At 30.4% G+C, this 69,739-nt stretch overlaps 9 protein-coding genes and 1 non-coding gene across 14 annotated transcripts in view; 5 read left to right on the top strand and 5 right to left on the bottom strand.

Moving 5' to 3' along the window:
• LOC137830470 (ABC transporter G family member 28-like) overlaps positions 1–9,576 on the top strand; it is an 11,979-nt gene extending 2,403 nt beyond the window's left edge. Inside the window, exons 4-14 of one of the 2 annotated variants that reach the window (XM_068637831.1) lie at positions 250–313; positions 417–563; positions 788–822; positions 946–1,019; positions 1,828–2,762; positions 3,768–4,064; positions 4,926–5,417; positions 5,883–6,031; positions 7,805–8,094; positions 8,189–8,322; positions 9,216–9,576. In XM_068637831.1, coding sequence (XP_068493932.1) covers positions 250–313; positions 417–563; positions 788–822; positions 946–1,019; positions 1,828–2,762; positions 3,768–4,064; positions 4,926–5,417; positions 5,883–6,031; positions 7,805–8,094; positions 8,189–8,322; positions 9,216–9,372 — 2,774 coding nt within the window. In that variant the 3' untranslated portion in view covers positions 9,373–9,576. The remainder of the gene's footprint in view (positions 1–249; positions 314–416; positions 564–787; positions 823–945; positions 1,020–1,827; positions 2,763–3,767; positions 4,065–4,925; positions 5,418–5,882; positions 6,032–7,804; positions 8,095–8,188; positions 8,323–9,215) is intronic. The other variant, XM_068637832.1, reaches the window with a different exon arrangement.
• A 3,360-nt stretch (positions 9,577–12,936) lies between these two features.
• LOC137830469 (CDPK-related kinase 7-like) lies at positions 12,937–20,802 on the bottom strand. Its single transcript, XM_068637830.1, has 11 exons — positions 19,292–20,802; positions 17,164–17,294; positions 16,965–17,006; positions 16,719–16,827; positions 15,882–15,960; positions 15,496–15,792; positions 15,280–15,395; positions 14,233–14,340; positions 14,094–14,156; positions 13,838–14,005; positions 12,937–13,573 (listed from the first exon to the last, which is right to left on the bottom strand). Exons 1-11 carry the CDS (start codon positions 19,772–19,774, stop codon positions 13,436–13,438), a joined length of 1,734 nt encoding a protein of 577 aa, XP_068493931.1. The 5' UTR covers positions 19,775–20,802; the 3' UTR covers positions 12,937–13,435.
• Positions 20,803–27,493: 6,691 nt separating this feature from the next.
• LOC137830467 (transcription factor bHLH106-like) lies at positions 27,494–29,154 on the bottom strand. Its single transcript, XM_068637828.1, has 2 exons — positions 28,840–29,154; positions 27,494–28,169 (listed from the first exon to the last, which is right to left on the bottom strand). Exons 1-2 carry the CDS (start codon positions 29,095–29,097, stop codon positions 27,747–27,749), a joined length of 681 nt encoding a protein of 226 aa, XP_068493929.1. The 5' UTR covers positions 29,098–29,154; the 3' UTR covers positions 27,494–27,746.
• Positions 29,155–36,123: 6,969 nt separating this feature from the next.
• On the top strand, positions 36,124–38,647 carry LOC137830468 (uncharacterized). The gene is made up of 3 exons (XM_068637829.1): positions 36,124–36,703; positions 37,607–37,836; positions 38,325–38,647. The coding sequence occupies exons 1-3, from the start codon at positions 36,352–36,354 to the stop codon at positions 38,601–38,603; spliced, it is 861 nt and encodes a 286-aa protein (XP_068493930.1). The 5' UTR covers positions 36,124–36,351; the 3' UTR covers positions 38,604–38,647.
• Positions 38,648–40,360: 1,713 nt separating this feature from the next.
• LOC137830466 (uncharacterized) lies at positions 40,361–43,278 on the top strand. The gene is made up of 3 exons (XM_068637826.1): positions 40,361–40,796; positions 41,312–41,541; positions 42,853–43,278. The coding sequence occupies exons 1-3, from the start codon at positions 40,457–40,459 to the stop codon at positions 43,129–43,131; spliced, it is 849 nt and encodes a 282-aa protein (XP_068493927.1). The 5' UTR covers positions 40,361–40,456; the 3' UTR covers positions 43,132–43,278.
• Positions 43,279–45,543: 2,265 nt separating this feature from the next.
• LOC137830812 (small nucleolar RNA U3) lies at positions 45,544–45,765 on the top strand. Its single transcript, XR_011084284.1, has one exon. It is a non-coding gene; the product is annotated as a small nucleolar RNA U3 (small nucleolar RNA).
• A 909-nt stretch (positions 45,766–46,674) lies between these two features.
• On the bottom strand, positions 46,675–51,238 carry LOC137830465 (ubiquitin). The gene is made up of 6 exons (XM_068637825.1): positions 51,104–51,238; positions 50,947–51,007; positions 49,470–49,655; positions 49,220–49,259; positions 47,004–47,110; positions 46,675–46,905 (listed from the first exon to the last, which is right to left on the bottom strand). Exons 2-5 carry the CDS (start codon positions 50,947–50,949, stop codon positions 47,028–47,030), a joined length of 312 nt encoding a protein of 103 aa, XP_068493926.1. The 5' UTR covers positions 50,950–51,007; positions 51,104–51,238; the 3' UTR covers positions 46,675–46,905; positions 47,004–47,027.
• Positions 51,239–53,881: 2,643 nt separating this feature from the next.
• On the bottom strand, positions 53,882–57,246 carry LOC137830462 (protein trichome birefringence-like 36). The gene is made up of 5 exons (XM_068637818.1): positions 56,633–57,246; positions 55,625–55,796; positions 55,371–55,552; positions 54,945–55,103; positions 53,882–54,311 (listed from the first exon to the last, which is right to left on the bottom strand). The coding sequence occupies exons 1-5, from the start codon at positions 56,959–56,961 to the stop codon at positions 54,011–54,013; spliced, it is 1,143 nt and encodes a 380-aa protein (XP_068493919.1). The 5' UTR covers positions 56,962–57,246; the 3' UTR covers positions 53,882–54,010.
• Positions 57,247–58,688: 1,442 nt separating this feature from the next.
• LOC137830463 (urease accessory protein D) lies at positions 58,689–65,184 on the top strand. 2 transcript variants are annotated; one of them, XM_068637820.1, is made up of 9 exons: positions 58,689–58,785; positions 58,946–59,109; positions 59,769–59,834; positions 59,935–60,009; positions 60,497–60,541; positions 60,827–61,060; positions 62,791–62,873; positions 62,957–63,128; positions 64,928–65,184. In XM_068637820.1, exons 1-9 carry the CDS (start codon positions 58,692–58,694, stop codon positions 65,051–65,053), a joined length of 1,059 nt encoding a protein of 352 aa, XP_068493921.1. In that variant the 5' UTR covers positions 58,689–58,691; the 3' UTR covers positions 65,054–65,184. The 2 variants fall into 2 exon arrangements, with proteins under 2 accessions (XP_068493921.1, XP_068493922.1); XM_068637821.1 differs by having other exon boundaries at positions 58,705–58,846.
• On the bottom strand, positions 63,948–69,393 carry LOC137830464 (phosphopantetheinyl transferase-like). Of its 3 annotated transcripts, none has more exons than XM_068637823.1 (6): positions 69,223–69,393; positions 68,767–68,817; positions 67,839–68,077; positions 66,413–66,584; positions 65,731–65,906; positions 63,948–65,316 (listed from the first exon to the last, which is right to left on the bottom strand). In XM_068637823.1, the coding sequence occupies exons 1-5, from the start codon at positions 69,316–69,318 to the stop codon at positions 65,733–65,735; spliced, it is 732 nt and encodes a 243-aa protein (XP_068493924.1). In that variant the 5' UTR covers positions 69,319–69,393; the 3' UTR covers positions 63,948–65,316; positions 65,731–65,732. The 3 variants fall into 3 exon arrangements, with proteins under 3 accessions (XP_068493924.1, XP_068493923.1, XP_068493925.1); XM_068637822.1 differs by having other exon boundaries at positions 68,685–68,817; positions 69,223–69,392; XM_068637824.1 differs by lacking the exon at positions 68,767–68,817.
• Positions 69,394–69,739: the final 346 nt, after the last annotated feature.

Below are 69,739 nucleotides of genomic sequence, written 5' to 3'. Positions count from 1 at the left end.
GAAGGAATAGAAATACACAACCAGAAAAAAATTGACATTATTCAGTGAGAATGGACAAAGATTCAAGGGTGGTTGTTAAGACAAAGTGTGGGAACCACTTATCTATCCAAATGTCTACAACAATGCCAATTCATTCTGGAAAAACATTCTGACATTATCTGAAATAACTATTCTTATTATCAGTATCTAAGGAAATGATGTCACTAATGCTTTCATCTTCTTGTGGTATTTGAAATATTTTTCTTGAAGCTTGCCCTCTAGGTTCTTATTGCCCTAGTGCTACACTCAATAACCAAACTGGTTTTTGTGAACCGTGAGTTCTAATTCTTGCTCTATGATCTGTTACTCTGTTTATGTTACAGTTATTACTTGCGTGCTTTGTGTAGGATATTAATTGATTTGATATATTCTTGCAGATATCTTTATCACCTGCCTCCAATGCAGCCAAATCATACCTGTGGAGGAGCAAATATGTGGGCTGATATTAGTAGCAGTACTGAGATATTTTGTCCGGCAGGAACATATTGCTCCACAATTACCAAAAAAATTCCTTGTAGTAGAGGGTATTGTTTTATTCCAACCTGTGGTTACTCGTTAATAAACTTCACAAAAGTTTGATCCTTGATGAAGTAATCCAAAGTATTGAAGATATTTAGATGACATGACACAACATACTCTAAACTAGTCAGCAAAAAATGATCACTTTAGTTTACTTACTGCCTATACTATTATGTTACCTTTTTGTTCATTATCCTGATTCCTTGAAACTTCTCTCTTGTAATTCCAGGCATTACTGCAGGATGGGTTCTACATCTGAGCAAAGTAAGATGTCATGGATTTTGAATTATGGCAATAACGCATCTGTGTTTCAGCCTTAGATTCTCTCGTGAGATTCTGACCAAATGTTTTTAGAGTATATATGACCATTTCCTGATTGTCTTGTAGGGTGCTTCAAGTTGAGTTCATGTGATTCAAACTCCGAGACCCAAAATATGCAGGCGTATGGAATCATGCTCATTGTAAGTTGTTGCCTCTTAATTTGATGGATTATGAAATAGGTATATATGTGCATTTATTTAGATCCTAGATTTCTATTGTTGTTTGTGTGTTTTTTTAGAGACGTACGCTAGGAAATTAAGAATGAAAATTTTCCTGCACTTCTATCTGCTTCTCCATCTGTAACTACTATCATGTTTCATATTTCTCTCCCTTTAACTCTCCCATTTAGATTCTAATTTCCATATTTTTGTCCCTGATAGAAACAGGAGTAGAAATGGTCAAACTAAAGGAATATGGGATACTGAATAAGAACAATCTCAAAAGTATAAACCTCTGTTACAAGATCAATAGTAGAAAAGAAGCCAATAACACAAATTTCTCGGGACTTATCTAGGCCCCCACCTTCCCTCTATATACATTGTTTTCATCTCTCACCACTCATCGCTTGCCACCTCTCCCCATCCCTCTAATTTCATTCTACCCTTACCACTTTTCTTCTTTATTGTTACCTCCTAACTGGGTGACCTATCAGTTCCACACCCATTGGATCATTTAGACCTTTGCCTGAATTTTCCATTGGTTATGGAGGAATCAATACCACTTACTAATAAATTTTAACTAAATTGGTCATATGGATACTTGTCCAGAAATTTTTTTGATATTTTATGCTTCCTGCTTTCTTTTCCTTTTCCATCATGAGCACAAATGATCTTGGAATTGTGGCTAATGCTTAATTCCTTGTCATATACAGAGATGTAAAACATCCAAGCCCACACATACGCACTGTGTTGATAAAAAGCTGACAACAGTCTTTAACTGCTTATGCAGGCTGCTTTGAGTACTTTGTTACTCATTATCTACAGCTGTTCTGACCAAGTTCTGACTACTAGGGAAAGGAGAATGGCAAAGTCCAGAGAAGCAGCATCCAGAAGTGTGAGAAAGACTGCAAATGCTCGCCAAAGATGGAAAGATGCAAAAAATGCTGCTAAGAAGGGTGCAAAGGGACTACAAACTCAACTATCACAAACATTTACTCGGAAAAAAAACTTTGTAGATCCGGAAGAAATTAGTATTTTGAATCAAGCAACTACTGAAACAAAGATTGAGTTGTTTTCACATTCACATCCTATTACCTCACCTATGACTGGTAGCTCCTCTGCTGGGCCAAAGAGAAAGGGAAAGGAACCCAGTGATTTGCTGCAGACAATGAATCAAATGGAAAATGATGCAAATATTAGAAACAACGTTCTAGTAGAAACAGAAAATCGAGAAAAAAATGTTACAGCAAGAGTGCCTAAGGAAAAACAACTGAATACACATAGCCAAATTTTTGAGTATGCATATGCTCAACTTGAGAAAGAAAAGGCTGAGCAAGAAGAAAACAAAAATCTTACCTTCTCAGGAGTAATTAGCATGGCTACCAAAAGTGAACAAAGGAAAAGGCCTTTGATTGAAATATCTTTCAAAGATCTATCTCTCTCATTGAAAGCACACAATAAACTTATATTGAGATGTGTTACGGGGAAAATTAAACCTGGACGCATCACTGCTGTCATGGGTCCATCAGGTGCTGGCAAAACAACTCTTCTTTCAGCAATAGCTGGGAAGGCATTTGGATGCAAGGTGACTGGTTCCATTTTTGTAAATGAAAAGAATGAATCAATCCACTCCTATAAGAAAATTATTGGCTTTGTGCCACAAGATGATATAGTTCATGGAAACCTGACTGTGGAAGAAAACTTCCGGTTCAGTGCACTGTGCAGGTAAATCACATGATTGGAAATTCCAGCTATGATATAGTTCATTCCTTTTATTCATGTTATGTGCTTAAACTTGGTGTCTTAGTTTTATATTTAATCAACTCTCCTTCTTTCCTATATCGAATTTTAGTTCCATTGATACTCTTTCACAGTCTTTCTTTCTCACCACTTGATTTTAAAGAGGAGTTCCCAGTTTAGACGCAAGAGACTGAGATAATTTATATGCAACTTTATTATAATTCTATCTTAAATTCTTGATAATTCATTGCATTAGGTGGGAAAATGAAGAAATTGAAGCCTTTATTATCTTTGAATAGAGAAAAAACACGGGGTTTCTTGGTCACTATTTGCCGCATGCTTTAAGCATTGGTGGCACAATGATTATAATATAATTTGAGCCTATATTGCATAAAGGGAATACTTAAGTTCTGTCCTTAGATAGTGTTTTCTGTTTTTACTTTTTAATTACAAAACTGCTGCCTTGTTTACGATTAGTTTTTTCCCCCTAAGATGTATAAGAAACATTGAAAACAAAGGTGTTTTCAATGTTTCTTGTACAAATATTTGAAAACAGGAAACAGACTGAAAAAAAAAAGTCTCAGCTCTGTATGAAAAACGGAAAACAGAAAATAAAAGATCTAGTAAATGCCCCCCATAAGTTTTCTTTTCTATTTTTAGATAGTGCACAAAGAAGCTGCATTTTTAAACTTATGACTTATTGCCACTTCTTAGGTGCTTACCTACTATATCAGTTTTCTTTTGTCTAGCTGCAATATCTACCAATCTAAGTATCATAGTAGTTCTCATGTGCTTTGTTAAAGCATGGAATCGTGGGTTCAAACCATACCTTAAACACTCTTCCCTCGATAGCCAATGTAAAACTCTCCGAAAAACCGAGCTTTAATTTCATGCCCTTTTCTTCTAATACTTGTGCACATATTATTGTTTGCTGTAGCTTTTGTAAGTTTGAATATTTGGTAACGAAATGAAATTTTCTTACTTTAAAAGGCTACCTGCTGACTTGCCAAAAGCAGACAAAGTTCTGATTGTTGAAAGAGTTATTGAATTCTTGGGGCTTCAATCTGTTCGGAATTCTTTGGTTGGAACTGTAGAAAAGCGAGGGATCTCTGGAGGCCAAAGGAAACGTGTAAATGTTGGATTGGAAATGGTCATCGAACCTTCACTCATGATATTGGATGAACCTACTTCTGGGTTGGACAGTGCATCATCTCAACTCCTTCTTAGAGCACTAAAACGGGAAGCTCTTGAAGGAGTAAACATTTGCATGGTGGTTCACCAACCCAGGTGATTTTTAATTCCATGTCTTCTGAATCATGGGGATTTATCTTTCAGTTGATTTTATATTTTTCTAATGTAAAATTAGGGAATATTTGCTCAGCAAATAGTAGCTTCCAACATTTAGGATGCTAACTTTTTTGTTACTGACACATTTCTGGAGTAAAGAAATTTCATTCAACTAATATAATCTTGCTGGTTCAGAAAGTTTAGAGCCAGGGTCATCCAGAAATCTAGTTAAGGGGGTAAAATATGCCAGTAAATAAAGTGGGGGAATTCAGGACCTGTTACCTGAATATTTGGATTAGTGTGGTCTGAAAGCAATAGGATGATGGTCGAAGAACAACACGCTGCTTATTATGTGGGCTTATGCTAGGTATGAACAATGTTTATCAAGGTTTTCTGGGAAAGAAAATTAGGAAAACTGGGTAGAAAAGTGTAGAGAAGGAATTGTTCGGATTTATAGAGAATATACATGGAATAAGGAGGGAGAGGGAGAGGATTCTTCTAAGAAACACTATGGGAATTGATGGGGGAGAACCTTGAATCCTTGGTTTGTCTGTGTTTTCCTTTTTGCTTTCCAAGTTTTCTATACCTGCATACACTTGCTAGACCCTAGTGATCTGAAATCATCTTGATATTGGAACAAAAGCAAAAAAACATTTGGTGAATAGAAGAGGAGATACGTACCTCTGTTTCTGTGCTTTTTGTGTGATTCTGATCCAGTTCCACTGCATACCTCTGTTTCCCTTCATGGACATTATGAATAAAGAAGATTGATCTCATGTTTCCTTGCTTTAATTTGTACTTGTGAACAATGTAATTTCTTTCCCTTTGATTAATTAATGATTTAACCTTTTTTTTCTGTAGCTACGCTTTGTTTAATATGTTCGATGACTTGATACTCCTCGCAAAAGGTGGTCTTACTGTATATCATGGATCAGTCAAGAAAGTTGAAGAATACTTTGCAGACCTTGGGATAAATATACCAAAGCGCATTAATCCTCCTGATTACTTCATTGACATTTTGGAGGGCATAGCAGTACCTAGTGGAAGTTCAGAAGTCAGTTATAAAGAGCTTCCAGTTAGATGGATGCTTCATAAAGGATACCCAGTACCTCTTGATATGCAGCAGAATGCAGCACAATTTGGTATGTTTGAAACCTCAAACCCAGCTAGAGAAAAAGACCCTGATGGCTCTAGCCATGAAGAAAGAAGCTTTGTTGGAGAATTATGCCATGATGTGAGACATGTTATGGAACTAAAGAGGGAGAAAATAAGACTCAATTTTTTTAAATCGAAGGATTTATCTGAACGTAGAACTCCTGGTATATTCAAGCAATACAAGTACTTCCTTATACGGTAAACCATCCAATGACTTCATTTATTTGTTAACTTGAACATTTAACTTTTCTTGTTGCTCATTAAGATCTTCCATAGTTTGGGTTATTTTTTTCCCTGGGGCATTACAATTTTCTTTCTCCAAATAGTTTCTTTTAAAAGAATGTAGCATGGAAAGTGTCGGCAGAATTTTTTAATGCAGCAGATTGAACAATTGTATTTGAATTTTCGTGGTCTAAATTTCTGTGTGGTTTAAGGGAGACCTGAAGAAGTATGAGTGTCATTGCCTTGCTCCACTACTGTCTTAGTGGTTTGGGAAGCAAAATGAAATTAAAGGCCACCAAGTACCATTTTCTATTGATTAGAGAGAGAGAGAGAGAGAGAGTAGTAAATAACCTTTTAATGATGAACATGTCTGCTCATTCTGGTGTCTGAATTTTCTTTTGTTAATTGGCTTTACCCTACTTCGTGTCAATGCTGTTTCAGGGTTGGTAAACAGAGATTACGAGAATCTAAGATCCAAGCTATAGATTATTTAATATTATTACTTGCTGGAGCCTGCTTAGGATCACTTACTAAAGCAAGGGATCGGAGCTTTGGTGCAGATGGATACACCTATACAGTGATTGCTGTCTGTAAGTTGATTGATTCTAATACATAGTCTTGAAGCATTATATCATTTTTCCAACATAACTGAATTCTAAATCAAGCTACGCTCTTCATGTTATATAATTTTTCTTTGCTATTGTACGTAATTTATGTTGGAAATACAGTTTGTGATGATGCAAATATTTGTTTTCCTTTTCTATAATAATATGACAATAAGTTTGCGGGCTAGTCTTGCATGACAGTAAAAGTTTTACCTTGTGACCTAAGGTTGTTTTAAGTGGCATTAAAGCTGAGTAGTACATCTGTCCTTCTCAGACCCTCATGCTATTATTCACTGTGCTGCCTGCCCTGTATCTGAATTAGTTAAAAAGAAATATATAATGACAACATTTTGACTGCAGACTAAGATTATTCCTGTCTATAGAATTTTATTATGTTAGTTTATATGTACATGCTTGATCCAGAAGTAAAATAAAAAATTCTACTACTTAATACCTCTATTAAAACATCATGGTGTCACTGAAAAATTGTTTTTGAAAATCAGAGTACCAAACAATTTTAGAAAACGACTAATAAAATCTGAACATGCAAATAGTTGACTGACCATTCTGTCTCCTATCACCACTCCCCTACTGGTTGCATCTACATGGTGAAACAACATCTCTTCAAGCATTTTCAAATAAAAGATCTTGTAAACTAAAATATTTCTTAGGGATAACATGGCACAATCCAAAAATGGGATCAACATATCACAAAAGATGTGATGGATATTAAGTTGAACTACCTTATTGTCTCTCCCAGTAGTCAGTCAGTTACTCAACTCTTCGCATTGTTTGACACATTAAAGAAACATTAGGAAAGGGTATCTTGTATGAAGATAAAGGACACACTCAAGTTATGGCATATTCTAATGCAGATTGGGTATGCTTCCCCCTTGATAGAAGGTCCACTTCTAGGTTCTGTATATATGTTGGAATGATAAGAAGCAAAATGTTGTAGTTAGGTCTAATGTGGAGGCGGAGTATCAAACTATGGCTATAAATAGTCAGAAGCTTATATGACTCTAACAGTTGCTTCAAGAACTAAAATTTGGGGAGATTACACAATTGTCAGTTACATATGATAAACAGACCACCTTGCATGTTGCCCCAAATCTAGTATTCCACCAAAGGACAAAGCATCTTGAAGTTGGCAGTCCCTTTGTCAAATATTTATTAGTTTTGTCAAGTCCCATGATTAACTAGCAGATATCTAATCAGCTTGGTGCATATCGCTTATATGCTCTAACTTGAGGTCAAGAGTTAGAATCCTGTAAATAAAGTAATGGTGGATGTTACGATTAATCAAATCGATTCTATATTTATGTTATTGCCTGAAATAGGGTAACTGAATATTCTTTAATTATGTCCTTAATATGCTCTCTTGTTTCTCTCTCAAAAAATAAGAATATAAAGACTTAAAGATTAGCATTACTTCGTTCTTTTAATAATACTTTAACTATCATAATTCCCAATGACATAATAGTTAATGTAACTATTTCCACCACAAATAATTAATAAAATTTATCATAAACTACAAGGATTTTAAACTGCTCATTGTAGCTCAATTTATTTTTCCATTTGTTCCAACAGAACATATAAGTTGTAACATTTTTTTGTTTGAACCTGGGGTAAGTAATGGAAGATTTTCAATAGGAATTTCGTTTTGGAGTTAAAATAAATTTAATGCTATTGCAAATAGACTTTCAGAATTCATGTGTATGGTGCTTTATTCTAATTTATTATTATTGTTAATTTCAGGTCTTTTATGCAAAATATCTGCCCTGAGATCCTTTTCTCTAGACAAATTACACTACTGGAGGGAGAGTGATTCTGGCATGAGCAGCTTAGCGTATTTCCTCTCTAAAGACACAATCGATCTTTTCAATACAGTGATCAAACCTGTGGTTTACCTGTCAATGTTCTACTTCTTTACCTATCCAAGATCAAGTTTTGCAGATAATTACATTGTGCTGCTTTGTCTTGTATATTGTGTGACTGGCATAGCATATGTATTGGCCATACTCTTTCAACCCGGTGCAGCACAGCTGGTGAGTATTGGAAGCAAATAATAAAACTTTTACCAACTCCCAATTCAAATTTTACTCTATATTGTCATCTCTGACTTGTTACTGTTTCTTGCAGTGGTCAGTACTTATTCCAGTTGTTTTTACACTCATTGCTACACAACCAAAAGATAATAAATTTTTGAAGGTTATATCTAACTTAAGCTACTCTGAGTGGGCTTTAGAAGCGTTCATAATTGCAAATGCTGAAAGGTAATTTACTGTTAGTTATAATTGGTATTGAATTCCACTAGTGTTTTATTTTTGTTCCCTTAAAGCGATTTGCTAAATGCCTGCATTATAGAGAAGGAGTTAATAATCTGTTGCATTTAGAAATGGAACTTGGAAGCATGAAACATTGTTTGACTGCATCAACAAAAAAATTGATTATTTGCTCGAAAGAATGACGGATACCAAAGAATGGTGAAATGATTGTAAGGTGATGCCTTAGGAGAGTTTAATTAACAACGTAGTATAATGATGGTTAAGAAGCTAAGTGGTGGAATTTGGATAGTGTCAAGGACCATGTCAAGCAATCATTAACCCAAAAGCTTTAGTTTTTAAGAGAAGACTCATTACTGGTTTTTATATGAAAACTAGATGACCTATTTCAAGGGAGAGATTGTAGAAAAAAATGAATGGGGGATAGGAGGGTACGTTTTTAGGAATCCTCAATAGAACATAACCATGGATATCAGAGTTAATGTCACAAGTTCGATTCCTAGTAGAACAATTATTAAGGAAAAGTTTATTGCACGTGATATCAATTGTTCCTCGACACACTGATCACACTTGGATTGCTACGTTCTTAGATAAAAAGAGTTGTGTTATTCCTATCATCACTCTTGTATAAAAAGAGTTGTGGTATGAGTATCATCTATAATATTTGGTCTAATAATAAATATTGGATCCAACATTGGTAACATATCTATGAAGGCGTTTGGGGAATATAAGGGTTATCAAACTCTTATATATAAAGAAACATTGGTGGATAATATGTATAGATATTTTTACGAGTTTCTGGTGCCAAGATACCTTAAATATATTAAGGATAAATTTTCTTATAGTCTTTAAGTCTATTTGTGCTAATCAGTTGTATACTGTAGGTATGATGGGGTGTGGCTCTTAACTCGTTGTGCTTTACTAAAGAACAGAGGGTATAGTCTTCAAGATTGGGGTTTGTGCATATCTATCCTCATTCTCATGGGTGTAATTGCTCGGATAGTAACATTTTTCTGTATTGTCATCTTTCTCAAGAAATAAGCCCAATCTGGGACCTTTAGAACTTGGAAGGAATGCATGTATTTCTGGATCGATTGCATTAGGATTTCATATTTCAAGAATCTATGATTAATGAGTTAGGGCTGATGATGTTGGTTATTGTAGATAACGTTCAAGTTTATCATCATCTAATCTTTAAACTTCAAACTTTTATATATTTCATTATGACAACACAATTACTACTCCTCTTCATGTATTATGTATTCAATATTCAGTTTTTATGTATCTTACATTTCACTACTAGAAAATTATTAAATAAAAACTAAATTTAGATACTACAAATAATTACTTACTATATTAACTAAATTAGATATTATTTTAAAACTAATTTTTTATTCTAAATTAGTTTATATTATTGATAAATACTTTCTAAATTGATATCTAATTAGCTATCAAGATTTTAACTATCAATTATTTAGATTTTAAATTTGGTAGAAAAAAACTTGATAGCTAACTAGATACCAATTTAAAAATTATTTATCAATAATAAAAACTAATTTAAAAATTATCACTAAAATAACATATAATTTAATCAATATAATAACTAATTATTATTTTTGTCCTTCAATTTATTTATATTTAATATTTTTTTTAGTGTGCAGTTTCATCGTATAAATGGTTGTAAATCCTATACACACTTTTCTACCCTTTTGTTATTATGAAATGGAGTAAAAACCAATATTTATAGATTTTAATTCTTGAATACCAAGTACATTGTTAATCAATAACAATAAATTTATACTCAAACATAATCCACCAAAGTAACAACTTTAAGATACACAAACACATTAAACAGAACAAGGAAACATTTTACCTTTTGAATTTCGTGTTTCTTAAGCAACTACCAAACGATTTAAACATAGCAACAAAAATTAGACTTAGATCTAGGTGATTTTATTATATTAAATTATCATTTTGATGGGTTACAATGTTTTTCCTTAATTTTCCAACAAATCTATGAGCATTTTAAGAGATTAAAACATAACTAAAAATTATAAAGGGTTCCAGAACACTCTCAAAGCTTTCCAACTTAGAAAATGACCAATTAAAGGTAAAATAAAAGATTAAAACCACAAATTATAATTCAAACCCAATATCAACATAGCATATTTTGGTTGGTAACATCAAATAGTGAAACTAATAAAAAAAAATCTTTAAATTTCAAACTTTTATATCAACACAATTCTATTGTGAACCTAAAGGAGACTGTATTGGTATAAAAGAATACCAAAAAAAAATAGCAAGTGAGGAACAAGAAGAAAGTTCTTGTAACTAAAAAAAAAACATTATATTATATTTAACAGTGTGATGAATGACAACAAATTATAATATTATGAGGTGTCAATTGAATATGTTGTAATGGATAATTTTTCTCGCTCTACAACATGAAAATGAACAAATCAATTTTCAAAAGATTATTAGAATAAAGAGAAGCTACAAATTCAACAAACAATTGCAAGAAAGTGAAGAAAAAGATGTCAAAAAAATGTACAAACATTTTCATTAATCATCATACCATTTATATATAAATATTATAAAGATATTTACAACTCTCATGCAACAATAATAACACAACTATTTTAATTCCTATAATTAGGTAATCTAAATGAATACACATATTTCTAATTTAAAATAGAAATATGATAATCAACATTTAATAGAAAACATTAACCATAAGATCTTGATTGACAATAGAGGAGAAATCATAAATCTAAGTATAATTAAACTCAACCCACAACATGCACATCAAGTTAACTTTATTGTAGACACTTCTTGTTTATAGCTACTAAAGCATGCAGTTTAAGTTCACAAGGATGCATACTGTATTCATATTGGCTGCACAAATCACATGGCAAGAACTCAAGCAAAGTCAAGCTTAGAAATGGAGAAATGATAGAGTAAAGGAAGAGGTACAATTTTTGTTCATTGTAACAATCAAAATTTGCATAATGTTCTTAATCTAATTAGTAAAAAGTGGACTTTAAATCTGATTCAACCTTATAAAATTGACTTATAAGATAAGATTTGCATTTACTTATATCTTAGTGAAAATTTGTTAGACTTATCAAGTTATCTACTATCAGGCTGTTATTGTATCATCCAAATATATAGTCTCACGCACGAGTTTGCAGGTCTCGATGTGAGGAGATGTGTTGGAGATCTCATATCGATTAGAAATAAGGACATAAGTGAATACGAATTTCATCTTATAAGTTGATTTGATAAGATTAAGCTAGACGAGTAAAGATTTTTTCTTAATATTAATTAACAAAGATACTTAGCTTCTTTTAGAAGATTTTTTCTTAATATTAATTAACAAAGATAGCTTCTTTTAGAAGTAATGTCTGACACTTTAGTTTTTGATTATTATAAAGTTATTAAGGTTAAAATATGTGATAATATAATAACTTATTAATTAGTTTTAAAACATGAATTAATTTACACTTATTTCCAAACATGATGGTTTTGCATTACACACAAAAAATATATAGTGGATGAATTAAAATGGAGAAATTGTTCCGAAAATGGAAAATATATAATTTATGTTACTAGTAATCATCTTAAATTTATTCGTTATGTTTTATTAATTTCGTACTTAAATCAAAATTTACTCAATGTTGTTCAAAGTAGACTATACTAACTCATCTTTTTGAAAAAAATAAGATCAAATTGAAAATTTTTAAAAGAGTAACCAATTCAAAACTAATATTTCGAAATATATGTTAAAAAATGTTGATTAAAGATAAAAAAAAATTATTATATATAAATTATCTAGACTTCATATTATGAATAATTTTATAAAATTAAGTTAAGATTGAGATACATTTCTTAATAATATATTTTACAATATTTCATAAAATTTATTCTCTAATCCAAAACTTTATTATACTTATCAATGTATACATTCTAAATGTCATCTATAATCATTGTTCAGAATTTTTTAAAACGCCTAGTTTAATTTATTATTTTCATGTGATCTGAAAAACATTATTCTAAGAGTTTTAAATGTCATTTCATGGTTACATTGTGACAGAAATATGGGATTCAACACAGAGTAAAAAAATAACCCTTAGTCTCTGTTGGATGAAATTGTGGATATTGAATTTGTGCATTGTAGTGGGAAGGGTAAGTAAGTCCTTCAGGAGCTAGTCAAAGGACAGACCCTCTGGTTTGTGGCTCTTCTGATAGTGTCTAAAATCAAGAAAGGTTTTAATCAAATTCTAATACCATGCAGGAAAAAAATTGAATTCTACTATGAATTATGAAGGATTACATGGAAAATATCTACTCTGGCATTTTAAAACAATGAAAACAATGTTCTCCTAACTATACCAGTTAGAGTTTTAATGCTAGAAAACTGAAATTAATATCCTAAAATGAAGACTCAATGACCAACATGTTGAAAATTGAAATCCAGAAGCTTTTGAGTGACTGCAAAACTTTACACTGATATCATTAGAAGCTTGGAACCATCTAAAGATATTGTGCAAAACTGATTAACCAAAAGCCACCCATAAGTTTTGTGTGTGCATAGTTTGGAACAAGTTATAGATTCAAAACTCCATAAAGCTATTGTATATGAAAAGTACCATCCCTTGTTGCCTTGAATAATAACATATAAATACAACAACAAAAAAGCTAAAAATCTGTCAACTATCAAGGAGTTCACAAGGTTTATTGATAGGTGCCATGGGTAACACGGGATAAAAACCTCCAAGAGAATCATCATTTTTCAGAGGTTGTGATGGTTCTAGGTACAATTTGTGGTCTAGTTTTCATCTGTACAAGCCTCTAACTTCAGAACCACCAACCTAAAGTGAGTGAGAACAAGGTGGGGGAGAAGGGTGTGTTTGTAAATTTTGGAAAAGTGGGATTGATACATGAAGATGTTGCATACAACTTCATCAGCAACAAATTCCTATCAGCCACTGCCTTCAACTTGCAGAAGCCATCATTGAGGAATGCTGATGGAGGGTAGCTCAAGCATTATCCTATCAAAATATTTAATGGTAACAGGCAAGAAAAAATTATAGCAACTATTCATTCAGGCCTTCTGAAATGCACGGGAAGAAACCCCATGCAGAAGCCTGACAAACCCCAAGAAACTAAGCTTCCCATCTGAGTGCCTTATCCAATCTTGAAGTACTACATGAACAGGTACTGATGGACTAAGCCCAAGTTCCTGAAACATGTCAAACATGAAGAGCTTAGTACCATTATACATGTCATGAAGATTACATTAAATGCAACTGATCAAGAATCTTGTTTGATGTATCTATCTGTCATTTTGATGAATGAAGAGGAGAATTAAACACATGCAGATAATAAGTTAATCAGTGTTCCAAATTGAAAGAACGAAAGAAAAAAACTAGCATCTTTGGCATTGCACCACATTAAATCATTTGACAAACATATTGGTGTTAGACACAATGGGATGAGAAATTACCGAGGCAAGTTCCTCAATCATAATTGGTCTATTTCCTTCCTTTTCAAAAAGTTCATAGGCTCGCCTTGCATGCTGCTCCCAGCTCTCCATTCCCTCTAGTTGGTGCATACTTATAGCAGCAGCACAAAATTCCTCAAAATCTAGTTTCCTATATTGGATAGAACTAACCTGCAACAAGGATAACAAATTAACTTTTCAGTGAAGCTGATTTGTTAAAACAGTGAACAAGGAGTGACTGACAATCCCTCAAACTAACCATATTCACATAATCTAAGACCCGTGAATCCTTTGAAGCATCTGTGGAGCTCCTCAAAACAGCCTGCCAAAATAACCGTTAATGCCTTAAAAAAATTTGGAAAAGGAACAACAACTTCAAACTTCAGATATGTGCTGACCGTCTTAAAGTTCTGCATAGAGATTAATCCACTCTTGTTTGGCCCTAACAGAGTAAATTGATCTCTGAGATAAGCTAGCTGAGCTACTGTTAATGTCTTTGCAAGAGCCTGACAAATTGACAATTTTAATCAATTAATATCCACGTTTCTAAGATAAATTGCTAATGGTTACTTCAAGAAACATGAAATAATTTATTACACATGCAAATGATGGAGCTGCCAAGGGCTCTAGGGTACTGCTGCCTGTGGAGGTATATTCAGGGACCAAAAAGCATCAATTATGAGCTATTTTTCACAATTCCTTGGGATGCAAGTTGCCTTATATGCAGAAATTATGGGTACTATTTTGGTAATCGAGATTGCTTTCACTAAATGATGGTTTAGGCTTTGGTTGGAAGTGATTTTCAATTAGTTGGCCGAGCTTTTAAAAATTCAACTATTGTTCCTTAGAGATTGCATAATATGTGGCTTAATTGCATGAAGAAGACAAAACACATGAGAATTCATGTGCAGATAGAGTTAGGCAATTTTGGTATTGGTTCACAATGCTACATGGTGGGATAACCTTCTTTTGTTAATTTTGATATTTTTCAGAGATAGATTTCAATTTTCTTGTTATAGATTTTCTTAGTGGATTTTGGTCTAGTCCTCCCACTTTTTTTTTCTCTCCTTTATTTTATAGATTCGGGTGCTACAGATGATTGTTGCTAATATAGTGTCAATATAATTGGGATGGCAATTAACATTGTGATGCTTCAGCACTACTATTTTATTGGAAAAAAAATCAACTTGTTTAGATAGCTTTAGTGAATGTTCCTAGAGCAATAAGAGACATTAAGTCTCAATATTGATAAATGACAAGGGAAAACATAGTAGTTTCCAGTGACAGTAACATCAAATCAATTTGTTGAAACACGATTATGAAGGTTGACTTTTCAAGTAGTTGCCATAAACTAAAACCTGATAATGCATGATTATATAGTATCATAAAAAACTTGCACAACTAAAAAAATCCAAAACCATAGCCAAATAATACTAATACCATACCCGTAAAGCAGATTTACGTAAAGAAGATGAGCAAATGTAAGCTTTAACAAGCTTGTGGATTATCATATCCAAAGGTATCCTCATATCATCATGGTGATTCACCAGCCATGGATGACCTGTGCATAAAACCAGGCTATAAGCAAGAGAACTAATGAGATAAAAAAGTAAGAATACTAATACCATATATGCACCACCATGGGAAATAGAAAGACATACTTAGTGCCTGAGCTGCTGTCAATCTTTTACGATAATCCTTATTCAACAACCTCTTTACAAAATCTTTTGCATCAGCAGACAAAGAAGGCCAAGGAGCCTCATCAAAACTTGGATCTGCCTTAAGTACAGCCCGAAATATACCAGATTCAGTCCGAGCCCAAAAGGGACGGCTCCCACATAAAAGAATATAAGCAATTACACCAATGCTCCACATATCTGCTTCTGTCCCATAAGATCTATGCAAAACTTCTGGAGCTACATAATAAGCACTTCCAACAATATCATTCAACCTCTCATCTGAAAAAAACTTCGAATTGTTACCCTTAGATGTTATATTCTCTATCAACAAAACAAGAGAAATATAGAAAGCAGAGAATATGCCCCACCTGGCTTCACATAGTCAGACAATCCAAAATCAATGGCCTTCAACGTGGAATTTTCATCCTTAGAAGTGAAAAGAAAATTCTGAAGCATAAAACCAATATTCACGATTAGAAAAACAGCAGAACAATCTAAATTGAAGGAATGTGCATTTGTTATTTGTTTCACAATTAACATTAATACAAACAGTTGTCATTCAGAATTATTATTACCTATAAAGAATGAAGATGAAATAACTCCAGTAAATGTCATTCATTCATACTCACTCCATAACTATTATTTCCAGAACTGGAAGTGGCAGAAAAGGACTTACTTCTTCTAAAGTGGAAAGTTAGGTTTGAAAACATGAGACATATGCTAAAAGGATACCCAAACTGAGACGAAACTCACATTCGGTGCATCACTAAAAGGGTAACAACCAGGTTCCAAATGAGTTAAGAGCCCAATCTAACAATAAATTTGTTAGGTTTAGGTCGCACTAAATGTGAAGTTTTAACCAAAATTATTGAACATTCTGAAAAGATAACTTACTGGGATAAGGCTTTTGTTGTTGTTGACAGTTATTGAAAATTCTAAATGAGGCTAGCAAAAACATTCTTAATTTAGTTGCAAGAAACATATTAGGATATAAATGCTACAGAGTAACCTATAAGAAAATGTATTGAATAATTATAGAAACTTGCAGGAGAATTGTGTTGATTTCTGTCAAGTTTTTAAGTACAGCAATCTTTTTTCCAGGATGTAGACAAAAATATGAATCTATAATGTAATTAATCCCAAAAAACAAGAACACCTAGATGTCAAAGTTTCTCTAAAGTTAATAAACTCTATAACTTGCTCACCTCTGGCTTGAGATCACGGTGAACAACACCCTGAAGATGACAAAAAGCTACCACACTTAATATTTGGATCATAACTACTCTGGCATCATTTTCTGGGTACTTTCCACCCCTACACAAGACAATTGAACTTGTAAATGGTTAATACATGCTATGCAAGGGAAAAATAACTAAATCAGCATGTCTCTTTCTAATTTTTTTTTCCCACTTTTGTGGCACAGAAAAAGGCAAATTGACAAACATCGTTACCTGGAAAGAATCCTATCTAGCAATTCCCCTCCTTTGCATAACCTGAGTAGCATAAGACACATGAGAATGTAAGCTCTTAATGTGTTAACCCAAATTAACAACTTCAAGTTTCCTGCTAATAAATTCAATATTTAAAAGAAAGAAAAAACAGATTCAAGTTTGTAAAGGGGATTCACAACATAGTATAGTATCAACTTACTCCATAACTATATAAACGTTTTCATCATCTTCATAGGCTTCATAGAACTGCACCAGATTCTTGTGTCCTGTTAGAGCCCGCAATATCTTCACTTCTCTCCTTACATCCTCTATAGCAATTGCTGTGGTCATCTGCCAATCACACCCAGATGCATAATAAACAAAAGAACACAATGATGCATTAAACTAACACAACCAAGCACACTCATGAACAAGGTAGCAGTTTCCTCACAATCTTTAACATTTACAAACAAGGGTATTTAGGTTTGGACAAGTTTCTCTATACTAAACAGATCCTTAACAGATACATTAGAAGTCACAAAAACTCAAATAGTGTTTGGATGGAGAATTTTAGAGGATAATTCCTTTTTTTATTGATAAATGATAATTATTTCACGTTATAATGAAGAATGTGTAGCATAGACACTGACACGACACGGATACGGAGATACCTAAAATCTCTAAAATGTAGGACACGAGAACACATATCTATATATTATATAACTATGAATTATATAAATTGACAACAAAAATTTATGTGCACAAGTATGTTCTAGATTATTTTTTGGAGCAAAAGGATGTTTTTCATGACTGGTTCACGAGGATTTGTTTCTTATTTTTATAATCATAATAACAATCTATACAATAAAGTTTGAATTTTTAGAAAATTAATGTATTTTTTCTTTTTAAAATTGTGTTAGAACCGTACTAGAATTGTAAAAAATCTAACAAATACTTTTTGAATTGGACACTTCACGGATCCTACAGGTGTCATACAAGTGTCGGTATCGGTATCGGACACTGACACGTCATTTAAGAGGAGTGTCCGAGTTTCATAAATAAACTTTTACACAAATATTACTTGAAATTAATTTATATTAAATTGTGTTAATCAACTAGTTTTATCAACAACTTTCAGTATAACTTTTGAACTTTCCACTAGTTTTTCATCATTCAATTTTTCTACTTAACTTTAAGCTAATATTACCAATTACAGCCAAAATTTTCTCTATTGATGCTATAAGCTGGTGTTTAGGAAAAATATTAAATACATAACACAATAGAAACTAGGAATAAATTTATTATAAACTAAATTAACCAATTTCTATGACATATCAAAATTAAATAATTAACATAAATGAAACGAGGGAATAATGTATGCTTTACTCCTAAGTTTGAACAATTGTTTTTAATCATGCCAAAAAGACTAAACATAACTGTTTCTATTAAATCGCATAAATTATACGAAAAATGTTTTGTCTGCAAATACTAATAATATGTAGATTTTTTTCCTAAAAAAAAACCATTTAAAAAAAATCACAAATGAACAAAAGGTTATTTGCGGAATTTTCTTTTTGAAATTTATTTTGAAAAAAGAATGCAATATATGTGATTCTTTTAACAAAGAGATGCAATTCCACTTATTATTTAAAAAATAGGTAAAATTTTTGAATTTCGTTAATTTTTAAAATTTTAACCATTTGGATAATTAAGTATGAAATTGCACTAGAACTTTAAAAATCCGAATATATGTGTCTAAGTGATGTACATGTATAGGTATATATATGTACATCCACACTGACACGATTATTATACAAACGAACCCAAAGATATTTATAATCTTTAAATTTTTATAATTATAATAAAAAAATTATATAATAAATTTAAGTTTTTAAAAAATTAATATATTTATTTTTTTTAGAATTGTTATAAAATCGTACTAGAATTCTTAAAAATTTAAGAAATATTTTTTAAATTAAACACTTCACCTGTATTACAAATCCTAGAAATGTCATTCAGTTATCCACTTCGAATACTTCTGAATCTGATATATGTGTACGACTATCAGTTTCCGATATGCTTCTGAATCTGATATATGTGTACGACTATCAGTTTCCGATATGTGTATTCAACACGAATACATGTGTGTACGAATATCAGTTTTCGATATGTGTTTAACACGGATACACCATACACCATTTAAGAGTGTGTGTTCAACCCGGATACATGTGTGTAGGAATATTAGTTTCTGATATGTGTCTTCAACACGGATACACCGCGTGTGTAAAGTGTTAAGTATAATATATAGGTATATAAAAAAAAGTGATAATAATAGTATGAGATGAGACCTTGGATTTTGGAATGACTTTGACGGCAACTTCGATGGCTTTGGAGGGCCCCTTCTTGGGCTTGGCAGAGCAGGTGTACCCGAAATGCCCACGGCCCACTTCTTCGCTGATCTCGTAATGGGCCGAGAAGTTTTTGGCGAAGCCGAACCTCTTATCCAACCCAATCTCACACTCGCTGCCTTCAGGTATGGAGGCTTCGTTCGGCTTCACCGACCCCTGCCGCCGAGCCAGAAGCGCGCGAATGTGCTTCGCCGGCGACGGAGGAGGGAAGGGCCGCTTGAAGATCCTTAACGGTGTCGAACTCACGCTGCTAGGGTTTGAGTTCGCCGGCGACTTTTTGAACCACCCGGGCAAAGGGCTCGGGCTGTAGAATGGGAATTTCGAGGGTTTGGTGTTCGTTGATGATGGAACATCGTTCGGGAATTCTGGGTTTTCTCTCTCACTTTGTTGGGTCTCGATGGGTTTTCCATGGCAGATTCCCATCAAATCACTTCAAGAAACAGTGATAACAAGGAGGAGAAGAAAACACTTCACCAAAAGAGCAATTTGAGATCAGGGAAGTGCCCAATTACCCAATTCAGAGCATTTTGAAGCTCAACTATTGAATAACAAAAGGAGAGAAGAAGAAAAAAGTGAGTTATGTACTGCAAAAGAGAGAGAAGGGGCTGTTTAGAGAGTTTGAAGCAGAGATTTTAGCAAAGTTCAAAACTTGAGATCAGGGAAGTGTCAAATTCAGAGGCTTTTGAAGCTCAAATATAGATAATTGAGAAAATCAAAAGTATAAAAGAAAGTGAGTTATGTACTAGAGAGAGAGGGAGAGAGAAAAAAATGATTTTCTTTGTGGGGTTGATCAATGAACCCAGAAAATATGAGGGAGGGAAATTTCTGGAATGAAAAGAAGGTGAAAGATTGAGAAAGCAGATGGGGGTTTTGAGGGATGAGAAGTGGAAATCTGAGAGAAATCCTACAGAGGAGAAGAAGCTTATGAGGGTGCAAGAATGAAGAGAATTTAAGAAAAGCAAGGAAAGGAAGAAGAGCAGAGAGAAAAAGTGAGGGAAAGGAAGATGCTTGCTTAGCAGAAGGCTGAAGGAAAAGAGAAGCAAGGGTCCTTTTTCTGCTTTTTGTAAGGCTTTTTTTGAGGTTATTTTATTTGTGTATATGTTAGTGGTTCCTTGGCAAACAGTGGTGTGTAGAAATACACTTTATCAGAGAGGCTGTATTGTTTCTTGTCTCACAATAATGGTGAGTGGGGTTGGGTTTGGATCCTTCCAGCCTGTCCTTATTCATCCCACAAAAACCTTACATCCATTTCTATGCATTTCATATGGGAACTGCTTAACAGCAACAACAACAGCTCAAGAAACTCAAACTTTCAACAAAATTGTTCTCTGTTATAACATAATCAAGTGTTTCTTTGGAGCAAAATCCTAATGAAGTTACTGCATTAGTGTGAATATGATAATGATAAGGAAAATGGGAAAGAGGAGATTGAAGGTTTCACTGTGTTGCATAGATAAACTTTGAAGTTTGACCTTGTTTTATAATTGGCTTTGAAAGGCTGTCTTTGTCTGCTTTATCTATTGTTTTAATTTGTGCATGGTGGGTCTGTGTTGTTTTGACAAATAAGTGGCTAGAGATGAGGAAAATAAACATTTCAATTCTGAGGGAAAACTGAAGCTGAAAGCACTTTTATTTGGTCTTTTCACTCTCCTTGCAATTCTTTTTCCTTGTTATCCAAAGTCTTCTAATTTCTTATGCAAATTGTTCAGTGAATTGTGTGTGTTTTTTTATTGATGATCGAATCTACAATTTATTACTTTTATTCGTGATCGTCTACTGGTTCAATGTTTATTAAGTATGTGAATTTGATTGAAAAACAAATTATTATGTAACATACGTAATGAGGGATCTCAATCAAGATCATTGACCAGATACTCTTTGATTGATTGGTGTATGATACAACAAAAAAAATTTTAACACAAAATTATTAACATAATTAGTTTATGGAATTTTCCATAAAATTTTAAAGTTAATCCAATAATTGTTTTAATATCAATAATTTTAAAGACTTCTTACAACCTTATAAATAGGTATATCTGAGTTTTAATTTAGACATCAAAATATCTTTTACATAAATATCACTTGAAAATTAAGATCAATAACTTAGTGAATTCAAAAAAAACTGAAATGTTTCTAATTTTTTAAATTAATATTATTAACATCTTGATTACATGTAAAAATTAATATGTTAACATTATAAATTTATAAATAATAATTTTTCAGCTATCTATCATACCATGGTAGTAATAATTTTCACTTTTTTTTATCTCTTTTTCCAACCTTTTTCTTGGTCTTGGTATGATATTTTTATTATATATAAGAGTTTTCTCCCTTAATATATATACCCATTACATACATTCTAATATACTCAAACATGATTAATATGTGTTAGTCCCTAAACCCTAACACACATTATTGTATTATTTTATGGATTTGAGCAACTTATTCACCAAAACATCACAAATTTTATAATAACTAAATGCATGCTTACACCAACTTTCATGGACTCTAAGCAACCACTCATACACAGAGTTGTTTGATTCTTTGATGATTTGATAATAAGCATGGGAAGACAATAAGCCACAACTATTCCTATTTAACATTCTTATAACAATAATAAATAATAATAATATATGAAATTAAGTTATTTAACTAAAATATAAATAAAATTATTCAATATAAAAATAATAAAATAGTTGTGGGAGGAAATTTGTTAGAGTGTCAAAAGATCATATCCATTGAAAAAATAGATGAATGAGGAGCTAGCCTATGAGAGATGGGAAATTTATTAATAATGCATCATGACATCATATATTGGCATTTTTAAAAAAATATAATTATTAAGCTAATTAAGGAAGTTACAAAAGTTTTTTTTTTTAATCTCATTGGTCAACGCATAATTGCAAAGTTGGAAAAGTCTTATGAGTGGGTAGGAGTGGCAAATAGTAGTGTAGGGTGTCAACTCATCACGTGTATTTCTAAAAATACTTTTACATTTTTTGTAGTTCTACATCATACAATCAAGTAATAATGAAAAAGACATACCATTCAAATTCATTTCATTGTAATGTAACTCTTAAACCAAGTTGGATGTAACTTACACTTAAAAAAATTATTAAATAACAATTAATTTTACAGATAAGAATTAATCCATTATTATATTAATTAAGTCAAATGTTATTTTAAAAATTAAAAAATTATTAATATATAAAATAATTTTTAAATTGATATTTGATATTAGTTATTAAAATTTTAATTACTAATTATTTTATATTTTAAAATTTATAATAGTGACTAGTTAAAATCTTATAGTTAATGTTACATACTAATTTATAAAATTAATTTACAAGTTTTTATTAATAATAAAAACAACTTTAAATATTAACTTTTAATGAATATAATAATTAATTACTATTTTTTGAAAAATTAATTACTATTTAATAAACAAAAAATAGTTTATGAAAAGGATGATTGTTGTTGTATTATATGTGAGAATTATGTTGATGTGATGTTAATTGGATAAATGTATTATTAGGAGTCACATGTAAAGTGTGTTTGTAAATTAATGTGATAACTTAAGAGTATAGGAGAAATTATATCTAAAATAATATGAAACCTAGTAAGATAAACTATAGATAACTTTATTTATATGGTGAAAAGATATGATAGCATTAAGTGTAATATAAAAGTCAATATTGGAAATATGTTAAGAGTAAAGTCAATACTTTATTTTTTAGGCAATTCTACGTTTTTAAAAGTGAGAAATTTTGTAGTTTTTATTATTAAAATGAGATTTATTTTAAAGTTGTGAAAGTAACAAAATTCTGTTATTACTGTCAGGACTTCTCCAACTTTAAAAAACGATTTTATTTTATTAAAAAATAACTTTAACGGTTATAAAAATAAATTTAAATAAAAATCAAATATTTATTGTTAAAATTTAAGTAATATTATTGAATTTAAATTTGGTATATAAATAACTATAAATAATAATATACTTATATATATTAAAAAATAATGTTACTTTAATTTCTTTAAATATAATTATTATTTTATAAAGTGGTTCACAAGTATCCTCTGGAATATTATTATACAACTCAGCTAATAAAAAATATTTAGAAAAAAATTATTTTGATATGCTAAAATAACTGAACTTTTGAAAATATATATAATTTAAATGTTGATTCATAATATTTAAATAAATTTATTATATATATATATATTATTTTAATTCCTCGTTACGTTAGTATCATTAAAACAATTAATTTTATCTTAAAAAGTATAAATTAACTTATATATTCATATATTTTTTTAATATTTTTTAAAAGTCAATCTTATATATTTTAATAACTGTTGAATTATTTTGTAGGAACTTCAAATATTTAAAAATATAAATAATTAAATTTCTTAACAGTTTTTTCAACCGAGTCTTTAAAAAATTATTTATTTTTATTGAATATTTCCATTTAACTGTCATTAGGGAAAATTAACCACAAACATCTAACCATATATAATTAAATAAATATAAATTCAGGAATTCAATGAAAAAAACCTTATTAAATAATTCAGATATTTAAAAAATTGATTTGACCTCTGAGAAAATCAAAGTGGTGACTTATTAAATTAACATATTTCCAAAATTAAGAAATTCCTATTTATATATTAATTTGAATTTGAATATTCATAATATTGCAACTATATATTAAACTATATTTTATTTACTCCCAGAGTGTAGCGTTTGGTTGCACAGAGAATACGTTGGCACGTGGTAGGGCCCACATGAAAAGGATAACACACTTCTATAAGATTTAGCAAACAACCACATACATCACATAATCCTAAAAAAAAAAATTAATTTCTCATAACAAATTTTATTTTCTAACTATTTCTAAAAAACAAAACAAAATCTAATATTATTAAATACCGATTTATAAAGTCTTTAACAATAATAGAAACTAATTTAAAAATCAAAAAATAATCTCTAATTTATTTACTATAATAATTATTTTTTTTTCTAAAATTGATTTTTATTTCATGATTTTTTTATAGTGTATTATTTAAAGTAGTTTTTATTATTAATAAAAAATTATGAACTAATAACTATCAAAATTTCAGTTAAAGTTGGTAGCTAATTAAATATTAATTTAAAAAATATTTTATAATTTTTTATTGATAATAAAAACTATTTTATATATTAATAATTTTTTAATTTATAAAATAATATATAGTTTAGTTAACTATTTTTTATTTTTATAATTATTTTTTATTTACTATTTTCCTAGTAATGAAGAAATGAGTAAAAAAAAATATGATAATTTATAATAATTAAAAATTTAACTTTTTTTTCTTGTAGGAAAATTCGCCCTGGATCATATAAATTTTAACATAGTTATTTGAAATGACTGAAAATAATCTTAAATAAAAATTAAATAAGAAGTGAGTGTGAATAAAAATTACTTATAGAACTATTTTTTCAGAATATTTTGGATTTAAATTTCTAGAACACATTTTTAAATTTCAAATTTTTTTATTAGAATGCATTTTTAATTTTGTATTCCGGAATGTTTTATCCAAAAATTTTTTTTTTAGTTTTGAATTATCTTTATTATTTAAGATTTTTAAATTTGGAATAAGAGTAATTTTGAAATTTTTAAAAAATAATAGAATGCAGGTTAAAAGTGATATGGGACAGGAAGAAATTGCCCATAGTTTATTGGGCAAACCCATGCGTGCATACAAGGTTCTTTGTTGGGGTAGTATTTGACAATTTTTGCTTCCTGCACCCCTTAATTGCTACATGTACCTTGTAACTTTTAAAATAACCACTCTACCTAGTATAGTACTATCCAAAGCATGTTATTCTTGATCTAATATAAGCAATTTCCACCCATGATTCTTATTAAACTAAGCATAAGAAAGATTAAAGATTTTAAATTTTCAGAACGCAAAGAATCATAATAGTTCACACATAAATTCTCTTATTGTTTTTGAAGTGAGAAGATCTCGTTTACATTTTAAGAAAATTATTAAAGAAAAATTATTTTAAAAAATAAAGAATAATTAGTTAGACTAAATTAAATATTATTTAAAAAAACTAATAAAATTTTGATATATAGTTTTTAATTTAAACTGGTAGTTGTAGCTTTTAATGTTACAACCTAAGTAGTACAGACAATGACACGGACACTCATACGACATAGACACGGACACAAATATATGTTTAATTTCTAAAGTGTAGGACACTGGGACACAAATCTATATTCTATATATTATATTATTATATAATTATGAATTATATAAATTAACAATAAATATTTATGTGCACAAGTATGTTTCAGATTCTTTTTGAAGTTTAAAAATGTTTTTCATGGCTGATTCAAAAGGATTTGTTCTTTATTCTTATAATCATAATAAAAATTTATACAATAAGTTTGAGTTTCTAGAAAATTAATATATTTTTCCTTTTTAAAATTGTGTTAGAACAATGTTACAATTGTCATAAATTCAACAAATATTTTTGAATTTGACATTTCACCGATACACGATACATATCCTACGAGGATCGATGTTCGATACGTATATTCAACATACACACGCTATTTAAGATAAGTATTTGAGTCTCAAAAGTTACAACATATTTATTAGAACATCGATAATTTGACAACCCTTGTTCTAAATTATACTTCTTCAAGTGATAAAAAATACTCTTTTACATTTCATAACCTCTATCATGTTATCATGTGAAAGTTGTAATTTGGAACGACGAAAAAAATGGTTGTAAAATAATATTTTCCTATTTATTAACAAATATTAGTCTTGAACTTCTCTCTCCCATTACTCTGACAACAAAATCTTAAAGTAAAAAAAAGCATGGTGTCTGGTACTATGATGTCTGCTATTACTGAGTTGTTATTGGTAATTTAGACAAGGTAAGAGAAATGGAGTGATGGGCAAGAGGTGGTTCCTTTTTTGTTTTGTTGTGATGAGCATATAATAATGTGCAGAAAGATTGTTTGATTCATTCAGAAGTTTTGAACTTTGCAGAGAAGCCTTATTGGTCTCTCACACCTTTTACCCCTTTTCCTTCTGTTAGGAACACATTCTTCTGCTTCTGAGGGCACAAACCCTTTCTTATTTCACTGTCACACATGCCACCACAAACCCCCACTTCCCAACATTTATCTTCATCATCGTTGAAAGAGAAACGAATATGCCATTTTCAATAGCTTGGAAACTCACAGAAGCTTCACTTTACAGAAATTCACAGACTCCAATTCCTTCACTGTCCAAACCTCACAACTTCCACATCACCTAAGTACACTGCACATCTTTCTTAATTACCCTTCTCTTCTCTTCATTTCTCTTCTCTACTCACATGCAATACACTACTTTCACATGCAAAAGATTCTCAAACACCACATTCATCAAACCCTAGCTAACATTTTCACCAACACCCTTTTACAATTATCAACCTAATATTTTCCTCATGGGTAGAGAGATCCATGCTAGAAATCAAAATTAAATTAGATACTACAAAAACCTAAAAATTTACAAATATTACTATAATATTATTTATAATTTTTCATTTTATCATGTTTGAGATCTCACAAAATTAATCGATTTATAATATATAAGAGGTGAGAATCTCTTATAAATATCTAATTTGATGCACAAAACATTCATTACTCTATGTAAGAGATGGGTGTTTATACATGGTAATTGAATTTCTTTTACTATTAACTTAGAATTAAAAAAAATTATGTTCACCATTATAAAATTTTAAAATAGTTAAAACTTCATTTCAAAATTATATTTTTTTATCAGCAAATAAATAAATAAAATAAAATGAAAATATAAAAAAAAATCCACCTCTGAAAATATTTTGATATCAATAAAAAAAAACTTCTTAATAACTCAATATATCAATATTTTCATCAAATTTCTTTTATTTTAAACTTAAAGTATCAATATATATTATTATATTATTAAAATGGATTGTTACATATTATCAATACATATTAATTTTTGAACATCCAACACACTATATTTAGGTTTTGGAGAAAACATAGATATAGCCATGAAAGTTCTACAAATAAAAGACTATAGCTTACGAAGGTAAGAATTCTAAAATAAGATTTACACTGAAAACACTCAAATACTTGTATACTTACATGTTTCAACCAACTTCTTCACAAATAATATAGTTCTTTTTTCATAAACTAAAATCAACTTATCTAAATAATAATTCAAATAAACACTTTAAAAACTATCTCGTTCATAAATACATTGTAACTGAAGGAGTTCATTTGTTTTTATTTCATTACCTTAAAAGGTGTTTATAGAGCAATGAAAGAAACCCTAATTCTGGTCACAACTGCAAAACAGTTTGAGGCAGTTAAACGATGAAGTTTGGTCCTACGACACGGCGTCGTTTGGATGCGCCGTTGTGTTGTAGCAGAGTGTGCAACGAGTTTTGCAGGAAGTGGATTGATTCAACGCTGCGATCTTTGTCGGTGGCCACCACCAGAACGTTGCGGGTTCTTCCTCCGAGCGTTGCGATTTCGGCTCTGAGCGTTGTGAGGTGAAGAGACTTGAGAATTCCGACGAGGTCAGGGATGAGGTCGGAGCGGTCCTCACAGCACAACGAGGCCTTGAATATGAGTCGTCCGTCACCGCCACTCCCGTCACCGCCGGTGGACAGAACGGAGATCTCGTCGTTCTCCGAAGGAAACGTTTCGGATTGGGTTATTTCAGACATCTGCTGCTTCAACTCCTTCAACCTTTCCACCACCTTAGCCAAGAGCGAAGCCTTGTCGGTCTGAACAAAGTCATTCAAAAGCTATTTAACTTTCTTCATGGTTCTCAACATATCAGTACTTGATAAAAAAAAACATCATGAAAGAATTCTGGGGTGAAAGAAAAACAAGAAAAAGATACACAACTATAGTGTGTTTAAGGTATAAAATTGTGAGAGAATTGAATTAGAAGAAATTAGAAGAAAAAGATTCAACATCAAGCTGGTTTTTTTTTTCATTTTACTTTTTAAAATACTTATTTTGTGAAGAAAAAATTTAAACTTGAGTGATAAAATTGTATATAATCATGTGGGGTTATGTTAGAAACATCTTTGCAATGGAAAACAAAAGAATATTCAAAAGGGTCTTATATATGATTAAGTTTGTATGAGCTTTTGTTATGTAATTTCCTAGAAATATCTATTTATTTTGTTTTTTCTGATTAAGCTGGAACTAACATATGAAATGGGTTAACTACTATAGTATAGTCAAAAGATGCAGTTAGTCAAAAAGGTATGCAACCTTTCTGAAAAAAGAAGAAGAAAAGCCAAACATTTTACAGTACCCTTTCACACTCTTTGTTGTCATTGCAGTTGTTTTGTGAATTCCCTCAAAAACTAACAATGATGAAGCAAAAATCAGCATGAATGAAGATTGGATTGAACTGTGACATGAAAAGTTGAATAGTTATACCTTGGAGTTACAAGGAAGAAGAGTGCGAAGCTTGTTGAGGTGGGCATTGATTCTTTCCCTTCTTCTCTTCTCAGCCTCTTTGTGGTTCCTCAGAGCAGCAAGGGCTTTATCTTGATGGGGTGGTGCATTAAATGGTTGAAGAGGGTAATAAGAAAAGGAAGAAGAGAAGCTTTGTTGCATGATTGATGATGCAGGTTCAGGAAAGAAAGAATCATTGGTGTTTGAGAGGAAGTGAAAGAGGTCATCAGAGTTCTCCATCTCTCTATCTGGGGTCAGTTTCTGAGAGAAGGAAACAAGAAAGTGTAGTGTGTAAATATTCTAGTTTCAGTTTTGTGATTTCATACTTATGGTTCTGCTTTTTGACTTAAGCCAAAGGGTTCCCAAGTGTGGAATGATAAAGACTTAAATTCTTAAGAAAATAATTAAATACAAATAAATTTTAGAAATAAAAATAATTATTAGTTATTATATTTACTAAATTAAATATTAATAAATTATTTGTATCTAAATTAATTTTTAATATTAACAAATAGTATCTAATTACTTTTCAAATTTTTAGTTACAAGTTAGAACTTAATAGTTTTTCTTTATTTGGACTGATACCTAAATAACAAAAATCATATACCTAAATAATAAAAATCATTTGTCACCATAAAAAAAATATTATTAAAATATATATATATATATATATATATAAAAGAATTAAATCAAAATCTATATATAAAAAAAACTATACCTAGATAATTTATATTTATTAATAAATAACTTTAAAAAAAAAATGGAAAATCTATTATATTAATAAAAATACTAATAAAGTCAAGTTAACAAGTTTATGAACAGATAATTTTTTTTAATATTAGCAACTAATATTTCTTTTAATTTTTAAAATATATTTAATTTAATTGATATAGTAATTAATTATTTTTTTATTTTTAAAAATTAATTTTTATTTAATAATTTTTTAATAGTATTAAATAATAAATACTTAACCGGTATGTTTTTTGTTTTTAAAATAAACTTATTTTGAAAACAATTTACTAAAAAAACTCATTTCCATTTACTGAAAGGAATTTCAGTTTTTGGAAAGTATTTGATAATATCTAGCTAACCTTACACAACATACTTTTCACATATATGGAAATTGAAAATGTTATAATCTTTAGTTAGAAAATATTGAATGGGTGATGTTTTTCTTAATATCAATTTTTTTTTATACTTTCTCATTTGTTTCAATAAAAAGAAAAAGTTAATAATGTGAATTAATAAGTCGATGTAAATTTTAATATTGGGTCGGAAATAAATTGTTATTGAAGACAAGTTTAAATGTAAAGAGAATATAGTGTTAAATTGTTAGGAGTAAAAACATATATAACACGTGAAATTGAATTTACGTGACACTAATTTTCTACGTTAACGTTTCTCCGGCCATGTTAGTCATAGAAAACGGCACCACTGTAGAATCACGTTTGGAAAAGGTCCTTTTGAAAACAACAATGTCCACACCAGTTGCAAAAGTTCAAAGACATTTGCAAAATTATTTTTGTTTTTTTTTAGAGATTCATGAGAAATTAAGGCTACACAGTACACAGAGAAGAGGATCTGAATTAGAAATTGAGGAGGAATGAAAGGTTCAAAATACGTGTTATATTTTTTATATAAGAATTAATTCAAAAACATATTAAAGTGTGTGACTTTATTTTATTTATTATTTACTGATAAAAAAATTATAACTGATTATTTAATAAATACATATTTTTTCTATTGAATGTAATGAATTATATGTTCTATATATATATATATATATATATATATTATACAAATCTTGATAAATGAAAATATAACCAACAAAAGAGAAAATATATGAAGTTGGAAGGTTGAACTATATGTTATTTATCATTAAAAAGAAAGAAATTATTGGTCAAATTGATTATGATCAAATCAATCTACTTGAAGAGTTTCATTTGAAGATGTGTTTGTTGGTGACAAAACTAATTTGTATTGCATGTTTTAATTTTTTTACATGAAATTGTTAATCATACATGTTCTTACTTCTTTTCTTCTCGAGCTGTCAAAGAAATCTTGGACTTTCGATTACTGGATCTATTGAATTGGGCTCAAATATGTGGGCTTTAAATTGGCTCGTGATTGCTGGATGTGGTCTGTCTATCTGTTACTTGATCATGTTCAACTATCGGCTTCTAGTTTCGAGTTTTCTCTCAGGTGGGTGTGTACCTGCAAGGTGTTCCGATGATAAAGTCAGAATTAGTTTGTTCAATTTATCAGATAAAATCACTCTACTAACCTCTTAAGCAGATCACCTATCTATAGTGTTCACTTCTTGGACTTTGACTTAATTCAGCTTTTACTCTTCACACCTTACAATTATTAAATATAGGTTTCTTCTTCCTGCACCCCCACGTTTTTCTTCTTGCACCCCACAATTTTGAATATCTCAAAATTGACCTTGACCTATTATTTGAGAAGGGGCACCGTGCTGGACTTTCCTTGCCACTGTGCTGGACTTATCGGAAGCATAAATTCGGGATTTTACCGTATTATGTGATCTGAAATTCTACCGGATTCTATAATCTAGAATTTGAAAAAGCATTTACGAAAAACTAATAAAGATGATTTAGTCTTTGCATAAGAGTGTCGGAGTGCAAAAAAAAACATGAGAGTGCAGGAAGAAACTGCCTTAAATATACTCTAAATGTTTTTAACCTATTTATTGAACTTTGATACAATGTCTTATTATTCTATTATTTATTTATTTTACTTTAGTTTTCAACATCCTAACGTCCTCTCGACCTTTAAGTCTCTCGATTTAGTTATTAAGGAAAAAATTTCATCTAGAGTAACATGAGTCATAACAACCTTAACAAAATCTTTGAAGTATTATTTGAGAATGTTTTTGAAAGGTTCTATGAACATTTTAATTAATTATTATAAATTGAATAATTCATATCCTTAATAATAATTGATTATGGTTTCATTAGCATAGAAAGTTTCGAACCTTGCTTTCTTTGATAATCGATTGTGTTGACATTTACAAATATTTTAAAAACTTTGCTTTTGTTGTTAATCGATTAATTTATACAATAGTCTGTTATTTATGCAAATAATCAATTAAATAGAAGTATAAATGATTATATTGTTTTATTTGTGTTTCATGAAACACCTTAAAATAAATAATCAATTATACTTAACGTATCATGAGTATGATTACATGTTAAACATCTGCTTTGTGGTTTAATATGAATATTTTAAGATAGTGTAAATAATTACTCTAAAATTAAATTAGTTGATACTAAATGTAAAATTGGTGTAGTTGAATCAATCTAAAATATCTTAGTGCAATCTTTCTCTTATCCTTGAATTCTCAATCATTCTATCAAAAATTACATTATAAATCTAAGTTTAAGTTAAGAACTCAAGAAAATGAAAACTTGTAAGAGAAAACCAAGATTTCTTTTACAAACTAAACGACACCAAAATCAAACAGATTAAACTAAATAGAATAAGAATATGAATTTAATAGAATAAAAATAGATGATACATTACAAGAAAATCATTAAATATATATAAACTAATTTTAGAGATTAAATAATTAGTCAATATATTGATTAAATTAGAGAGCATTTCATAAACTAAAAAAATATTGATATGTAAAATAGTTTTTATTATTAATAAAAAAATTATAAAATAGTTTTTAAATTAGTATCTAACTATTAACAATCAAGATTTTAGCTCGTTCTAAACTAGTTTCTATTAGTCTTTTAGACACTAATGTAGAATATCAAATATTAATAGCTAAAACTTCGATAGCTACTTAAATACCAATTTAAAAACCATTTTATAATATTTTATTAATAATAGAAATTATTTTACATATCAATAATTTGTTTGTCTCTAAATTAGTATCTAATTTAGTTAATATAGTAACTAATTGTTTTTTGTCTTCAAATTTAGTTATTATTTAATTATTTTCTTATAATACATTATTAATAAAAAAATATCAAATATTTTAAATTAAAAAAATAATAGAGACTAATTTAAAATATAGAATAGTAAGTAGCTAAAATATTGTGAAACAATTTAAAAATTATATAAATTTTTATTAATAATAAAAACAACTTTAAATATTAATATTTTTTTAATTTATAAATAAGTTTTAATTTAGTCAAATAATAATTAATATTTTTGGTGTCTAAAACTTAATTTCCATTTAATAATTTTTTTATTGATATTTCAATATAATTAAGAAAATAGATTCATTAAATTTATATCTAACTTTAGAGTACAACAACTATTCAGGTGGCTGTCACGGGTGAATTAAATTTTTTTATAAGTTTGCAGTGTTTGAATAAAAGTTTCACCTACTTTAGAAACTATAAATGGAATCATTGAATTCAATTTTCATGGCTAACCAAATAAATTAACTTATTTACTTTATTAATTGAAATTGCCAATTAATGATTGCAATTTCTTGCCACAAGAAATGCTGGTTCAATAATGCTTCCCAATTTTTCAATTCAAAACTCACCAAATTTAATGAAAGATTACACCTAAATTGCATTTGATTATCCAATTTTCTTCTTCAAATTCCAAATTTTCCACCTAATTCATAATAAATAAATATGCAAATCTTCATTTATTCTTTGATATTTCTACTGAATGTTTATGCCTAAATATTTTAATGGTTTTGTGATTTTTCTGTATACAAAAACTGTCTTCTTTCTGTTTTATTTTATACTACTGGGAAATACTAAATTAATTTTTAAATATTAATGTCAATCAAATTGTGATATTATCAGAGTTAACATAGTAGACTGTAAATTAACATAAAATTTTTTATTTTTTATTTTTAAATAAAAAATTATTTTAAATGATTTACTATGAATAAAGTCAGTTTAGTCAATTATAATTGGATGCTAATTATTTTTAACTTCTTTAATAAAAAATATTTTTCACTAGTTGTTAATTAAAATAAATATTAAGGATAAATAAAGTTAATCTTCTTTATTTTTAATATTTATTTAAATTAATGTTAGTTAAGTTGATTTTAATTTATATGTTATAAATTTGTACTTTCGATAACAAATAGAAATTTTAAATTATTTTTATAAAAAAAACTCAAATTTAAATATAATACATCTCTCTGTTCATAACATGTCTCAGTTACTGTATAAAATCTCTTCATATTTATCTTTTTTATCTACACTCATTTTCTTCATTCACTCACCTGTTAATCTTACTTTTCTTTTCATCTCTTTCATTCTCATTTTCTTCATCCACTATAGTTTTTTTTTCTACTTTATTGTTTGTATTTTTTTTTTATCTTACAAAATTAGTTTGATAAATTTTATATATATTATATTAATTATGAAAATGGCATTGATATCTTTGTGGTGTCATGTGACCTATAATCTAAAAAAACTCACAAATACTTTCACCAATTAGTTATTATATTCAATTTCAACAACATGAATGAATTGAATTTAGCTAATGCACTATTTGCAATCAAATTCTTGTATATTGCACCATAAGAAAAGAAAAAAAAAACTTAATATATAGAGAGATCAAATAGCACCATTTGGGTTTCTCTTATTAACGAATGAATAAGTTAAAAATTGACCTTCGTTGATTCGCACCGTACAAAACCATTGAACAACTAATTTGGTATTGAATCACTTCATGGGTCCACTCAAAACAATTTAAGTTTTTGCTTACCACAATTTTCAAATTGTACCCAACGGATACACTGCTACCACAACTTAAATCAATTTCAAATGCTACCACCAAACATAAAAGGACTCTCAAATTTATGTGAATAAATGGTTGGAGATAAACTAGATAAAGATATTTTATAATATATAATTGAGTGCAAATATCAATTAGGTTTCGTAAGATTGAATTAGATTTAAAGTCCAGTTTTTAATATAATATCAGAGTCAATTAGAAGTTTATCTTAACGATAGTTTGCTAGTGTTATGAAGTCACTCGCTATTGAATTATTCGTAAATATATAGTCTCACGTACGAGTTGACAAACTCAACATGAAAGGATGCATTGGAGATCGTCCGTCGAGTAAAGATAAAACTATTTTAAAATATATATGTTTGTGTATACTTCACCTTATGAGTGAGTTAAAAGTTGAAATAAGATGTAACCGAAATAGGATAAAACCAGATAAAAGAATAAACAAAATTAAAATATTGATTGATAAGTTGAGAAAGATTTATTACCTCAATATAGTAATTCAAAGTTAAAAATCTAGAGTTTTTCGGACAAATTTATACAAAATATACTTAAAAAAAAAATAGATGTTATAATTTAATAAATAAATTACTGACAAAAAAATTTACTTCTATGTAGTAGTATTTTTGTTTTATAGGATATGTGAATAGAAATATATAATAAATTTTTTAATGACATTTATAAATTTATTTCATATATTAATTCAATAAAATTACAATTATTATAGATTTATAATGTAATATTTATAAAGATTAATTTTGTTTTTTTTTCTTGTAATACTAAATTGATTTTTTGTCTAAACTTTACACTATCCATTGATTCATCAATGTAGTTATACTTTACAATAAAAAAAAAAGTTAAAAAACTAATAACCTTTAAAAAAAATTTAATAATCATTTTAGAATAGAATGATTCATTTTAATATTTGTATACTACAAATATTTGGATAATATAAAACTTAGAAAAAAACAAAAATTAATTTCTTTTTTTAAAATATATAAACAAAACATATTTAAACCTTGATTATATAGTACATAAAACACAACAAACTTTTAAATATATTAAAAAATGTGAATACACATTCAGGTAGTATTAATAATTTATTTATGATACAGTGAATTGTAGACAACAATAAAATAAACTATGTTTTAAATACTTTATTAATATTTACACGTATCTAAGTTATAGCGCATTGTATTAATATTGAAACAATCAGTTATTTTTTAATATAATTAATGTTTTTATTAATCTCTATATTTTTATTATAAAAAATAAAATGAATATATTAAATAATAAATAAACAAAAAATTTAAATTTTGGTAATTTTTGGAATAAGTTTTCTTAATTTATTGTTTTTGAATTATAATTTTCCCCCTAAGATTATATAGTTATTGGTGTTCTCCTTCGAATTTATATTTTAAAAATGATTATTATTAAACGGGTAACAGATATTTAAAGAAAAAGACATTTCTCTGACATAAAAGAAAGAGTTGAAGGAAAAAAAAGGAAAAAAGAAAACTATGAAGAAGAAACCAAAATTTGTTGACATGGGAGATTTCTTGGCAGCAACCTGCAGGACCCAAGTCATGGCAACAAACACTAATTAATGCATTTTCTCTTTATCTTCTTCCTTTCAACTTAGTTAATGCTTCTTCATGTTTGTTGTCACCAACCCAATTTCACTCTTCATTTCACCTTTTCCATTTTCCTATAAAACCCTTTCTTCTCTTCATTCCAACGCTCAACAAACTCATCATGTCTCCCCAACTTTCCGACCACCTTGAACCCTGGCGCACCCTTGCCGGAAAGGTCGTCATGGTCACCGGCGCTTCCGCCGGCCTTGGCCGCGACTTCTGCCTCGACCTGGCCCGCGCCGGCTGCCGCGTCGTCCTCGCGGCTCGCCGCGTCGACCGCCTCCGCTCCCTCTGCGACGAAATCAACGGGATGGCGCCTCCGGCGGCCCTCGCAGACGGCGGCGGGAGCCTCCGCGCCGTCGCCGTGGAGCTTGACATTGCCGCCGATGGCCCCGTTGTGGATAGTTACGTGCAGAAGGCGTGGGACGCGTTCGGCCACGTTGATGCGCTGATCAACAACGCTGGTATTAGAGGTAACTGGATTTTCTGAATCTCGCCATGAATGAATAATATTTCGGGGTTGGTTTGTTGAATTGAAATTCCGCAAATCGACGTCGTTTTCAACGATTGCTTTCGTCTTCTTTGATTCGAATGTTAATTAGCTTATATGATTTTGTGATCCTTAAAATAATAGAACGACATAAGTAGTTTCTACAGTTTTAAATATTTTATTAAAATCGAGAAACTAATTTGAAGGACTTTGGTCGTTGAAGACGATGCAGCATCCATTTTTACATTTTAATGATTATTTATTAAGAACTACTTACTTACTCAAGAAACAGGGTAGTGTGACCTGAAAGAAGATAAAAATAAATAAAATGAATAATTTAGAAAAGAAATACATATTTTAAGATCAATTCGACACTTGAAGTGTCCCCCATTAGCAGACATTGACAAGTGAAGATTTCGTTACTATCCACAGTGATTTGGTGAAATTGATGCCATTTTTGGAATGATTGCATTCCATTTGTGAGCCCAAAAAAGAACCTTGCTTTGGTATGTGGGATGAATTTGAAATTTTGCTTTTGTGCTTTTAAAGGAAAGTTTTGTTTTACTCAAAAGATTTGTATTGTTTAATCATAGGGTTTAACCCAGGAGAAAAATACACTGTTTGTGTGCTCAAAGATCTTTAACTTTATCAGTCATTACTGTAAAATTGAAACCAGTAAGAGGGTAATTGTTGAAAGAGCACAACCTTACTGCATAACTTTTGTCAAGTGATTTGCTTTGCACACTTGAAATGTGCCCTACCAGTCAAGTCCACTAACTTTATGGGTTTATTTATATACTGTAGTTCTTAATGGATTGGTTTTAAAATGTGTAACTCACTGATAGTGGAAAGTTGTGGTGTTTGATGATGGTGGTGTGGCGTGCAGGAACTGTGAAGTCACCATTGGAATTGTCTGAGGAGGAATGGAACCACTCATTCAGAACGAACCTAACTGGGACGTGGCTGGTGTCAAAAAGCGTATGTAAACGCATGCGTGACGCACAGAGGAAAGGATCCATAATCAACATTGCTTCCATTGCTGGTTTGAATCGTGGCCAATTACCTGGTTCAGCTGCATATTCATCTTCCAAAGCAGGTGTCAATATCCTCACAAAGGTAAACCAGTCAACTAAAGCTAGACAACCTTCTTTGAATTTCTCTTTTCCACATTGAATTTCTCTTCTTTTCCAGATAGAATTTCTTAACATCTCACTTTGTAGTTGTCGTTGATTTGTCGGATGGGAATATTCCACTGGAACACAAATTAAGAAAAGCATTGTCGTTGACTTCTTTTGTTTACATATTCATTTAATTTCTCCATGCTAAAAGACATGTTGCTTATGTCATCACTTTAGTAGTTGAGAACACTCTGCTTCTTATCTTGTCTGTTAATTCTAAATTCCATTGGTTAATACAAAGTGACATGCTACTTTTCAGATAAAAACACAACAGAATAAAGAAACTCACTCAGCAGTAAATCATTGATTTTGAAACTTGTCTCTAATTTTGCATGCTGATATTGAGAATGATTAGATGTTTGTGAGAGATGAGTGACATTGTTGAGAATGATTAACAGAGAATTTGTGTAAAATGTTGTTTGACAGGTGATGGCACTGGAACTGGGGGCACACAAAATCAGAGTGAATTCCATTTCACCTGGACTATTCAAATCTGAAATCACAGAGAAATTAATGGAAAAAGATTGGTTGAACAAGGTGGCGATGAAAACAGTACCCTTGAGAAGATATGGAACTGCTGATCCAGCATTAACATCATTAGCTCGTTATTTAATCCATGATTCATCTGAATACGTAACTGGCAACAATTTTATTGTGGATGCCGGAGCCACCTTACCTGGCCTCCCTATTTATTCCTCCCTATAAACCAACCATCATTTCAATCACAAGTGTCTGAGTATTTTTTTTAATATCATATCTACTTTATATGTAGTTATTGTTATAATGTTGGATATAGCAATAATCAACATAAAAATTAATACTCATATTTAATTAATTAAAATATTTAAGTTAATGATATATTTTCTCCTTCCATGAGTAAGAATTGTTGACAAATATGATTGTGTGAATTTGTCCCAATGTATAATATCTATACTCATGATTATATGTTTGCTAAGAGCAATACAAATTAATTATGAATAATTAAAAAAATTGAAGATAAATAATTTACATTACATAAAATATATTGTAGTTTCTTCCAAGAAAAAAAAAAGGCAGAAACACCCCAGTATCAAATTAGATTTTATAACTATAAAAAATAATATAAATTAAAGTGTACTAATATTAAATTATATACTAAAGAAAATATAGTAGAATGATAAACTTACGAGTCTATTATATTTTTAATGGCTAAGTATTAGTTTTCTTGTTTAATGAACATAAAAGAACCACAAGATTGGTTAAAAATAATTACTAAAGGACCTATATAAATAATAATAATAATATATTAGTATCAGTTACGTTTTAAATTAACTAACACTAATTTAAGAATTCCATACTTATGCAAGGAATTATATACTTATGCAAATTAAATCAAATTGATTTTTTTTTTTAATTTTGAGTTAGTTTTTAACAAAAGCTGGAATAATAGGCCTACGATTAAATATATTTTATAAATACGTTTCAATCTTCTTTCGTGTTATTTATATATATATATATATATATATATATATATATATATTTAACTGTATACCTTTAAATGCCTTACCAAGTTTATGTATTGATATTATTTATTATGTTTATATAAATGATTTTACAAATTAATTTTCTTGACCTACTATGACCAATAAGATCAATGGAAGAATTGAACTATAGATTGTATACATTTATTTACACAAAAGAAAAAACTCAAAAACAAAGATATATGGTACATTGAGTTAAATTTCTAGATTTATAACAAGGACTATATCTTTGTTTTTGAGTTTTTGATTTAATTTGATTTGAAAAAATAAAAAAATAAAACCAAACCAAACTAATGTATTTTATTTCGTCTTGATCGCTCTTTGTAGTTTTTAATTTTTAATTCTAATTTTCAATTTTTTTAAATTAAAATATAATAATAATAATAATAAATAGTTACTTAAATTTTGATAAATATATTGAAAATAAATCAATAAAACCATAAGAGTAATATTTAATATATTGATAAATATATTGTAGTCTAATATTACTAATAAATATGAAGTAAAAATTTAACATCAACTTAGAACACACAAAATAGTAAAAAATGTTTGTATAATTTACAATGTGTAGAAAATAAAATCTTATTCATATTATTATGTAGGATAGATACTTATATATATATAAATACGAAGAAATATAAATACGAAGAAACGTATAATCTTTAATTTTTAAAATTAGGACACAAATCTTTATATTATATAATTATGAATTATATAAATTTATAATAAAAATTTATATATATAATTATATTGTAGCTTTTTTAACATAAAGATTTTTTTTAGAATTATTAAATTTTTTTTCTTTATTTTCATAATCATAATAAAAATTTATATAATAAATTTAAGTTTTTAAAAAATTAATTATTAAAAATCGTGTTAAAATTAATTAATAAATCTTCTACTACGAGCATATAAGTATGAGTGTCGTATAGTGTATCCGGTATTATATAAGTATGAGTGTCGTATAGTGTATCCGGATGATACCCTCATAGCTTCTCATTGCTGAGCTTGTACTGCAGAGGATATTGTTGTAACTAAATGAATCTGATAGAAGCTGAACAAGTGCTGGAGCCATGGCACAAGCTAGAAGACAAAGTCGTTCTTGTGACGGGTGCTTCTTCCGGAATCGGACGAGACCTCTGCATCGACCTCGCTAAAGCTGGCTCCTACGTCGTCGCAGCAGCTCGCCGCCTCGATCGCCTCACCTCCCTCTGCAACGAAATCAACCGCCTGTGGCCCTCGCCCGCCGGAAACTGCCGCGCAGTGGCCGTGGAGCTCGATGTCGCCGCCGATGGCTCCACCATCGACAAGGCCGTGCAGAAAGCCTGGGACGCCTTTGGCCGCATTGATTCCCTGATTAACAACGCTGGTGTGAGAGGTAATCCACTCGGAATTTCTCTATTATTATTGTTAGGCTTAAATTTAGTTTGGGTGACCACATTATATACTGTATTAGTTTTAATTGTTTTTAAAATAGTGTATTTAATGTTCAAATTTTGTGTGTTAGTCTCCATTGTTGTTTTCTTGGGTTACGACATTTGATTCTGTTTTGTCGATGATTAAACCTTGTTAATCAATTTTAGAAAGGTCTACTTTCACAATTACGATCGTTGTCTACGAAGTTCTATTTTGAGGACTTGCTTAAAGGATTCAATTCCAGTTTCACTCAGACCAGGGACCATAGTTATTTTTTAAATTTTAGACCCTGACTTCTTAGTCATGTTAACTGGGACTAATACTAAGTAAGACAATGGTTAACACCAAAAATGTTGAATATTATAGAGTGTCTCATACTAAATAAAGAAGAAATTATTTGTTTATTTGTAACATTGAGGGCATAACTGAATGCTTCCTGAAAGTTGTAGTGGCGTTTCCACCATTTATTTTGTGTAGGAAGTGTTAAATCACCCTTGAATTTGTCTGAGGAGGAGTGGGATCAGGTCTTCAAGACTAACGTTAGAGGCTGCTGGTTGGTGTCAAAATATGTATGCAAACGCATGTGTGATGCCCCGATGAAGGGATCGATTATTAATATTTCTTCAGTTGCTGGTTTAAATCGGGGGCAATTGCCTGGAGCTGTTGCCTATGCATCATCGAAGGCAGGAGTAAATATGCTGACCAAGGTGATAATATTATTTGAGATGATTTTTCTTAAAATTTAACCACTTTTTTTAATTCTCTCTTGGTTTTTTCTTTTGATTTCTTAATACTTTTATATGACCACTGCATTATAGCAAAAAGTAAATGAATCAAGATTATGAAACTTGTTTGATGTGTTGTGTATACTGTTAGGTTCTTTTTTCTGATGTAAGGATAATAGTTCTTGCTAGGAAATATTAACACCAAACAAAGAAAGAAATACTGAACATGCTTCTTTATTGCTGATAGAAAGACAAGAATCACCCAATAACCATGGTATACAAGTATACCCCGAAGGAGCTTTCTCCTTATTACAATGGAATTTGCCCAGCAAACTAAAAACTCATTCCTCTCCCCTTTACTCGTAAGAGAACTTATTTATAGGAATTACAGTAAACTAAATAACAGAACCAACTGACACTCCTATCCAACAAATAACCTGTTACAACTTTGACGCTTCCCTTTTCCTATGATAAACCTGCAGACCCTTTCCTCCTATAGATTTTTGCCTGCACTCATTCCTAACATATACAATTACAGAGTTTGATTTATCCGATTTATCAGGATTATATAGAAATGAAAAATTGCCAATATTAAGATAAAAGGTGAGGTAGAAGTTAGTTTGGGTCTACAGTACATTGTATCACAACAGAGAGCATATAAAGTAGTTATTTTAATCCGAGTTATTTTAATCAGGATACTTTAATTAGATTGAATAAGAATAAATCGGATAGCTCTTTCATCAACTACAGCAATATCCGATGTAGCACATTCTCCCTCTTTCGCATATCCGATGCTTTGCAAGGGAATTCCATTTTTAGTTAGAGAAAAGGCCGAAGAAAGAAGGAATAAGAAAATAGGCCTTAGGGGAATTAGACCAGGGCTTGGGCCTGATATTGTAAGTAATAACTAACTCTAGTTAGTTATTTAGGTGTAGGGCAGAGTGAATGAAAGGGTAATTGTACAGGGAAAGGGGATAATCATAAAAATCAGTTGCTATCGAATATTTGTGTTTCAGTCGTATAATTTCCATTTTTATTCTAAACATATCTGTTTTCTTTTAGTTTTTTCTCTATGATTCCCTCTTCTTCTGTAGTTTCCGTAAGAGATCAGATTATGTTTATCCCCTTTGGCATCTGTATAATCAGTAAAGCTATCTTTCTCTTATGATATTATCCCTTCATTTTGGATAGAGTCATGCACCAATTGGAATCTGGTCAAGATTTTACTACTTGTGTCATATTGAATAAACAGCATGCTGATATCACTATAACTAGGGTAATGGTATATGACAGGTCATGGCTTCTGAATTGGGAGTGCACAAAATTAGAGTGAATTCAATATCCCCTGGAATTTTCAAATCTGAAATCACTGAAAGTTTAATGCAAAAAAAGTGGTTGGAAGATGTGGTCAGGAAAATAATGCCTTTGAGGAGATTAGGTACTTCAGATCCAGCATTAACATCTCTAGCTCGTTATCTTATTCATGATTCTTCAGAGTATGTCACAGGCAACAATTTCATTGTTGATTTTGGAGCCACCTTACCAGGTGTGCCAATTTATTCTTCTCTATAATTTATGTATACATTGTTCAGTAGCCCAATATGAACTATTCTTCCATCACATATCTTCAAATTAAATGATATGGAGTTCTGAAGTCTATGTATATGGAGAATTATGTATAATGGCTACCGCCTTCATCTTTACAAATTTTCTTTTTCACTTTTTGGATTATCTAATGAGAAAATCCGTAAGGTACTAATTCTGGAATGTAATTTTACATTCCAGATTAGTCAATTGAGAAGATAAAAGAGGTACAGAAAGACCATAGTAAGGTAAAGGAATCTATGTTCTGTTGTTCTTGTACAAATGATCAAACAGTGACTAATGATCCGTTAGGTTGCCTTCATTTAACTTGTGAATTTCAAAGTTTCTTCACACTAGGATGATGTGGCAGTAGAATTATGCAGATGTAGTTATTACAAAATACTTTCTTACATCTAAACAGTTATTTTATAGAAAGAAATCTCCATAATGAGATGTTGAAATTAAATTTTAATCCACCATAGTAGGTATATGGACTTTTTTTATTTTATTGTTATGTTTATATTAACATTTGTTTATGTTCTGTAAAAAATGATTTGTTTTTATCCAATCGTGAGAATGTACAGAGAAGAGTTTGATTTATTACACTTAAATCCTGTCTTTAAGAATTCTCAATATATTATTACATAGAATAATGAAGGAATGATGAAACAGAATGGCATGCATGTGACAGAGATACAATCAATCTAGTAGAAAATATCTATATTGGAGATTAACTAAAACCTCACTACCATTTTTAACAAATTTTAAGATATATTCATTATATTTAAATTATGGTGAGTTCAGGTAAATAATTTAAGTAAATATTTAAGTAAATATTTATTTGATAACAAGTTCTAACTAACATAAGTTTGTTTTGATGTTTTTACTGTGAAACTTAATAAAGAAGTTGCAAATAATTACTCATGACAAAATCAATTAACTTGCATTTCACCAATCTATGAAAATATATGGGGATATTCTTTCCTGAGAATTAATTAAGAATCTAAAGAGAAATATTGGGTTGGATGGGAGAAAAAAAGTGCGTTTTAACGGGTTTAGATCTTTCTGTGAAATATGTCAAAAATAAACTGAAATATATCTATATATATAGTTAATTATGTGAACAACATAATTAATTATGATGTTCAAAATTTTAATTTAAATGCGTATCTTTTAACACTCATTGATTATGTAATTCCATAATCTATTATGGATGTATTTTCTATTTTTTGTCTGTTCTTTCTACTACACTAATAAATAATTAAAAATATATTAATAAATAAAATTATTAATAGTAAATAAAATCACATTTTTTTACCTAATTCTTTCCAATCAAACAAGTTTTTCTATTTTTTTTGTCTTGCTTATTCTTTCTTTCTTCTTTAACAAGGAATAATTTTTTTAGTTATTTGTGAGAAAGGTCAGGATTCTAATATTAAGAAGTTTGATGAGGTTCCTCAAGTATTCTTAAAGCTCCTTTTGTTTCCAGAACCTTATCAAGTGAAAAGAGAAAGCAAAACAACCTTAATTTTACATTTAGATATATAATTTAATAATTTTTAAAATATTCAAATACTTTGAATTGATTTCATTTCAAATTGTTTACTTTTTAAATTTTTTATTTAAATAAGATAATTTAAATTTATTAAATTTTATTTTATTATTTAAATAAAGTATTTCAACTATTATCAAATACAAAAAGTTATTTAAATATTAAATAATTATTAATAATTTTAAAATATTAACATTAATAATTTTTTAATCAATCTGGATTGATATTAGTTTTTCAAAGTTGTCAATTTTTTTAAAATTAATATTATCAATTTTTTTCTTAATTAAAATTAATGAAGATTATTTTAATTAATATCGATTATAATTATTTAGGTTATCAATGTATTAAAGTTATTTTTAGGGGGTGTTGTTTCACTTACAATGTAATTTTTGACTGTTAATATGGATTTTGAGTATTCCTTAGGTTTGAGGGTTTTGATATTGACATGGTGACTGATAATTCTAAAACATTATGGATTGAGCAATATTGAAGGGAAAAAAAACTACAAAACTAAATATTCTTTACCAAACCCAACACACACACTCTCTCTTCCTTCTCATCGTTTCATTGACAAAGGCTCCAATGACAATGTTGGATGGATGATGAAGAAGGTAGGAGGAAGAATGTTGGTGGGTTTCTTTTACTACTCTTCTTTCCTTTTAAACCTTTTCTGCTTCATCGCTCCTAATCATCAATGTTAGACCCCTCAGTATACCATAGCAGGAGATGTTTTTCTGAAAACAAAAAAGCAAGGAAGTCTTCACCATGGCAACAGCTAACATAGTCCCACATTGGAAAAGTTTTGAGAAAGAAACACATTTATAAAGGAACACCTAACGCACTTGGTCATGACCTTACTTGAACAGGATCTGTTCTATAGGCTCGTACCTCTGTATCCTTGAGTTCTAAAGAGACAGGAACTAAAGTCTGCAGGATGAACCATGACCCTGCAATCAGAGCGTGATTAATGGTTAGGTGTGTCTTGTCTAAGGACAAAATACACCCTTAACTGTAGAGGATCGTTCCCAGTCTCTCTGACTTGGGATGGTTGTAGGGTTGTCTGACAGACTCTCCCTCTCATTTTTTCTTTTCAGTCTTAACTCCTCTGTCACTGTTTTTTTTTGCTGTTACAGCTCCCTTGGTCACACCTCCGTATTCCTTTTAAGCTTGAAAATCCCAAATACAACTTACAAATTATAATGAATGAAAATATATTCAAACTAAGTACCAATCTAAATAATACATCAAAGTAAATTTTGTTCCAACTTTTATTTAGGGTAATCAAAATCATTTTCATCAATGTAATCGTCAATTATGGATTATTTCAAAAATAAGTTCAGTGTTCAGGTCCGAGATTTAGAGGTTGCTGCGAGATGTGTAGAGACTCTTGCTAATCAAGGTTTAATTTGTAGAAAACCATTTTGTTGGTTAGATATTATGCCTAATTGTATTAGGAATATTTTTTCCCTAACAAGTATAATTTAGATGTTGAAATACCACCATAAAATTAAAACTCGCGATGGAACACTATAATAAATACTTTTTTCTGGGAAATGATGTTTTGACAAACTGAGAGAGTTGTATATAATTCTTAATGAAAAAATATAAAAAAATAATATTGAAGGTTGTGTATAAAAAATATGAATTGTCAAATGTATTATTAACTTTTTTTTGACAGGTCTACAATTGCCAGAAATTTAAAATGAAGATGTTCCCTACAATAATTATCGATAGAGGTGTATGGTGGAACCATCACTTTCAACTTTTTACGGATTTAACCAGTAAATTTTTTGGCAAGTTTGCAATAATGAATTAAAATTTTGTAAATTTAACTAAGTTATTTAACAGTTGACAGCACGAACTAATACATAAAAAATATTGTTTGCTAGAGAACTAAAATAAGGTTATAAGTACAAAACTAAAATACAAAAAAATTGACAAATATAAGAACTAAAAGTACCTACCCCCAATGGACAATATTATGCAAATGATTCATGTCTTCTATATGACTGAGAGCTTAATATGCCAGTTCTTCAGCATTACATTTACATTTGTATAAAGCCAATCTAATTTGGTTCAAAAGATTCAGAACGTGCCATATTCTCTTCGGGCAATACATTCAGTATTATATAATTAGTACATAATTATCCTTACAATTGACCAATCATTTGGGGAAATGTTTCCTGAGCCATTAGATTTCATCATGCCAACTGATAAATTAATGAAACAGTACTATTAGCACATAACATGGAAATTTCATTTAAAGTGTTACAAGGAATATTTATCAATTATTCCATGAGCAGGGTACCGGTAGTGAGAGTTAGCCATGGTTTTACCAACTGGCACCATCTGCATCCCGAGCTTGGTAGAAATCGTTAGGCCGAACAATGTCGACCTCCTCAAACTCATTATCATCTGAAAAAGAACAGAAGGGTAAGTGTTACTGAAAATTAAAGGTGCTGTGTAGGCACATGCCTAATGATTCTTTAACAGACAATGTGGTCAAAGGTATATCTGCAACAACTAGATAGGGGGGATAAGAGAATATAAGCAACATGTAAGTTAACACTCAATACGTGAATTAACACTTGGACGAGACTCTTTAATTCCAGGAACAATCTAAGTCCAATCCATCATTTGACAACTGCAGCTCAAGTTAACTTTTGGATTCAAAAGAATTTTGTTTTCCTTTGCCATCTTGGCCTCTTTGGTTTTCAAACCACAGTAAACTCCAGTTAAAAAGCACATTAGAGAAATTTGAAAAAAGAAGTTTTCTGTTGGGAATAACAATACAGCAAAAACTGAGACTTCGGTTCCACCACTAGAATTGACAAGAACATATTGTGACGGCCATTTTCAGAAAGTCAAGCAGAATAATGCATTTGAATAATATTCTATTTGGTAAACAAAAGAAAACCCAAAAGGACTATTGTCAGACGTGTCCAGTAGCCATTGCCAAACAAAAAGTCCCATTGAAGCCTAAAAAGGCAATGAACTATGGAGCAACAATTCACAATATAACGAACAAGCCTTTTCCCACTACATGAGGTTAGCTACATGGATTAAATGCTGTCACAAAGTTTTACGACAAATTATGTCCATGGAGAAACCATTGACCTCTGAATCCTTCTCAATGATTTTTTGAGTCTCTTTTTACCATTAGTAATAGGGCTACAGGACTTGGGTCCCAAGTTCCCTTCTATATACATGTCTAAACCACCTGAGGTGAGATTCTACTATTTTTTCTACAGCAGATGCTATCTCATCTTTCTTTCTACTGCATTCCTTTTAAATTCTATCTTGTCTAATATCCAACATAACATTCTCATCTATGATACGTTGACTTTATTTTCTTAATGGCTTTTCGCTACTCAACACCCAGTTTCATACAACACAGCACTACAAGTGTATAGTTGTGTGATGAAACTTTCCACAAAGCCTGAGGGATATGGTCACAGAAGACCCTCGGGGCACCTCCTTCGTTTCATCCATCCCACTTGAATCCTAGTCACCCATTAGTTCAAAAGGTGTATATTACACAGCATAGAGGGAGACATAATCAAGGGAATTGGCCATTCTATTTCTAAAATAACATTGTAAAAATTTCTCACCTTAGTCAGGACGCGGGATCAACATTTTTCAGTGCAAAAATTTCTCTTTAAGTGTTGGTGCCAGTTTAACATTCACACTGCCCCTGATTTCTGTTTTTTGTCTGATGGACCCAGGACGCTTAAACCATGAGATTATAAGATATGGTCTCTAATTTTCTCCTCTATAATCGAGGCACCTCTTGATAAGCTTTCATTTCCTATACTACATCTAAATTTTACTTAAGAGTCATGTGCTTTGCAAGGTTGCCCCCACATCTATTTCACTGTCACAATTCACAATACTAAATAAGTTTAAAATAGTGGGATTGGCTTGGCTGTACAATATAGATTTCAATTCACTCCTATTCTTGAATAACAGGAATATGAACATGGTCTAGCAATACGGTAGAAGATACATTTTCTTATCAAACAAGAACTCGCTGTGATTAGTTTCAAGATTCTATAAATTGAACAAACACGTGTATTTTTCAAAAGAAAATTACCAAATGATTAAAATTATAGATAAGTAAAGGAGCTAAGCCACTAAAGTACCCAAATGCACAGAAATCCTATGCATCTTTGATGAATGCCAAAAGGAATTTAAAGTGTATTTTTGTACGCCTAAAATACATCTACAAGTTCCAAAAGTAGTCCATGAATACTTGAGATTTGGCCCAATTTTTTTAAGACTATTATTATTACAATTTGCTGGATTTCCGAAACAGTTCCAAGTTACATCAATTCCCTAGAAAAAATTATACTGTCCGAAATTAACCCAACTAATGTCAAGGATGAACTGAATATATTTATATCCAAATTCAAGGATATTTCAAAGAACAACAAAGACAACAGGAAATAGGATGCTTCACACAATAAGTGAAGGAAGAAAGGAAACTGAATTGGTACCCAGGGAAAGGATAATAAAATACATTACCTTTTCTCAAGGTCAGAGCTACAACGGCATCATTTTCTACCTGAATAGTAAAAAAAATATAGGAAATTGTCAACACCTATGAGATGCAGGTGTAAGTGGTACACGGGGCAAACAGAACATTTTGCCCAGCTACAGATTAAAAATTGACATGCTAAAATACCCAGGACTTAGATATAACCTAACATATATGCAAACATTATGAAGAATATATAAAAAAGTATACACCATAGAAAATGTAATATTACATTACCTTTTGATCTGCCAAAGTCTTAGAGTCTTCTAATACTTCCCCTGTACCAGGAAGAATTAACCGTTGATTATTAGTTGGCTGATCAACAAGTTCTTGCAACTTCTGCTTTATGTCAATAATTTTATCAGATGCCTTGCACCGGATGAAGTAGGTTGTCTTACTACGTTTAACACGAATGTACATATCCTGTCAATAAACAAAAGTTTAGCATGATATATGTTAGGAATTCCTTTTGATTGACAACAAAACAGAACTAGAAATCCTAACACACTCTCTGCTGCAATAGCATTGTGACTAAAATACTTCTGTGTCATTTCACACTTCATGAAAACTGTTATACTTTAAAAAAGTGAGAAACGTTGAGCTGAAACTATGTTCTGAGACAGCACGGATGCTTTAATTGTATTGAGAAAATCAATACAATAAATAGAGGAGATTTCATACCCTCTAATAACAAAGATATGATATAGAATAAATAAAAATATTCCTAATAATACATATACAATCTAGATATTCTTGATTATATTCTATCAACTCCTTATTTCTATGATTATAACAAAAACAGACACCAAGGTAAACAACAATTACCCCAAAAGGAGCAGTCTCCTTTTCACACTGACCATATACAGTTGCAATGTTTAATTTCTCAAAAGCTAACTCCTACTCACAACTGAGAACCTATTTATAATGTCCTCACTCACTAACTGAGATAAGTAACTACCGGTCATACACTAATTACAATTTAACACTCTTTCTTTTCTTTTGCTATAACAGACCTGCAAAGGTTTTCCCTTCTCTTATTTTCCTATCAACATCTGACCATAATGCAAAAAAGATATCCAACAATAATTACCAAACAAATCCCCATCTATGCTATGTGTAAGATTAGCATTTAACATTATAGCCCTGATGCCTTATCATAGCTATGAGTATCTGTTCTATAACTGAATGATGCTAAAGCACACCTGGTTGAGGCCTCTATAATTGATAATGAAATAGAAAGAAAACAGGGAGTAACCTATTCAATTCCAGACACAAACCAAAATAACTATCATATAGCAAGATTCAACCTCAGTAACACAATATGCAGTTTTAAAGGAAACAAAAATCAAACAAGCTATGAACATCTTCATGATCTCCAAAATTCTAACATCACAGCTAATATTTTCACAAGGATAGTCCTATCGCACTCTTGGAACAAAGGAGATTAATTTACAGACATACATGTCCTATTTCCTTTCTCATGAAAGCACAGCAGAGACAATTGGTTTTACCAATTCATTTTCCCTTTTATTATTTTCCACAACCTAAAAGCAAATAGAAAATACCATTTGGTTCCAGGTCCCACACTTCACTTGGAATGACTTCAAAAGAAACACGCAAAACCCAATTCTTAACTTTCAATTTGAAGCCATAATAAATGGTTCAACACAGTAAAGAACGATTAGAAACTAAAGGGCACACAAGGGCCACATACCATTGTATTACTTTCCGATGCTTCTCTCTGGTAACGAAATTGCAGTTCCCAGTTCCCAAAACTGAAGAAAAAAATGTAAAAAAGGAGAACAAAGGTAACAAGAAACAGTAATTGATTTGAAGCAAGCAAAGTGGTAAAAGTTGGTGTAACCCTAAACCTGTGAAAATTGTGTAGTGTGAGATTTCAAAGAGGTTTTCTTAATCGCTCACAAAAGGGTGATCGATTAGTTAGTTGTTCACGTGTTGTGATATTTTGAAGGAAGAAGATGGATTCAAATCAATTTTTTCAAAAATATTCAAATTAGTTGAGAATTCATCTTCGATAATAAAATATTAAATTCACATATTTAATTAAAATATAAATTAAATTACCTAATAAAAAATTAATAAAAACAGTTGTTTATGTGTTATGAACATGTGTTTTGTTCCATTTTTTTTATCTTATTTTGTTACAGTATTGTCTAAAATCCATAGTTTATCCTTCTCACAATTTAGTCTTTATATTTATAAAATCTGCTTTTCAATTTACTTTTATCAACTATTTTAATTCCTTATTTTTTAATTATTTATAATTGTATTCAATTTTTTATAAAATTCACAATTTTTTTTTATTTTTTTAATTTTAATTCTTTACTTGGTTATTTTTAACTGTATCTAATTTTATTTTAAAAACTTCTATTTCGTCAAAGATTTAAATTCTAAACCCTAAACCTACATTACTTAATTAAGATATATAAATTAAGAATACTTTTACCTACCAATATTAATACCTATACATGTGATATTTCAATCTATCTAATCTTATCTAAAACCAAACCATGAATTTACAAATCAAATATAATGATAATAAGATTACAAGAAAATTAATAAATAATAATTAAATTTGGAGATAAAAAATAATTAATCACTATATTAATTAAATTATATACTAATTTAAAGATTAAAAAATTATTGGTATCTAAAGTAGTTTTTATTATTCATAAAATAGTTTCTAAATTGGTATCTAAATTAGTTACTTAGGTTTTAGTTACTAATATTTTAGATTTTAAATTGGTCTCTAAAAGACTAATGAATACTAATTTAAAATATAAAGTAGTAAGTAGCTAAGGGTTATGTACTGGTAGGCTAAAACCGAGAGGTTAAGCCGAGAGTTAGATACAAGACATAATCGAGAGGTTATGTATAAAAGAATAAAAAAAAATATAAATATTACTATAATAAGGCCCAATTAAATAAAAGCCTGCATTAGGGGTGCGCAAATGATAAAACGGTGTAGAAAGAAAGTCCAAAGTAAAAACATAAGCCCATTAAGGAAACTGTATAAATAGGAGGTCAACATAAGCATCAGGTAAGAGTGATTTTTGTCTGATGAACATAAATCTATTTCTGACTTTGGCATCAGAGCGCCTTGCAGGTACACCCCCCATCTGTGAGAAGGAGAAGCCGAGAGCATCCAGCTTGAGGAGAAGCCGAGAGCATCCAGCCCTAGTTGAACCCGAGAGGGTCCAGCCTAAGAAGAAACCAAGAGAGTCCAGCCCAAGATTGGAAGATTTGTACAAAAGTTAATCTTGTCAACCTGATTCTAGTGTTCTTGGTCCTTGTTGTAAGAACATGTTACATACTAATTTATAAATTTTTATTAATAATGTAAACTAATTTAGATACTAACAATTTTTTTAGTTTATAAACTCAAATAATAATTAATTATTTTGGTATCTAAAATTAATTTTTATTTAATGATTTTTTTTTATAGTGTAAGGATTTCCAAGTTCTATTTCCTTTTTTTTCTCTATTTTCACCAATTCAAAAAATCCAATAGGTTAATGTTTTACACCTCTTCTTTAAAAGAAAAAAAAAAAGTATTTTGATTTTCAAGTGCCAAGAACTTTCCAAGTTTCTGTTAAAGCACTTCAAGATTTGGTTCAATCATCTCCTTAAAAGAAGATTTGGTTCAATCAACAAGTTTTTAACAAAATCACGAAATCAAAGGAGGAGATGGAGGATGTTTGGTATATCTGCTTTTCTTTTCTTTTTTATCATTCAATGGTGTTTTGTTTTTGCTATAATACTTTTATCTAACACCATCATTTCAAAGCTGTAAGAAAGGTTCAATTCAATGATTCTCTTGTTGCATTCATTTCACAATGCTCAAGTTCCTTTTATTAAACCTTCACTTACAACATTTATCTCTTTCCTCTCCTCTTTATTATAAATTTTGTATAAATAACTATTAAAAATTCTATAAATTTGACCCAATTATAATATATAACTAGATATAAATTTTAATAATAAATCGACTTTGTTAAAAGTTCATTTCTCAATATAATATCAGGGTTATTTCAAATTTATCTTAATGAGAGTTTGTTGGACCTATCGTATTATTCACCATCGAACCGTTATTGTGTGTTGGAATCTCACATCGAGTAAAGATTAGAACATTTCATACTATATAAATGAGTGCAAACCTCATCTTATAAACTATAAAATATCTTAATCTCTAGTTAATGTGGGATTTCCAACAAAATTTATTTATTTTTTAAATTATATCAAAGTAATTTAAAGTTTATAATTAGACTTACGATGTCATCCGTTCTTGATCTCCTATTTTCATATTTCATATATGACGTTCTCTTGAAGATTTTTCATAAATATGGTCAAATTATAATGTAAAAACGAATGTAAGTCCTAGGTTTTTTTCACTTTTTTTAAATAAAATAATAGATTTTTTTCTCATTCCTTTTTTTTTAATTTCTTTTAAAATCTTAAATCTTAAATTATAAACTGATGGAAGATAAGGTTTAAAAAAATAAAATTGTTAAGTGTTTACTTTTCCACATTCCTCTCCTAACTTATTTCATGTTATGCTTTTTCTTTAAAATGACAGGTGAAACCTGGTTTGTGAAAATCATGGTGAAAAATCCAAGTGCAGTGCAATATTTCCATCAAATGACATATTCATAGATAGAACACCAACAACAACCAACCATGTCCATGCAAGAGTAACCATGAAAGGTTCAGTTGTTGTACAGTGTTTGCATTTCCCAAAACACACTCCATTATTGTAGTCAAAGCAATGCACTGAGCATCTCATTCCAAATATCAGGCACCCCAGGGAGGCACCAATGGCTGCAATCAGAAGAAAGGCCTTTTCCTTGTTTCTGCCTCTCATTTTGGCCTATTGCCCTCATATACACTGAAGGGTGTCCGTCTCTGCGCAACTCTGTCATTGTTGTGATATCTTGCAGATATACTGGAAACCTCATTCTCTTCAGCACTCCTTGTAGCACCACCAGAGGTTCAGGAACCTGTAGGTGGCTGAAAAATGGAAGAGGTTGCTTCTGATTGTAGCATTTCCAACCATTTTCCCTGCATACAAAGATAAAGGAACCAGCATATGTAACAATAATCAAGAATGGTAATTACATTCTAATGACAACCACCAAAGAAACACACAAGGTGAGGGCTTGCACATTTGGTGATAAAATCTGATACTAATTGATAAGAACTTTGGGAGAACAAATACCATAAAAGTTAGCCACAGTAGTTGGACAATGTTAAAGATTCTACATCTACTAGAAATAGAACAATACATGATATATAAGTGGATGTAAACTTCATCTTATAAATCGATACATCATCTTATAAATCGATTTTATAAAATTGAGTTAGATTTAAAGTCTACTTTTTAATATGGTATTAAATGGTATTAAAGTCATTTAGAATCAATCTTAACGGCGAGTGATAGGTCCGAGCTAATCATAGTCTTAGTATGACCTGATACTAAATAATAAGGACATTGGAAAAACCACAGCATGAAGGTAGTCATTACATTATGGTTGAAAACCTCAAGACAAGGCCTTAAAAACCTTACACTAGAGTCCTATACTTTCAATATGACACTAAAGTTCCATACCTTACCATAGGGTCATAACACATTTTTTTTCTTCATTAGAAAAAAAGATAAAGGCCGAGTTTTAGGCAAATAGAAACAGACAGTACCTGTTATGTCTAGATGACATGCTTCTAAAAATGACTTGGGTTCTCAGAGGGTCTAGATTTTGATCCACCCATCTTGCCCATGTGCTGAGTCCTCTTTGATAAGCAGCCATTGCACTCATGTTTCTTATGAGATTATTTCCCTCCATGTAGTAATCCCACCTGGTATGATCATGGTAGAACTTATTCACATATCTTAAGGATGAAGTTTTTCATAAAAAATTCTGGAGTTAAAAGATAAAAAGTAAATTCAGCTATAAGAGAACTTCTAGGGAGTTTATGCAGAAACTAATTTAATTTTTTATTCTTATTTTTCTTTTACATTATTAGTTGTAGAGAAATACATCACTAGCAGAGTAACATTTACTGCGAAGTTTAGCTTAAATTGAGGGAATGGAAAAATTAGATAGTGAGAGAGATCTTTCTTACGAGCTGGTTTGATCAGAGTGAGTCCACCAATGGGCTGAGTCAAATACAAGGATATCAACTCCTCTCCAATACCTTGCATTTTCTTCAATCAAATCCAAATGTACAATTCTCTTATTTTCTGAACCTTTCTTCACTTCTACCAAGAGGGGTGCCCAGAAAAACTCAATTGAAGTCTCAAAATCCTTCAGGTGAAGACTACATGGTCAATAATTTTCACAAAAGCAAAAGAAAAGATGTTATGATAAATATCTCACCATGGCATGGAAAGCCATTGCAGGTCCTTTATAAGTCACCCTTTTTCGATCAGTTGGAATAACTCCTTGCACTAAGCAAACTAGAGATTCCCACTGATTTCTTATCATTGAATCACCCACCAACATTATTCTCTTTCTTCTCATTCTTCCAAGAAACCTCAGTGCATCAAACCTGCACATGTCATCAAGAAGTTAGATTTTCATCAAACCATGACCAAGTATTGAACTCATTTACAAACTCACTGCTTCACAAGATTTACATATCCATGTTAATTGTAACTATCAGGGGAAAAAGAATCAAGATCAATGAAGGGTTGGAATTAGCAAGTTCTATGTACCCTTTTGCAATGGCTCACCATCACTAGCATAGTAACATTCCACCACTCTGACTTAAAAGTTGAAAAAACTTGCTTTCACAAAATTTACATAAATACATCAGAAATGTAATGTCTTTTTGACAACTGACAAGTGAATCATGAAATAAATTCAGAAAAACAGACACAGTGCAGTAAACTCATTGAGTGTAAAACAGAAAACATAAGTGTTGGATTCTACATTCTTAGATATACAAAACAGAATACAGCACAAAAAAATATAGAATTAATGGTGACTTTATTTTTGTCACTGAAAAAAATTTCCAAATTTTAGTTTAACCCCTAACTCATAGAACCAATAGTTTTGGTTCTGTATTTTTAAAAATATACAAACTATAAAGTTAGTACACTGTACAAAAAATAAAATTTGTATATTTCAAATAATAGAAAAATTAGGACAAAACTTACCAACAACACTATAAGTAAGGTTGGTGTTGTTATCCAATAAATTTAAAGTTTGACTTCAATAATTTACAGTTTATTAAATGCATTTCATATTACTCTAAGAGGTAACTTATATATCAGTATGTTGATTTTCTCCAAAAAACTAAGGCTAGTGTTTAAAAGTTAGAATCTAAAACCAAAATTTGAAGCCTTTTCATACCAAAAACATCAACAACTCTTATATATATACCTTGGCAAGGTACAACCAGTTGGCTTCCACTTCCACTTCTCATAGTCAGAATCTGGCCTACCATTCTTTTGACAAGTGACTACAGAGCTTAGATATGGACAGTTAGAGTCATAGAGAGGGTAAGAGTCATCATAAACCCATTTTCCAACTGAAAAGTCACATATCTTCCTAGAATCTCTGTTGCTTTGGACCATCTCAACATCATCAGCTTGAACCAGAATGCCAACCTCATCCTCCGGGTCCAGCAGGGACAATGTGCAGTGGAGGAAGCACAGAAAGGTGCTGCACAATAAGAAAGAGGACAACAAGTGGATCTTTGGTGCTGCCATGGAAGAACAAAAGTGTGAGAGAGCATAGAGTTAAAGTGTGAAGGGTTTATGTAGATTGTAAGGAGCTAGTGTTTGGAGGTAAAGTGTTTGATCAAGGCATGACTTGCGGTGGTTTGAAGGTGTGGACCATGGAGCTGCATTACTTGTAATTGGTATATATCTTCCATTGAAAAAACAAAATGAGTCTCTTTGTGAGATAAAAGTTGTTTAAAGTAAGTTATAAAGGTTTTTCTAGGATAATTTCCTCAAATTTTCATTTTTGCATAGAAAGAAATTTGTAAACATATCAACAATGTCATTGTTTATGAAGTTTATCCTTTTTTTTCTTTCACCTATTTGTGGTTACCTTTTCTCTTCTTTAATGAGTGAAGTGATGTTTGGAATTGAATAAGTACTTGTATTTGGTTGAGACAGGTGGGCATGTGCATTTGTTATTGTCAGTGATATTTAAGTGGTTTCAGTGATGAATGCTATTCTTTTCACCTTTTCCTTTACTAGGAAGCCATAATAGACTATGTCATTACCAACAGCTTTGCCTTCAGTTGTTTCTTGATATCTTTTTGTTTTCCCTTTGCATAGTTTTTTTCCCTTTTGTTGAATTAGCAAATCTGTTTTGGTGTTTTAAATATCCAATCAAAATTTTGTTGAATTAGAAAATGTTTTTTTTTTTAAGGTGATAAGAGGAAGGGAGGGTTAAAAAATATAAAGAGATATAGTATATTTTTTAAAACATCTGTTTCGATATATTTAATATAGTCTCACGTAATTTATAGTTGAGGTCAATGTAGCACAGAGACTAGTACGATACAGACACGGACATAGAGATACGTATAATATAATTTCTAAAATGTAGGACACAGGGACATGGATCTATATATTATATAATTATGAATTATATAAATTGACAATAAAGATTTATGTGCACAAGTATGTTCCAGATTATATTTTTGGAGTTGAAAAATGTTTTTTGTGACTGGTTCAAAATGATTTGTTTCTTATTTTTATAATTATAAGAAAAAATTATACAATAAATTTGAGTTTTTAGAAAATTAATGTATTTTTTCTTTATAAAACTGTGTTAGAACTGTACTAGAATTGTCATTAATCCAACAAATATTTTTTGAATTGGACACTTTCCGGATACATGTCCTACAAGTGTCATACGAGTATCAGTGTCCAATACGAGTATCCGACACCGACACGTCATTTAAAAGGAGTGTCTGAGTTTCATAGGTTGAGGTTAGAGAAAATTTATATACTTATTTTTTCTTCAATTTACCGAGGTATCTTTCAGATACAAAACCGTAACAAAACACCTATTCTAAAGGGAATAATATTTCAAAATAGATAATATTTTGCTTAGATGTATTAATATTATATCACCTTCACATTACTATAAATATTATTATGTTAAATTATAGAAGACTTTGTTACCTACTAAATTTTATGTCAAAGATTACTTATATTATACTATGATTCCAATGTTTTTATTTTCTGGTTTGCATATTGGTATGTTTGCTTCTACTTAAAGTGCTTTAGCTCTAAATGACCATTTTAATAACAATCTTATTTAAGTAATTTTGAGAATGTTAAATAATTAACAATTTAATTCTTTAATTGATGCATTCTAATAAAATTTAAATAATATTTGTAATATTTAAGAACTACCTAATACATTTTTTAACAATTTAAAATTATTTAAGTAGTTTTTACTCTAGACTAATAGTTTAATGGTGAAAATTATGGGTTTCTCCGCCCTAAAAATTTCCAAATTGCGTGTCGAATATATACCTACTCTGTTCCTCGCTCCTTCAACCAAATCAAGTTTCAATCTCTTACTTTTCTTTCTTTTTCTTCATAACTTTGAATTCAATCTAGTGAAAATGTAAAGCTTGTTACTGTTTCTCTGTGTTTTTGAAATTTCTATTCAACCATGCGAAGGAGAATATTGAATTCATGTTTTTTTTTTTCAATTTGAATCCAGCCAAGGCACTGCCATCTGTTGAAGGTAGATGCAGAACGATGAGAAGTGATGAAGGAAGCAGAGAAGGGGAAATGGGTTCAGTGGTGGTTGAAAAAGTGGGAGGCAGATCATCTGCGACAAGTTGTTTCTCGAGATATCCCCTCAAGTTCTTCATACCCAAAAAGGTTTTTTCTTTAATTTCACTAATCTTTGGTTGAAAATTGTTTCTTTTATATTAAAATATACTGTAAACTGTCATCTGATTATGTTGGGCATGAATTTTATATTAGTTGTTTTGAAAATTATTTCAATTTTAGTTGGTTCATTATGCAAATATCTTTTGCAGAATATGATCATTAAGTTCTTATCTAAAGCTTTTGATTCAAGGATGATATCTGATTATTATTTGCCAGTGTAAGCTTTTTTTACTGGAGCATTATAAGTAACTCTTTTATATTATTGTATAACTGAAAATTGTTGAATTTTGTTTGTAATAATTACTTTGTATAATAATTTTTTATTAGTTTGACATTGTAATACTGGCATACTTCAATACTAAATCTAAATTAAATTCTTCTTAGACTCTCAGTCATGTTTTGATTAAGCTACACAGATTTTCATGTTTGTGGTATGACATCTTTATGTTTGTCATGTTTATATAATTTATACCCCTAAGTTTAAAATCGTTAATGTTTTTTTTTTTAAAGTTAAAAAATAAATCTACATTTTTTTTTTAAAGTTTGGAAACTAAATTGAACAGTATGAAAGAACTAAAAAAATACATTTTCCCCTTTAAAAATCTTAGCTTGGAATGCTAAAATTGTTTCTTTCACTGTTTGCTTAGGTGGGTTCTTCCAAAACTGATGCCGTATGGGTTTATGCTCTCAATTATGGGGGAGGAATTGTATCTGTAAGTTTTGTATTTTTTTTCATAGCCTCTTTTCATTGTCTTGGTATTATGTTTTTATTTGCATATGTTGGTGGATTTGTGCTTACCTTGTGATGTGTAGGGTGATCACATTTCATGCAAGTTTTGTGTGGGAGATTCTTGTACCATGGTGTTAACAACCCAAGGTTCCACCAAGGTTGACCAATTTCTTGTTTTCTCTTATTGATTTTTTTTTTGGTTTTCATCCTTCAAGTTTGTTTTTCCCTCTATTTGAGCTGGCTTTTGGGTGGGGTGCTTATGATCATTGTTGAACCCTAGGAAAGAGAGAAACATTGAGCTAAAACTGTGTTTTTAGATAACACGAGTCTTTATTTATATTGAGAAAAGGGGGTCACTACAATAAATGGAGCATATGGATGTTTTTGAGACAATACAAATCCTTTATTTACATTGAGAAAAAAGAATCACTACAGTAAATAGGGTAGATTTGATATCCTCTAATACAAAGATATGATACAGAAATAAATAAAAATGTTCCTGATTATAGAAGATTAGCTCCTTACTACTTATAACAATCATGATATATATTATCTCTTAAATTTGTTGCTTTTTGTTCGAGTGAATTCTGGTCCTTTGACTTGGCTTATGTTTATATTATTGATAATTTTGTTCTCCTTATTTAGGTCTACAAATCCGTGGGATCTAAGTGTTCTCAGCAAATATTAGAGGTAAAAACAGAGTATTTCTTTTGCTGGTTTTGCATTTATGCTCATCATTATTGAGTTAGAGGAGTCATATTACTGATGGAGATAAAGGCTTCGGATTGATTTTTTTCACTATACAATTCCAATGTCAATGACAAGATTTATGGCCATGACAAGAGTATTATTATACTTATAGCAGAAGTCTAATAAATGGACATTTTTACTGCATAACACGCTTCTACTTTTCAACAGAAATGCCTTAACAAACTTAATTTTTCGTGGTTAACATTTGAAATCGTTGTGTAGTAGGCTAGAGTTGGAAGCAATGCACTTTTAGCCATCATTCCAGATCCAGTGACATGTTTTTCAACTGCAAGATACTATCAGAAACAAGTCTTCAATGTGTCTTCAGACTCAAATTTGGTCATGGTTGATTGGATTACAAGTGGGCGCCATGAAAGTGGAGAGAAATGGGATTTTGATCTATATAAAAGCACCAATAACATTTTCTTAGAAGATGGTCAACCATTATTTCTGGATACGGTAATTGTTTTACTGCTGCCCTTGTTATGCTTATAATATGTATAGTTTGTTTGTTAGACAAAAATGCTTGTGTGGTGACATATAGATGGTAGAGGGTTAAGGGATAGGGAAACATAGATGAATTTGTAAATATATGATCATTCAGTTGCAAAAGGGGCTTCTCTCCCTTGGTAGAATTATTACTTTCAAATAATAATTTGTTCTTGAACATTTTCTTCAGTATTTTCACCTTGAGGACAATTATTGACTACCTTATTAAAAGGAAGATGCTTTTGAATGGAATATAGTTGTTCAAGTGGCATTTGAGAAGTTAAAATCTGGCATGACCTCACTACCTGTAGTGGTTTTTCTAGATTTTTCCAAGTGGTTTATTGTGGAAACAGATTCAACAAGTGTTCTCTCAATTCCACCTTAAGGACAAGGTCTTACTTGAAGGTGGTATGGATAGAACAAGACAAATTATAATGTGTATAAGAGAAAGAATAAGAAATTTTTTAATGTGTAATAGTTAATTGCGTCAGTTGTCAATTAGTTTGTTAGAAGTTGGTAGAAAAAAAATTGTTTGTGTGGGAGGGTTGGACTAATTCAATTAAGAAGTGTTTCTCTTTGGAGAGTTCTTAAGAGCAATCAAGACATTCCTGTTTCTTTGGTTACTATTCTAGATTCATATCTGATCCTAGTTCTATCAATCATAATTTTTGTTAAAATTGAACGAAAATAACAAGGTGATCAAATTATTTATATTTTAATATATTTTGAAAAGTATATATTATGTTGGTTTTGATCTATATAAACGAGTCAAATAATTTTAATTAATATAAAATTTTGTGTATATGATTTATGTGAAAGGTACTCTTTGAGTTAAAAAAATGATTTATAGAGAGATACTGAAGAATGTAATATTTAGTAAAAGTTATGGGATGTGTTGATCTCTTCCCATATATATATATATATATATATATATATATATATATGGGTGAGTGACATTTTAAATGAGAACAAGTCTTAAAATGAGAAATGAGAAGAGAACAAACAATTATAACTCTTAAATTAAGATTCATTCTCGTATTCAGTTTTGGACATATACAATTTTGTTGGGTTCCCTTGTTTCTTTTATCTCCTTTTCATCCCAATTTATTTATTTTTGCCTAAAATTAGTGATTCAGTTTTGATTCAACTTTTATTCCTTCTTTTTATCTATTTCACTTGTTTTTAGAAGTTTGTCCTAACAAAATTGCAATGTGCCAGGCTATGATATTCAAAATTGAATGAGAAGAATGAGAATTGAATCACTGATTTTGCATTGTAAAACCAAGTACGAGAATGCATATAATGGTGATAAAGGAGAGAAAGATGGAATGAAGAAAAACACGTTATATACTATAATTGGGTTTTGATTTCAGCCTTTTATTATTTTTAATCTTCTCTAATGGCTATAATTGGTTCTTCTCATCTTATTTGAAACATCATATATAATTGAGAAGATCCAAATCTTAGCAGAATATATTGCTTTTGCATTTTTCTGTCCTCTGTACAGGATGTTGTGCTTGCTAGCTTTCTAAAATGGCAATATATCTTGTTTGGTGCAAAATATATCTTGTTTGGTGCAAAATTTGAGCATCAAAATTTTAAAGTGATATCTTTGGAAAGGCAATTTGGACTATCTTCTATTTTGAGATTAATGTCCTTTCCTCCCATATTATTCTCAAATTGCTTCTTGTTACAAATAGACGTTATTAGAGAAAGAAAAAAATGGACACATACAAGAGCACATGCACAATTACCAAGTAATTGCAATGATTGTACTCTTGGGGTGAGTGGCTTATTTCGTCTTACTTTTGGATTAATACCTATTGTATTATGAATTCATTATTCATGTACTATGTGATTTTTTAGGCCAAAAATGCAGTATATTCAGAATCTCGTGCAAGAACAAGTGAAAAATATAATGTCTAAGCAATTACTGCATCCTTCTGCTGCTTTGAGTCACCATCACCAAAGAACCAAGACTGATCATTTCATTACGAAACCAAGCTTCATAGCTTCCTGCAGTGCCTTTGGTCCCAAGGTATGACTTAAATTATTTCAAATTCAACTAACCAGAATATAATGTCTAAATGCTAGTGTGATGTCGATGTTTATAGAGTGCTTTGAATTGAGTTTGTTTGATGTGGCATACAATCCCAGTTCTTCTTGAACTCAAATCATTTTCTGGTCATAGATCCTGGATATGTTGGTCATTTCTATATCTCATTAGAGATAACATTACTGGAAAGTAGAATGAAATAAGATTTTTTCTGTGTTAGTTATGATTGTATGAATGAATAACACTAGTACCAGATCTAATTAGGGGCATTTTTAAGGGAGTGCCTATAGTAGTGAAGCATGAAAAAATGATTTTTTGTGTGATTTTGATTCCTCTTTTCCAGTGTGTTCATTTGTTTCAAGTACAGTGCATATTGCTAGTCTTGAATATATTTTTTAGGGAACTTCTGTTCCAGTTGTGGTAAAAGGGTTTTCTCCACTTTGACTCTGCTGGGAAGTTCTTGGTAAGATTGTGTCGACGTACATGGTGAAAGGACTAAGATGCTTTGGTAGGATGCTAGGGGAAGCTCCTGTCTCAATGTGTCTCTGTGTGAAGTTTTCTTACAGCTATCATCGCTGTATATGTATTAACTTGTAATGCATGTTGATAATAATCATAATGAGATATATAATCTGTTGTGACAAAAGGAGTATTAACTAATGCAGGGAACAAAAGACATGTTAAAAGTTGAAACAAAATACAAACAGTTATTGTTTACCGAAAATTGTAAAATGTTAACCTGGTGAGCAAGTGTAGCTGTGCAAGGATAAGGAAAGAAAGGAAAATTCAAAAGCACATAAATTGAAAGACTTGAAAAGGTATTTGATTTTATTGATATGATTACAAAAATGTGCAAAGGACAAACTTATATTCTTATGGAAAACATAAATGAAAAATAAAAGAAAATTGTAAAAACAAATCAAGTTAGGAAATTGTTAACAAATTATTCCATATTACCGTACAAAGGAGCTGTCTATTTACCCTCGTTATAGAATAGTTACAATAAATTGAAGGAGATATGCATAAACTAGTCAGATTCACACTTTCATCACTCCCCCTGAAGGTGGTTTCAATATATCTTCCTTGGACAGTCAACAATACTGACAAGCTCTTCTTAGGCGATCCTTTGGTCAGCATATCTGTATACTGAACTGTTGGAAGATAAGAAACACAAAAAATCTGCTCATTCTCTATCTCCTGTTTAACAAAGTGTTTGTCATGTCAACTTCCACATGCTTGGCTTTGTCAAGTAAAACAGGACTGTGAGCAATAGAGATTGTAAATCTTTTGTTACAGTACGGTTTCATTGGTGTAAAAGCCTGTAATGACCTTCATTTCCCTTGGTAGCTTGTATATGCTGGCCTCATATACCTTGTAGACTTGTGCTCTGGTCAAGATTGCTATTCAAAGTGTCCTTGTCTCATTTTGTTTGATCATAGAGGAGAGTCAAGATTCGATGATGAATTAGCCTTTGTAGACTTGTCAGATTGTCTTTGGACGAATTGTCTTCAAATTATATTTGAGCCTTAGGACAATTCTCCTGAAACCATGTATCTTGTAGTTTGGTAGATTATCACTTTTTGATTATTGCACACTTACAGTAAACACATTAGCACTTGACATCCTTAATCATTTAGTAACTTTGTGATTCATCAAGCTGTAGGATTGACTTCTCTTGTCTCAACATAGAGAAGTCAAGTTTCAAACACTTATATTATTGGATAAATTTCATGAGTTTCACATAATAAAATGCTGCTGTCTGAAACTTCATTGATGTGCAGAAAATTGGTCTTGTTGTTCGAGTGGCTGCTGAGACAACTGAATCAGTTTATAAGTTTCTACGACTTCAACTGGCTCCTATGGAGGCAATGATAGGGGTGCCACCATACAAGACAAGTGTTATATGAAAGAATCATTTTAGTTTTAATTTCAGAGTTACATGTAATAATGTACTACTATACCATTCCTTTCATTTATGTATATTTATATTTTCAGTTATCACTCTTCCATATATTAAGGAAACAGATCTTTAATTTCACTTGAGGATCAAACTTCTCTTGCCTTGGTGTCATGCAATTTTGGGAAGCTTGCTTTATATCTTCTTTTTCCAATCTCCTACAATTTGCAAGTCAATTCTTGAAGAAAGAGAAGGAACGGATTGACCGATGAGCTAAAAAAGATTGGAGAGAAAAAGAACCAGTTAATCAATGAATCTTAACAATGAATTAGAGATGAGAAATCAGAAATAATAATCACATTATCTCATTAGCAACAAGAATCAAAGGATGAGATACTTAAATGAAATTAAAAATACTATAAATATTGAATAAATAATTTAATTTTTAATAAAAATCCAATTAAAAATATAGATAGATTTATAAAGTAATTAAAATTTAATTAAACCATATCATAAAGGAGTTGACCAATATAAAATGTTGTTGACTCTTTTAAGAAGTTTATATACAATAGAGAAAAGCTTAATTGGATTGAGAAAATTGGGGTATGTTTTTATATCGATGTACTGAATACAGTCTTTAAAATAACAATATTTTTGTACAAATCTTTTTACATAGATTTCCATTACCTCTAATCAGAAGCTTTCTGTATAATTGAAATAAGTTGTTCTATTCCTAGTTGAACAAAGTCTACATTTGGAAGATGAAGACCTAGAGTATATTCCTCTTCAGTAAACTCTACTTTCTTCAATGTTCTTTTGTAACTCGTAGCAGCTGATACTGGGTGAACTCTGGCAATTGAAACCTGTAGAACAAGAAAACTAAGTTAAAAAGTAGATGCATGAATTCATAATGGTGAGAGAAAGATCCACAAGTTATAAAACCACTTAGATATCAATTACATATATCATATATGTTGAAAATAATAGTGACCTTTTTTGTACTAAATTTTGTATTGTTCAGCAATTAAATAATTAAATTTCAGTAAAATGGGTATCTTTAGAGTATAAATCTAAAATATTACTCTAAAACTAAATGATCCATCCTTTAGACATACTATATTAGGTCCTCTTAAGTTCACTCAAGGGAAATGAAATGAGATGAAATTTCAATACTAGTAAAATGTAAGAAAATACCAGATTTTAAGAATAATACATTTATTATTTGGTCAATATCCCTCAACACCTTCATTCCTTTAGCATCATATAGTTCAAATCTGGTATTCTTAAGTTTTTTGGTGCAATAAAGGGTACAATCGAGGATTTTTAGTCATTATAGTCAAAGTGTGTTTGAAGTTGCAGAGGAACTTACACAATGTCTATCCTCCAGTTCAAACAGCCAAAATCTCCACTGTGTCATAACCTTCCCATTCACTTTTGCTGATATATTAGTCCATCTCGTGTGAGAAAACTCCACTTTATTCAACCCTTCAGTCAGTCCACTCCCTATAGCTTTAACATATGCTTCTTTTAGGCTCCAATACCTGCAAAGTAAATACACATTTGACTTTCAATATAGCCTGTCTTCAGTTCAAAGAACCATGTTACATCACAAAGAATTCCACTAGTTTGACAGATAAAATCACATGATCGGATCTGATACTATCGCATTAATATATAAATTAAACAATTTCAGAGACCATATTATGCTGTGCTATATAGAAACATAATCTTCAGATCCTTTCTTTGCCAAATTGTGTTATACTGATAATAAATTGTACAGGAGCATAAAGTCACAGGTTAAAGTTGTTGGACGTTTTGCATTGAAAGCTATCTGCAATGATGCTAGGCAAGCACAGTAGGCTAACTGATGTAATTTGTTGAGATGCCTTAAGGAGTGCAGTGATATTCTTAAAAGTTTCTAGCATGCAATTTATTATTCATATATTTCTATTTGGTTGTTGGAGTATTAAGTGTAAGTGAAAATCCTACATTGGATTAGAAAAGGTAAGTTTAGAATTATTTAACTAACAAGGACTTCTACACATAAAATTCCTTAGGTATTGGTTTCATGCGTGTCTAGTCCACCCATGTTGTATGGTTTCTCTTGTTGGCCTGTTGATGGAGATTTCCCAATGCTTACAACCCAACATTGGTTTTTTTCCTAAGAAATGATAATACAAGGCTTTTTTTGGCTTTCCACAAGCGTGTTAACTTTCAGGGAAGTTGAATAAGGAAAATTTTGACAGATGAATTAATTTTATTTATCTGATAGAAAAGGAAGTTTTATTAGAAGGGATAAACGGAAAATTACCACTACAGAGAGGATTAGATACATTTTATTACAGTCAATACAAAAAACAGCTTGAAGCAAGGAAATTTCAACAGCGAAACAAAGCTGCCCACTCTTTGAATGCTGGAACATATAACATTAAGGAGAGTTTAAGATTCTGTTGTGGAAAGACGTCTCTGTAGGCTAGGGGAGGGTGTTTATAGGTTACTCTTGATCTTGATTTCTAAATAATGTGAGACTTTTGAATGTAGTAGAACAAAAAAACCAAGGAGCAAGAGTAACCCAGGCACTGTATCTGGAGTATTGTTTGCTTTGACATTTGATGGTTTTGTCCTAAAAAAGATGCTTCAGTGAGAGAGCAAGGTGTTTTATAAACTACTTTTGACTTAAAACTTTTAAGTGATGTACCAGAACAACAATAAATCCAAATTACAATAAATATTTCCAATTGAACTACTCCTGGAAAGTTGACAAAAATGGACAGGTAAACTATAACATACCATACCTGTAAAATTCAACTAATACATCATCAGAAGTGCCAGCCATGACTATGTTATCCCATTCCAAACATGAAAAGTATGAAGAGAAGGGCTGAATGAATTCTGTAATTGTTTCTCCCTGTGGGACATCATAGGAGACAATGTCTATCCCCACAAGACATACAGGTTCAGATGCTATGGCCACATAGTCACCATGATGGGATACATTGAAATTAAAATTTGGGAATCTAAGCCCATCATAATCCTGAAAGGAGAGAGGATATAAACAAATAAATAAGCTATCACAATAACAAGATAACATGAATACATGATTTAGGGAACAAAATTGAGTTTGTTATTCAACACAAAAATATCACAAATTTCCTTAGTTTAACTACTATTCATCTTTTTTCTTCATATATCCACCAAACATATCTCCCATCAACAATTGAAAAGTAATTCCTTTATACAAATCAATGGCGTGGGTTTTCCATCTCTTAACAAAATCTTAGTTATATGCATAAGCAAAGTTTCTATCTAAATTTCTATTTTTAACTTGTACACAAGCTAATTTTAGTTTATGGAGAAACCCTTCTCAGTTTTTCTTTGTATTTCTTTCTCCAAAAGAAATCTCATGAAAAAATAGTCCAAACATATATATGTATACATATAACAAACATTGCTTGCAACTAAACCACTCTCTATGCATAACAAGTTCCTGCAATTTTGGGATTCTATTATATTCCTACAATAAACCGTAACAATCTCTAACTGTAATTCTACCCTTAAAGTGATCTGCATCATTCATCTACATTGGCTAGGTCCATAACATATCACTACTCATCTTTGATTGTTCTAGGAAATGCTCATACCAAATAGGGTTTGCCTTCCAAAGTTCGTTTTATGACAATGTCAGGAAATGGGATTTGTAACACATCATGGACAAGAACATACTGAAGCATGCGGCTGACAAGTGCACGTTTTCTGTCTTCCAATTTCACAAACCTACCAATACACAACAACTACATCACTCAATGAATCCATTCAAACCCATTTGTACAAGTTTCTGAACTACACAAAAAGCTACGTAAAAAGTCAAAATCACTTGATTTCACTTAAAGTGAGTGCCAAAACTTCATCATTGTTTACAGTAAAAGGCGAAAAAAACAAAATTTTCCTTCAATTTAGGAGACCCTTCTGGATATATTTGAAAATGAGATTAAAGGGAAACACAAATATTTTATTTTTCAATTTGCATCTCTAAATCTCAATTCCCAAACTTAGTCTTTAGAGCAGAAACAAGCCTTAATCTCTAGATTGCCCATACAACAAAAAGTGGTTATGACCATTTAATTAACAAAATGTTGAAATTTGAAACAGAGTGGAAGAAATTAGAGTGAATTAGAGAACCTGGTAACGGAGGAGTGTTCGTGGGAGGGAAGGAGGGAGAGAGCGAAGGAGAAGTGAGAGGGGTGTGGCTCCCACTTTGATAAGTTCACCACCCATCTCTTCACTCCTTCTTCCATAATTTCACCAACACACTCAACAACAGCACACACCACTACATACTATGATGTTTTACTTGCTAATCCTAAGTTTTGGTTTTTATTAGATCATTTACTATGTTAAGGTTTATTAGATCATTTAGTATTTTTTTTTAATTTTTAGATACTAAAATATAAAATATTATAAAATTTGTGAAAGACATGAAATATTATTTTAAAAATGAAAATGAAGATTTAAATAATAAATAATATATTAAATTAAAGTAATTGACTTACTCTATTTAAAAAAAAAAAAACACAAGTACATAATCCATCTAACTCTAAATTAACTCAATCTTTATCACAAAGTTGCACTTCTTAATCATATGAGTAGTGATTATATTTAATATATTTTGTAAGTAAGTTTTCGAACAAATACATCA

This window comes from Phaseolus vulgaris, chromosome 7 (assembly GCF_000499845.2).
Source record: "Phaseolus vulgaris cultivar G19833 chromosome 7, P. vulgaris v2.0, whole genome shotgun sequence".
Taxonomy (NCBI): Eukaryota; Viridiplantae; Streptophyta; class Magnoliopsida; order Fabales; family Fabaceae; genus Phaseolus; species Phaseolus vulgaris.
Note: the sequence above shows the minus strand (reverse complement) of the source record. Positions and strands in the feature narration are given on the sequence as shown.

What these genes read in the sequence shown, in the direction of transcription:
- LOC137830469 (XM_068637830.1), bottom strand. Translation starts at nt 19,774, where the DNA reads ATGGGAATCTGCCATGGAAAACCCATCGAGACCCAACAAAGTGAGAGA. An exon ending in CTAGATAGGATTCTTTCCAG is followed by an intron (nt 16,828 to 16,964) that starts GTAACGATGTTT and finishes TGTCTTGTGTAG; the next exon opens with GGGTGGAAAGTACCCAGAAA. An exon ending in GTCTGACTATGTGAAGCCAG is followed by an intron (nt 15,793 to 15,881) that starts GTGGGGCATATT and finishes AGTTTTTTTCAG; the next exon opens with ATGAGAGGTTGAATGATATT.
- LOC137830466 (XM_068637826.1), top strand. Translation starts at nt 40,457, where the DNA reads ATGAATCTGATAGAAGCTGAACAAGTGCTGGAGCCATGGCACAAGCTA. An exon ending in TAACAACGCTGGTGTGAGAG is followed by an intron (nt 40,797 to 41,311) that starts GTAATCCACTCG and finishes TATTTTGTGTAG; the next exon opens with GAAGTGTTAAATCACCCTTG. An exon ending in GAGTAAATATGCTGACCAAG is followed by an intron (nt 41,542 to 42,852) that starts GTGATAATATTA and finishes GGTATATGACAG; the next exon opens with GTCATGGCTTCTGAATTGGG.
- LOC137830468 (XM_068637829.1), top strand. Translation starts at nt 36,352, where the DNA reads ATGTCTCCCCAACTTTCCGACCACCTTGAACCCTGGCGCACCCTTGCC. An exon ending in CAACAACGCTGGTATTAGAG is followed by an intron (nt 36,704 to 37,606) that starts GTAACTGGATTT and finishes TGTGGCGTGCAG; the next exon opens with GAACTGTGAAGTCACCATTG. An exon ending in GTGTCAATATCCTCACAAAG is followed by an intron (nt 37,837 to 38,324) that starts GTAAACCAGTCA and finishes GTTGTTTGACAG; the next exon opens with GTGATGGCACTGGAACTGGG.
- LOC137830463 (XM_068637820.1), top strand. Translation starts at nt 58,692, where the DNA reads ATGGTGAAAATTATGGGTTTCTCCGCCCTAAAAATTTCCAAATTGCGT. An exon ending in AGTTCTTCATACCCAAAAAG is followed by an intron (nt 59,110 to 59,768) that starts GTTTTTTCTTTA and finishes CTGTTTGCTTAG; the next exon opens with GTGGGTTCTTCCAAAACTGA. An exon ending in AACCATTATTTCTGGATACG is followed by an intron (nt 61,061 to 62,790) that starts GTAATTGTTTTA and finishes TGTTACAAATAG; the next exon opens with ACGTTATTAGAGAAAGAAAA.
- LOC137830467 (XM_068637828.1), bottom strand. Translation starts at nt 29,097, where the DNA reads ATGGAGAACTCTGATGACCTCTTTCACTTCCTCTCAAACACCAATGAT. An exon ending in TTCTTCCTTGTAACTCCAAG is followed by an intron (nt 28,170 to 28,839) that starts GTATAACTATTC and finishes GACTTTGTTCAG; the next exon opens with ACCGACAAGGCTTCGCTCTT.
- LOC137830464 (XM_068637822.1), bottom strand. Translation starts at nt 69,338, where the DNA reads ATGGAAGAAGGAGTGAAGAGATGGGTGGTGAACTTATCAAAGTGGGAG. An exon ending in TGGAAGGCAAACCCTATTTG is followed by an intron (nt 68,078 to 68,684) that starts GTATGAGCATTT and finishes CTCTCCTTTCAG; the next exon opens with GATTATGATGGGCTTAGATT. An exon ending in GTATTAGTTGAATTTTACAG is followed by an intron (nt 66,585 to 67,838) that starts GTATGGTATGTT and finishes TTTACTTTGCAG; the next exon opens with GTATTGGAGCCTAAAAGAAG.
- LOC137830462 (XM_068637818.1), bottom strand. Translation starts at nt 56,961, where the DNA reads ATGGCAGCACCAAAGATCCACTTGTTGTCCTCTTTCTTATTGTGCAGC. An exon ending in ACTGGTTGTACCTTGCCAAG is followed by an intron (nt 55,797 to 56,632) that starts GTATATATATAA and finishes TGACATGTGCAG; the next exon opens with GTTTGATGCACTGAGGTTTC. An exon ending in CACTCTGATCAAACCAGCTC is followed by an intron (nt 55,104 to 55,370) that starts GTAAGAAAGATC and finishes TGATCATACCAG; the next exon opens with GTGGGATTACTACATGGAGG.
- LOC137830465 (XM_068637825.1), bottom strand. An exon ending in AGACTTTGGCAGATCAAAAG is followed by an intron (nt 49,260 to 49,469) that starts GTAATGTAATAT and finishes TTTACTATTCAG; the next exon opens with GTAGAAAATGATGCCGTTGT. An exon ending in AGCTCTGACCTTGAGAAAAG is followed by an intron (nt 47,111 to 49,219) that starts GTAATGTATTTT and finishes GTTCTTTTTCAG; the next exon opens with ATGATAATGAGTTTGAGGAG.